Raw genomic sequence first — 71,031 nt, forward strand, 5'->3', positions numbered from 1 at the left:
TATTTCAATATTCATTTGAATGATCTAGAACTGAGCCCTCAATATCTTTGAGACAAGCCTATACCCAAGAGTAATGAATATATATGGTCACGCAGAATCTACATGCATGTTTATAGCAGCAGTATTCACAAGCAGGAAAAGGTGTGGTATATGAACTATATATATTTCAATAAAACTATTAAGAAAAAAACATTTTCAGGAAATTGAAACTAAATATAGACCATGGATTAGAAAATTGGTCAATATTAAAGATTTCAGACTTTGACAACTGAAAAAAAAATTGATGGACAACTCTGTAAAGTAGGCACTATCATTATTCCCATTTCACAGATTCAGAAGGTGAGGCCTGAAGACATCAAGTTACTTGCCAAGGATCTCACAGCAGTTTAACAGCCACAGCCTTTACCTGCTTGTTTCTCCTGGAACCCTGGTCTTTCCCTTTACAGCACTTGTCACAATTTCTAATGTTATATTTTTTGTTTTACAAGACAGTAAACTCCTTGAGGGCAGAGATAGGTTTCTTTCAATCATCACTTCTCCATCTGTTTAAACAAACACTTATGGAGCCTATTTACCTAAGCCATAAGAGTCAGTGAAAATATTTACTATGGGCCTTGGCTCGTTGTGGGTGTTCAATAGGTATTTGTAGTTTGAAGGGAAGAATGGATGGGTGAATGAGTAGATCGATGGATAGATGGGCGGGTGGATGGTTGGATGGGTAGATGGGTGTGTGTGTGGGTAAATGGATGGATGGATGAATAGATGAATAGATGGATGAATGGATAGATGGATGGATGGATGGATGGATGGTTGGATGGGTAGTTGGGTGTGTGGATGGGCAAATGGATGGGTGGATGGATGGATGGCGTGATGGATGAATGTCTAGATGGGTGGGCAGGTTGGTTCTGGACAAAGGAGCTGACTGGTCCTGCTCAGGACCACTGGTACCTGGCCTCATCCTCCTCACCTAGCAACGCTTCTCCTCCTACCCCAACCCTCTATCTTCAGACCCATCACATCCAGAGACCTACACCCACCATACAGCCTCGTCTCTCTTCCTCCATCAAGGTTATGCAAAATTTCCCCATTTCTCATGGCCTTGTCAGGCTCTCCTTCCTCCAGGAAGTCTTCTTAGCCTGACCCTTTCCGACACTTGAATGTACAATATTTGATGGGCTATTCATCCCTGATCATTCCCTGTAGATGTCCCTGTCCTGAGGTGCAAACCTGGGACTCAAGAAGGGTAAACGTCTTGGCTTATTCCTCCTCTGCTGTCCCAGGGCCTGGTCAATGGCAGGCCCTGGGTGAAGCCTCCACGTTGGCCATGCAGGTAGGAGTCAGCGTCTCCCTTGGCAGAGAAGGAGGATCCAGACACTGGAGGGAGAAGGGCCCTCAGCAGCACCAGCTCCAGAGGGACAGCCAGCCCCAACCCTAGGGGCGAGGGGGGTGCCCAAAGCCTGACCCCTGGGCCAGGCTGAGGCTGGGCTTGCTGGGGGACACAAGCGGGCTGGCCACAGCAGGGGCCAGGCGTGGGCGCCTCCCTCCCCGCCCAAGCCAGAGCCAACCAGCCCCCAGGCAGGCTGGAGGCCTTGTTTGCCTTGGCCCTGGGCCAGGGCCGCCCCGCCAGTGAGTAATGCGTGAGGACCGCCTGGCTCCAGTTCAAGGGAAACGGGGCTGGAGACGGGGCCTCCTCAGCCTTCGCAAGGCTAGGTTCTGGGGGCGGCTTCCCAGAAAGCGCCTGCGGAGGCTGCCTCGGGGCCCGCTGCCGAGGCTGCCACTCACCCCTTCCTCCTCCCTCTCCGCCTCCGTAAAGACCCAGGAGAGGCCGGGCTTGAGTTCCCAGGAAAAGATCCTTGAGCGTCACCACAGACCTCCCTGCCACACACCCACACCCCTAACAGAGCCAGCCTGTCCCTGGTGCTGTCAGCTCACACTTCTTGAGTGCCTACTGTGTGTATGGCTGGGGTTTGCTAACAGGGAGCTCACAGGAGTTCAGGGGGTGAGGCAAGGGGTGGGGTTGGGGTGAGGAGGCCCCAGAGGCTCCCGATGCTCATTCTGGAAGCACTAGTCCTCGAGGGGACCTCTCAGTTATCTGTCCCCCTCCCAGGCTTCCCGGTGAGGACACGGACACTGAGGCTCAGAGAACAGGAGTGCCTGACCCAAGCCTCACAGGGCGTTACCTGCAGCCAGATAAGAACCCAGACCTCCGGACAGGGGGAGGCCAGCCCCCGGCTGTTCTGAAGGGTGGCCTGGGCTCTAACGCTGCGCGGCTCTCATGATGAAGGGATACTGCCTAGGACATTTCCATTCTGAGCCTGGGTCCTCCTGGGGTGTCCCTCACGGCTTCTGTAACCTTACCACCCTGCCCGTGCTGAGTGGCCTCTGCTCGCTTGGGGATCTGAGTGACCGCCCAGGCCGGGAGCATGCCATGGCCATCAACACTGTCAGGAGGGGCAGAGATTCCCAGGTCTCCTGTCTCAGTGGGATGGCTTGGGAGCCAGCCATGCCCTATGCCCTTCCTGGCCTCTATCTGCAGTCAGTCTTTGCAGCTGCAACCTACAGAAGATTGGTCTAGCTGTGTGGGCTCATGCTTAGTTGTGTCCGACTCTTTGAGACCCCATGGACTGTCGCCCACCCACCAGGCTCCTCTGTACATGGGATTTTCCAGGCAAGAATACTAGAGTGGGTTGCCATTTCCTACTCCAGGGGATCTTCCTATCCCAGGGGTTGAACCCGCTGTCTCTTGTGGCTCCTGAATTGGCAGGCGAATTCTTTACCACTGTGCCACCTGGGAAGCCAGTCTAGCTGAGTTAAGCACAAAAGAGAAGTTCTAACAGGACCCTGGGTAGGTCGTAGAATCAACAGTGGGCTGGAGAACTCCATTGTGGGGAAGGCTGCCAAACCCACACCCCAGAGCTGCTTCTTGAGAACCCATGGGCCCCCTGGAACCCTAGATGACTCTCTTCTCCCCACTGATGTCTGCACTAGACACCAAACACTGGACCGTGCTATTGGCCCCACGGAGGCTGCTGTGCCCCAGAAACAGGATGTGGCCACTGTCCATCCCTAGAATTGTTCTCCTTCCCCATCCCGACTCCAAGACCAGAGCGGGGATGTCTGATTGGTCGATCCCAGGTCACGTGCCTATACTTGGCCGCTAGGGAAGCTGAGGAAGCAAGTGTCTTACTCTTTAATCGCTCAACAGCCTCAGGGGAAGAGAATTTCCCAAGCCAGGTAAAGAGCCCAGGGGATCTACAGGCAAATCAATAACAGATGCCCTCTCGCTCACCTTCCCCCATCTCCTCCAAGTCTCTGCTCACCCCACTCCCTGCCCAGACTGTCAAAAGTGCATGCAGTAGAGAGGGGTGTTGCTGAAGGGCTGAGAGCCCAGTGTATAATTGTATTGTGTTCGGGAAATTCTCAGCAGAGGGCACGGCGCACAGTTGGTGTGGAGCACAGCTTCTCCCCAGGGACTGTGCAGATGCAGGAGCTGAGGGAAGGTGACCTGGGACTCAGCTAGTTGGTGTCAGGATCTGGCCCAAGGCAGACAAGAATGGGGGTTATAAGAAAGCATCATATAAACTGCTGCAGAATCTACTTCATGCCAACAGGACAGACCGGGAGGCTTCTTGGAGGAGTAGATACTTGAGCCAGACATTGAAATAAGAGAGTTCATCAGCTAGAGGAAGGGGGAAAGGCATTCATGCCAAGAGTCTGTGCAACAGCATAGAGACGTGACAGTGCATGGCTTTTACACACAAAACCACTCAGATCTGGGTTTACAGAGTGCCCTCTGCCATGCCCAGGAGGACTGGTCAGCAGGGGGACAAGTGTGGGTACAGGGACAATGGCTTGGAGTCCAGGAGTGCCTAAGCTGAGGGAGTGGCAGAGAAAGGAGAACTATTTGAGATCCAGAAACTCCCAGGGAATTCCCTGGAGGTCCAGTAGTTAGGATTCTGCACTTTCACTGATGAGGGGTGGGTTTGATCCTTGGTCAGGGAACAAAGATCTCAAAAGCCATATGGTAGGGCCAAAAACAAACAAACAAAACCCAGAAACTAGCAGTCCAGGGCAAGAGAGAAACAGATGGGGATGAACAGAGGGGACGGCGAAGGTGACCCTGCTTTCTGGCAGGTGAATCTGAGGACTGAACTCCACATTCAGGGCCCCTTTGTAGGATGCGCTTGAGACAAAGGAGAGAAGGCTGACGTTGTCAGGGAGCCCTTCGCTGGCCTTCTGCCATATAGTCCTCAGGCAGGAGGAGAAGGAGAAGAAGAGGAAAGGGAGGAGGGAGGAGGGAGGGAGAAAGGGAAGGAAGGAAAGAATGAAAACATGATACAGTTTTCAAAGATAACTGGCATCAAAATGAGGGACTCAATCAAGGGAGGTGCCCTCATGGGATCCGGGCAACAGGAGACTCAAGCCAACACGGAGGTGGAAGGGTGATTCGGGGTGACTGCTACGCGTCCATCAGGTCCATAAGGCAACCTGTCCAGACAGAGCAGAAGGATGGAGACTTTAGGGGAAAAAACATAGTGCTGGCAAATTGTCTGATACGTTTGGCCTTGAGGAAAATTCTAGAAGGGCTCAAAGTACACTGAGAAGTGCCTGAAGAGCGTGGAAAGCAACGGCAAAAACCACAGTGACCCCCAAGCCAATGGAAAGAATCTAGGCAAAGCTTAACTCCAAGAATGCCAGAGGTGTGTAAGGAAAGAAATGCAACCAGAGTACCCTCCGTCCATCAGCAGTGAACAAGACTGGCATAGCTCCAATAGTCTAAGTATTGACTATTGATGAGAAGACATGTAGTATGAAGATTCAAGACAGTGATGTCTACCTAGAAAGTTAGTAGAAAGTTAACAAATAATATTAAAAATTAATGCATCAAGACATATCAGAATATTATTTAGAAATGTGGTGATATAATCATAGCGGTAATGTAATTTACCCCTGAAAAGTAACACTGAAGATGTTGAAAAGGGCTTTAACATTTTTCTTAACATACTTTTGTAGCTTTTGAACATTTGATAATGAATATAAATTATTTTTACATTTTAAACAAATAAAATACTTTTATATACTAAAACAAAAAAGAGAGATGGTGATAAATACCAAAAGAAACAGCTGGAAGAGTTGAAAGGGCTATTTCTGGGAAACTCAGGGGAAGAAGAAAAGGATGAGGGACTGCTACATTTCATTATAAAACTTTCAATTATCTTTGACTTAAAAAATTTTGTGCATAAACTTGAAAAAAAGTTTTTAATTCCTTAAAAAATAAATGACCACAAAGAATAATAAACCAAAGAAAAACAGCCAAAGATACAAATAAGAAGTTCACAGAAGAAATGCAAAATATATGGAAAAAAATTGACACACACACCACCTCACCCTCTAATGACGAAAAAAAATCAGAAGTAGATGTGCATTCATGGACCTGGAACACGATCTCATTAGATTGTGAAATGTGTGAAGGATGGTACAGTTTACAAAACAATATAGTGTCATTTTATAACAATTTAACTTTTCTTTGAGTACCTACTTCTATGGTGGGCACATGTGAATGTATTCTTTAAAAAGTCTGAAAGGGGTGTGCTCAGTTGTCAACAGGTTCAATGTAATTGTGGAACCAAAGATAATTTTTAAAGTTCTTTTTCCTTTTTGTTAATTTAGTCTAAATTTTAGTGAACTTAACTTGCTAAGTTTTGCTGAACAGCAAAACAAATGAAATTTTATTTACACATTTACCTGTTTGGAGCACCTTAAAATAGGACATAGAACAATGAACATTGGTTTGAAGAAGCACGCTATCACTAACCTGCTGAGACAGTGAAGAGAACATACCACACCAATTTGTATACTTCAGGGTCCAACAGAGTCTGGCACCCAGCAGGCCCTCAAATGAACAACTAGAGAAGCAAAATTAAGCAGAGGTTGGTGGAATATTGTAGGCAGGGGCCTAACCACATATGTGAGCCTCTCACATGTAAATGGGGTACATATAACTCTACACTGAAAGGATGAAAAGGGGGACTTTCCTGGTGGTCCAGGGGTTAAGACGCCATGCTTCCACTGCAGAGAGCATGAGTTTGACCCCTGGTCGGGGGAACTAAGACTTCACATGCCACATGGCCCGGGGAAAAAAAAAAAGGATTGAAAGGAGAGATGTATATAAAGCACTCACACCGCACCTGGCACTTTGTAAGTGCTCAAGAAACATCAGCTACTGTTTGTAATGATAATCGTAGTAGAAGCAGTTACCTTGTTGTGACCATACCTTGGACCCCAGAAATTCCAGGCTCAGGACGCTGCCAAGCCACAAGGCTCTTTGTCAGACCTCAAAACAGTCACAAGGACAGTCACTCCTATTCCTCCTCTCACAGCTCTCCCTCCTCCGCTTCCTCCTCCCCCTGCTACCCACTGACCATCCCGGCAAGCCTGGGGGGCAGTGCAGCCCGAGTGCTCCCCCACGCCCTGGGTCCCAGCAGGGCTTCCAGGACCTGAAGGTCGACTTTCCCCCTCTCTGCCCCACAGGACCAATGGCGACACGCCACGCCTGCTGTGTACGCTCCGAAGGTTCTGGAAGCGAGAGAGAAAGGGGCAAACCTAGGGGAAGCAGGACTGATTTCGGGGGAAGGGATTGAATGCCACTGAGCCTCTCTTTAGAAAATAGACTCTAACTGAAGTATGACACACATCAAATACACAAATCTTCAGTGCAAGTGGGCAGCTCAGAATTCTGACAGATGGAACGTCCCATGTAAATAGCCAGTAGAGCAAGATTAACCCCAGAAGTTTAGCCCCCAGAAGTTCCTCTCATGCCCCTTCCTGACATCTAAACCATAGACTCACTTGGCCTGACGTGGAACTTTATACAAATGGAATCATACCATATGATTTTGTGTGGGTTTTGTGTGTCTGGCTTCTTTAGCTGAGCACCACACCTGTGACGTTTGCTCTTGTGTGCAGTTATAGTTCTCTCCTTTCCACCGCTATATGACATCCACTGTATAAATACACTGCATTTTAAAAAATTCACTCTATTTTTGATGGACTTTTGAATTGCAGCTATTTAAATAGTGCTGCTGGGAATATTCTTGCCCAGGCCTTTTGGTGAATGTATGCATGCATTTCTGATGCGGGTATGATTAGCTTTAGTAGACAGTGGCAAGCAGTTTTCCAAAAATGGTTAAACCAATTGTCTGTTATCACCACCATCCTCAGAAGAGAGTTCCAGTTGCTCCATACCTTTACTCTGGTGTCAAGTGGTATTCACCTTTTAAATGAATACTAGCATCCTCTAAGTTCAGCTCCAATACTAGTCAAGCAAGAAATATCTGATGCATCATTAAGTGACAAAAGCAGTTTGCAGGCCAATATGCAAAACTTGACTCTGTTCATAAAAATTGTCTATGTGCATATGTAGAAGCAGAGGCCAACTTCAGAATGAGATGAATCAAAGCCTCCTGTAATAGTCATCATTTCTGGGGAGTGGCATTTAAAGGCATAATTTTAAATGATAAGACTGAATATCATTTTTACTTTTGATTTTGCATTTTTCAGTGTTTTTAAAATTTAGAAAAAAAAATCTGTTTTAGAAAATAAAATAAAATTCTCCATCCCCATGCTCCATGGCCACAACACACCATTCCATTACCTCAGGCTGGCAGTCTGACTGTTTTTCTTGTTATTCCCAGCATTCTCTCCTGCTCTGGAATTACCCTGAGCAGGGCCTCTGGGACAAGTCTCCTGGGCACTGTAATTTCCCAGGCTGCAGTGTGTCATTAGAAGATCTGGTGCTGATGACACGGGGCCTTGACGTAGCAAAGATTCCAGACCCTGATGGGATGGAACAGCCTGACTACATAGCAGGTCTCCTGGGAGAGATACCCCTGGACTCCAGTTGCAGAACCTTGGCCTCAGGATGTATCTTAACCTCAAGGAAAGAAACCAGAAAAATGGCTCTTTCAAAGCTGCAGCCTCCCATGGGGGCTCAGGACTCAGAACAAGAACTGTGGAGTTAAGCAGACAGGGATTCCTGCCTTATTCCTCCCTGGGTCTCCATTTTCTCACCTGTAAAATGGGCTAATGACAACCCTTACCTTAGAGACAACACCAAGTGATCTGCTCAGCGTGCCTGGCACAAAAAAACTCTATATACAGGCTGCTGTTATTATTATGATTATGGTGGCAGCTATTACCATTACCCCAAGAGGCAGGGTTTTTATTTATTTATTTATGACTGCACTGGGTCTTCATTGCGGCTCATGGGCTTTCTCTAGTTGTGGTCCCTGGGCTTCTCATTACAGTGGCTTTTCTTGTTGCAGAGCACGGGTTCTAGGGCATAAGGGCTTCAGTAGTTGGGGTGCCTGGGTTTAGTTGCCCCATGGCATGTGGAATCTTCCCAGACTGGAGACAGAATGGGTGTATCCTGCATTGGCAGGCAGATTCTTAACCACTGGATCACCAGGGAAGTCCCCAAGAGGCAAAAGTTTTGCATATACCTTTTGGGGAAAAAATATAAGAATGTACTCTTTCTTTCCACAAATATTATGAAGCAAGTACAGTACAAACCTACTTTTCTTGGGGAAAAACTGAATTCATCTGAAACTTGAATGTATTTCATTTGGAAAGTTGACTAATCATTCCACACTGATTCATCCAAGGAACATTTGTGAAGTGCCTACTATGTCCAGGGCACTGTATTGGACATTGGGGATGTGGCAGGACAGAGCTTACAGTCTGCTAAGGGAGTCAGACAATAACCAAACTAACAGATAGATAACAAAATGTTAAATATGTAAATGAAAAGTGAAATTGAAAGCGTTAGTCACTCAGTCATGTCCGACTCTTTGGGATCCCATGGACTGTAGCTCACCAGGCTCCTCTGTCCATGGGATTCTCCAGGCAAGAATCCTGGAGTGGGTAGTCATTTCCTTCCCCAGGGGATCTTCCTGACCCTGGGATCAAACCTGTGTCTCCTGCATTGCAGGCAGATCTTTTACCATCTGGGCTACCAAGAAAGTCCCAGATGTGTAATTCATACAGCACAAATAATGCAGACCAGAGCTGAAGAACTGTGTGCTGGGAATGCTCTCTGACGCATTCAGCTGAGCTCTGGAAATTTCTCTCTCCTTGGCTGAGTGAGGGAGCCCAGCAGGCTCTGGCCTTGGCAGGACCTACACTGACACTGGCCTGAGCTAGAACCGTTTCTTGCTCCTGCAGAGATGAGCGGTTTGAGGAGGAGAGTGGGGAGGGGCTTCCAGTGGGTTTTAGGAGGTTAAGCGTGAGCAAGGGGGAATTTCCATGCAGCTTTGGACAGCCTGTGGAGACTGTGCCCTTGGAGGGCAACCAGGAATCCCTCCAGGGACACGAGTGGGGAAAGCCCCTCAGTTCACATCAATCATAGCAGGTAATGACTAAGCACCTACTATGAGCCCAGAGCTGGGCTTGGGGCGATAAAAAATGTGATTCAAGTAAGAACGTAAGCTGCTGCCTGACCTCAAGGAACTCCAGTGCTGTTAGAGATACAGGATGAATCCCCATGAAAAGAGGAAAGCAAGACAGATTGGGTGCAGTGTCTGTGTGGGTGGAATGGGCCATGGGTTCATTTGGATGGCAAGCCGCTCAATCTTAGTGACACAAAAAAGTACCTTCACACGGCCTGCTGCAGGCCCAGCGGCTTCCAGGGCAGTGATTCAGGGATCCAGTGATTTCATCTCATGCCTCCCTCTTCCAGGTGACAGAGAGAGAGAGAGAGAGAGACGCTGGATCACCACTCACTAGTTCTTCAGGGCTTTAGCTCAGAGGGGGCAGAGGTACCTCCCCTTGAGGCCCATTGGCCAGAACTAGTCGCATGACCGCAGACAAACTGCAAGGGAGGCTGGGAAATGGGGGCCACAGGAGTATGGAGAAAATGTCTGAGAATGAAATGTCTCTGCCACAGCCATTTATTGATACCAGGACCCTGAAGGCTGATGGAGGGAAAGGAGTTTTAAAGGAGTGTTGCAAAGAGCAGGCAAGTGCCATGCTCTGGGGGGGAAAAAAGCCCCGGGAGAGACTTCAGGAGAACTGCCAGGTGTGCTACCTCTTGGCTGGGCGTCTCAAGTCACTGATCTCTTCCAACCTCTGCTCCTTCTTCTAAAAGGTCCCATCTGGAATCTCTTAAGAGAATGTGTGTGAAAGGGATCTCTGCGTTGTTGAGAACAAATGTAATATCCCTATCTACAGATCAGCCATATTTTCTCTTAGGTTCAGTGCAGCCCTAAGAGACACATTCTACCTCCAGGGCCTCTGTGTCCCACCTGCAAATCCAGGGAATAAATTCCCATCTCATCCTTCTCCACTGAAGTGCCCACATGGGCCTGGGACCATGCTAAAAGCAACACTGGGAACAAAGACACATCCTCCGAATGTCTTGTCATTTCATTGTTCTAGTAACACACCCGGGCTTGTCTTAGGATAAGACAGTCACATTCTTTCTCACCCAAAGCTCCTTAAAAAGGCAGCTCCTACTGGAAAATAATATTTTTTAAAGGATGTGTATATGTGTATAACTTAATCACTTTGCTGGACAGCAGAAATGAACACAATATTATAAATCAACTGTGTGTGTGTGTGAAAGTCGCTCTCTCAGTCATGTCTGACTCTTTGCAATACTTCAACTTAAATGTTTTGTTTTTTTTTTTAAGGCAGTTCCAGACAAGTGCCCCAGGTTTATTTATCAACTTCGTCTGGCTGGCCCGGGGCATGTGTGTCTATGGGATGACCTCGGAGCCTGGGACTGAGATCCTTCCACTCTGAAATCCCGAGGAGGTCTCCTCACACAGTCTGCCTAGAAAGAGGCCCGCAGCTCTTATCTCTGTGGCTCCAAAGGACACAAAACATACCCCGAGGTGAGCCCAGTCTCACCCAGAACATGTGCCCTCACCCACCCCTCATCCCTAGCCGTGCATCGGTCCTGAATCAAAGCGCTTGCGCTGGTCTGAACTCACCGAGGGCCTCCTCCAGCGGCTACTTCACATTCACTGGATTAATTGCAGCTGGGGGGAGGGGAGGGAATCCATTTTTAGAAAATCATTACTTTCAGAAAGAGAGAGGGGGGCGCTTCTGGTTGGGAAAACTGCTGAGTTGGCAACTCAAGCCTGCTGCTCCAGCGCCAGCAAACCCGGGGCCATGCAGGCTGCTCAGCTCGATGGGCACTGCCCGGAGCCCACGCCCCCTTCTCCGGAGCCTGGGGCACCCGAGGCCCCCTCCCCGGTTTCCCTTGGGCCCTCACTGCCTGCTCTGACCTGGACTCGGCTGTTCACTGGCACTCTGAGCAGCAGGGAATGGCATCAGTATTGATCACCCCTGCTGCCTTTTCTCAGCACTCTGGTTGCCCAGCCCCTGCCTGTAGCTCCTAGGGAAAAAGAAGGTTGGGGTCCCCTAACTACCACTGCTTTGAATTGAGCATCCAGTAGATTAAATGATATGAAATTGCCATTTTGGGGAGGTCTAAACCGTCAGATAGTAGCAACCCCACCTGGTTCAGCCTAACCACCCTATGGCTGGCCCTTCAATGCATTTCCTTACTAATTCCCCCGCAGCCCCATGAGGCAGGTATAATGCCCATTTGATGTTTCAGAAACTGGGGTTCAGAGAGGTTAAGTGACTTACCCAAGTGAGCACCCCCGCCACGGTCTCTCTGACTCCAACACCCAGGACCCTGAGTCACATCCCATGAGTCAGACCCCACACCCACCTGCCCCGGCGCTTGTGCGGTCACTGTCTAGAGCCGTGCTTCCAGGGCAGCTGCGCTGACAACACACAGGCGGACAGAAAGATCCTCTGGAGGCTGAGGGTGGGGGCCTCACCATTAGGAAGTCTGCTTGTTGTGGGCCTGGGTGCAGTTCCATCCTTCCCCGCCCCCAGACTATATGTGTGGGTGTCCTGGGCAAGTCACTCACCTGTGGGAGGGCCGCCTCTTCCAGAGCTGGCCAAGGTCTGCCTCTGTGTTGCCACAGTGGGGCCCCGGCAGGGCGTGCACTGGGAAGACCCTTGGTGAACACAGATCTGTACACACCTCAGGTGCTCAGCAATCAGATCAGCCTGGTCCTTTCGACTGGACCTTGTTTTAGAAAAAAAATATCAGCCCTATTCTATCACTCTTGACCCAAGTCTGCCCATGGAGATGAGGTAGCATAGAAGTGATGAAAGCTGACACCATCACTTACCACCTAGGGGACCTGGGCAGCTCTCTAACCTCCATTTCTTCATGTCGAACAGGGCCTCATGATAATGTAGTTACTTTTAGGATGGTTGTAAGGATTATACGGAACGATACCAATGTAAAATGCCTGGGACACCACTTACCGCATAATCAGAACACAGTCAGTACTGGGTATTATTATTATTATTATTATTATATTTCCATTCCAAGCTAAGCCCACAATTCTGCTTCTCCCTCCCTCGTTGGGACAAGCCCTGTCTGAACACCATACCAGAAATTTTTAGGGCACTGGATCCTAAGAGGGGCCCCAACTGAGATCCCAGAGTGACAAAAACTTGCTGTTCAGTAGGGGAGAGAGGCTCCTATACCACTGATGTCTCTTTAGAGCAGAAATTCTTAAGGGAGAGGTTTCCTGAAGGAGGTTTAGTCTGAGTTGCATCTTGAAGGATAAGAAGTCAATTGAAGAAGGAGCTGGAAAGCTCCTGCTTAGAAACACATAAGTAAGGTGTGTTTGAGGAACTGCAAGTCACCCTGAATGCGGGTACCAAGACCGAGGGTGTGTGTGTGTGTGTGTGTGTGTGTTGAGGGGCTAAAGCATGAGATTGGTGGGGGCAGACGCTGAAGGGGAACCTGGAGCAGAGGAAGGAAGGCCAAGGAGGCTCTAGACAGCCCCAAACTAAATCATACTAGTGGGGACAGGGCAAGGGAACATACGTGAGAAAGGTTTGCATCTTCTGACCATGGACGGACTGAGGCAGGGAGGACAGGATCTGGTTTGTGTCTTCATGATGGGGGTGGGCAGCTGCAGCCTCACAGGAGGGGGGAGATGAAGGTACCTGAGTGGTGTCGTCACCTGGGGACGGGATGTGGCCTGTGAAGAGAGCAGAGGGCAGAACCTGTAATGCACCCCAAATCTGACTGGTGAGGTGAGAGAGGAAGGAGAATCAGGTGGCAGGAAAACTTCCTTTCTAGGGAGCGTCTGGTCTGGTTCCTTCCCTCCATGAATCTGAACTCCATCTGGGCTGGAGGTCCTAGTTCCTAACTCAACACATTCCGCCCGTGCTGCTGGCCACCCTCGGGTGGGTGTAGGCATCTTGTCCTCCAGCACCATCAAGGCCACGTGCCCTCTGCACATCTTGGCACACGGCAGGTGCCCAGGGGCTGGCTCTGGTGACGGCCGCTGAGTGCTGTGTACTGGAAACACGGGGTCTCCCCTAAGTACGCCTCTTTCCCTGACTCAGAGTCAGCAATCCCACCGGGGCCCGCTTGCAGCAGCCCAGTTCCAGCCTGATGGGCTGAGAGTCAAGTCCAGGTGACAGAGGAGGGCGTGAAGGTGATGCCACAGCTCCTTCCTCTGGACTCAGAGGCCTTGCCCATGCAGCTCACCCGGCCCACAGCAAGGGGCCCACCTCCGCCTGCTTTGAGACACCCCAAATAACATCTCTACAGAATATAGACTAAAAAGTAGGGCCAGAATTGGGCCCTGCCCCCCACCCCAAGCTCTTCCTCACCAGGTGAACTTGGACAAGTCCTTTAACCTCAGAGCCTTCAGTTTTGCAGGGGGTCCTAGTGAGGATTAAATAATTCTCTTAAATGCTTAACATCATGCCTGGCATCCAGCTAAGCATTCAATAAATGGTAGCTATTATTATTATTAAAGAGCTTCCCGGCATGCTGATGCAAGTTAAGAGCAAACAAAAATGCCTTTGACAGCTCCCTAATGTAACACCTTCCACCCCACCCCTCCTCCACCACTACCACCCGGGAGTTAATTAGAGCCCTCCTTGGGTGTTTTCCAGACATGGGATTTTACACTTATTCCAGGTTGCAGAACAAGAATAAACGGAGGCAGGTTTCAGTTCAACTGATAAAGAGCTGCCATGAGTGGTGGTGAGTTCCCCATCACCTCATGGAACAAGCTGGCCCGGATGACCATCTGGCTTCCCTGGTGACTCAGACGGTAAAAAATCTGCCTGCAATGCTGGAGACCCGGGTTCGATCCTTGGGTCGGAAAGATCCCCTGGAGAAGGGACTGGCTACCCACTCCAGTATTCTTGCCTGGAGAAACCCACTGGATAGAGAAGCCTGGTGGGTTACAGTCCATGAGGTCGCAAAGAATCTGACATGTCTGAGTTATTAAGCACGCACACACACATCTCTCGCTGCACAATTGTAGAATTCCCTTGAATTAAAGTAGCAGTGCCAGTAGGCTGTAACGCTTTGCATCATTTGGCAAAATGAAAAATTGGCCATCCTACTTTGGGCCCCCAAAAACTTTTTTCTGAAATTGTATCAGTTTGTGATATCCAAAATCTTAAGGTTCAAGACTCTCAGAGACATGAAAACAGCCTTGCTTGGTGCCTGATTTGGACCTATTTCTCGTGCGAGAGGCCTTGACTCCAAAATGTAGCTCAGCTCTAGCAGTGGAAATCCCAGGGGCAGTCCTGAAGGGGCAGTTTACCAGCAGATGCCACTACGGCTAAGCTGGGCCAGGCCGAGGGATTAGAGATCTGGAAGAGTGTTCACAGAGGCACTCCTTCCAGCCAACTCCAGCTCCCCAAGTGCCCAGTACAGAACTTGGCAGACCTTGGAGAGACCTCCGCCCACCACCAACACTCAGCCCCCGCCTCATCTCTACCCCAGGGCCTCAGCCCTCAGGGAATCTGTCCTGGAACCCAGGGTGGCAGTGACCTTCCTCTGGGAAAGTTGCAGTATTCTCAGGATTTAATGTAAATCGAGGAGTTAACAAGCCCAAGTGCTTGGGGCTTTACCTCGTTTCTCAGGGCAAGCTGATCCCCATCATTTGAGATGACATCCCCTTTTCTCAACTCTTCAGGCTTTGAAAAATCAGCTGCCTTTGCAACTCAGGGCTCCCCAAGGTTGACCCATTACAAATTGAGGACACCCACCAGCTATACCCTAGGGTGACTGCCTAAGGATCTGAGGAAGACCAAGCAGTTTTGGATGTCTCTCCCTTCTCTGGTTCCCCCGACCAAGCTTCCTCCCCCACCAAACTCTGGGAGACCCCCAAGTGTCCTGCATTCTGATGGCTGCATCCTACCCTCCTCCCGTCAGAAGAAAAAGGAGCTGGAGGACAACATGGAATCAAGTATACATTTTAAAAATTGTTTAATGGAACATAAACTCCTTTAGAAAAACATTCAGCCAGGTGATAACACCCATAGAAAAAAACACCAATCTTGTGTTTATCTTTTTTAATTTGGCATTTGTTATTTGCATTTATATTAAAGCAAAGTGCATCTTTTCTTTATTTTGTTTATACACATTGCACAATACATAAATAATGATGCTTATAAAACGTCTTTATATTTACAAGTAATAATATATTTATATATAACATAAAATACATTTTTCTTTAATAAATCTCAGGTTTTGTTTTTTTTCAGGAGTCCTTTCTCTCTCAAAGCACTACAATGCTAAATTTCCAATGAGAATGCTTCTCTTGTTCATTTAAACCTTTGTAGTTAGAAAAATAGCTTATGTTAAAGTCTAAACATGCTCATTGAGCTAAGAGCAGTGTCAACGTATCATACGAGTGTATGAGTTGTAGAAGAAATGAAAAGGGTTAGGTGTCAGCTCAGGATGGTACCTTGGGTTAAGATGGACCGAATCCTTCTTGGTGGGAAGGGGTGGGGGGTGGGGGGCTGCTCCCCTCGCTGGTCTAACAGCAGAGCTCAACACACAGGCTGCGGAGGGGAGGAAAGTGCTGAGCTGGCTTTGTGAGTCCAGGAAAAACCTGATGTAACCAGGGCAGGGGAGAGGCGGAGGGGCCTGAGAGGGCGCTTGGGTGAGCAATACTGTGAGGGGGCTGCCCTGGCAGCCCTTGGGAAGCCCATCTCAGAGACGTCCAGGAGCAAATGGCCAAGACAGACAGCTATGAAGATGGCAGTGGGGTGGCCAGAGGGGAGCGGGGCAGCATGGGGAAACGGGTTCTGGTCCGGCCTCTGGCGGGGCGACTTAACCGAGAAGCCTGCGGACAGGCCAACGTCCAAGAAGGGGAGAGACGGGGTGGGGGCTTCCCCAGACTCTGGGGACAGAGCCTTCTGCTGGGGCACCCGCTGCCCCACTGAGCGTGTCCAAAGGGCAAAAGAGACACAAACCTCTCAGCGGGAAACACAGCACACCACTTCCCCTTGTCTACATGCACGCATGCACTCACGTGCGCGTGTGCGCGTACACACACACACACACACACACACACACACACACACACGACAAGGGCAGTGATGACCCCAAAGGTGGGGCCTGCTCCCCATTTACATGGTGTTCGGTGGTACTGATTTTTTGCTTCCCCTTTTTTGTATCGAAGTGTTCTGCCAACCATACCACTCTCCCCCACCTCCAAACCCCAACAATTCTTTTCATAAGCTATTTCTCAAAGAACAAAACAGAACATAAACAAGGACGACGAGAAGAAGGAGGGTGGGCGGTGGGGGGGGTGGGTGGGTGGGAAATAATGACCAAAGAGTTTGCATGAAAAGCAAGCACTCAGGAGGGAAATATTAGCAGCAAAGTAGTTTGGACTGGGCCCGCTCGGCTCCCGCTCTGTCCTCTCCCCACGTGGCTACCGGCTGTTGAAGATGACCTCCAGCCAGCACGGGCAGCTGCTAATGAACTGGCGAGTGTAGCACTGGCCCCAGCCCTTCACGAAGCTGATCTGCACGGTGAAGCCAGTCCACGGCTGCTGCATGAACTCGTGGTCGTTGGGCCGCTGCAGGCTGTACGCCTTCTCGTAGTCAAAAGCCTTGATGGAGAAACCGGGGAACACTTTGTGTACCAACAGCGTCCTGGAGTCCGGATTGTCCAGTGTGGCCGACTTGATGAAGATGGGGTAACTGCTGCGGTTGTACACCCACACGCCGTCCACTTCCCGCGTGAGCTGGATGCCACAGCCGATTTTGCTCCGTACTTTCTGCACCAGCTGACTCTTGTTGTCCGAATTGAGCTGTCCGAGGCAAAAGCCATTCCCCTGAGGTAGATCATAGAAGATGTCCAGGGAGGGCTCCTGGACACAGTAGAGCCTCCCCACTCTCGTCTTCTCCTCCCAGTATGCCACCACGCACCAGTGTGACCGATCCCCAGGCTCCAGAAGAAGTTGGGAATCTGGAAGACAAAAGGCGCACATGGTCAGTGGTGATGGAGACTGGCCTTTTCCTCTTCCTCCCGAAACCAAGACACATACACACATACCCCCACAATTGGTCTGTCTCTTGGTGCAAGACAGAAGGAGGTATGAGGTGGCTGGCTGTGATGCAGGCTGGACACTCCTCCTATGGGGAGTCTGGAAAGCTTGACCCAGTGATGGAAAAGCCTTGCCTCTAAGCATGGGGCTCGGCTGGGGAGTCTCTTCCCTCCATTCCCCCCGACTCTACCAAGAACACAGGACGTGTGCCCACCTGGCCAAAGGCAAAGCCCCATCCTTGCAGAGCTCAGAAGCCAAGACTACTCAGTAACTTGGCTGGCCCTGGTTTTAGGGCTAGAGAAGGTGTTACACACGGATGGTCCAGAATTTCAGTTCTTTTAAACGGGATGGAAACTTGAAGGCCAGTGGCTCCAGCCTCAAGTCATCCTCATGAGAAAACCTAGACTCAGAAAGCTTTTTTTCCCCTCAGGCTCCAGAGACGAAAGAGCCAGACCTGGACCCCAGAACCTGCTAGACAGTCTCTGAGCTTGTCACCCAGTTCCAGATCAGTGCTTTGGTCATAAGGGATCACTGTCCAGAAAAACCTTAATGGAGGTGGTTTGGGGTAAAAAAACAAAACAAAATAAAAAACAAAACAAAACACCTGTTTTCTTAATAGAAAAGCAACTCTCGGCGTGCCCATCAGCAGCAGATCTGTATACAAAGGGTGGGTTCATGTCTCAACGCCAAATCACCGCATGCACCCTGGTGTCAGAGCCCAGACAGAAGACAGAACGTCTACAGTGGGTTCGGCCACGCTTGCAGGCCCTTCTCTTTCCCCCTCCCTCCCAGAAGCAACTCAACCCTGTGCCCTGCCCCCTCCCGTAGCCCTCCTCCCCTGGAGGCCCCACCCCTGCCTTCCTAGACTGTGCTTCTACCCACAGGCAGCAGGGGAGACTGGGGTGATTCTGGTAAGGTGATTTTTCCTGAACAGGAGCTGGGGGTGGGGGTGGGGGTCTTTAAAAGGGGGATCCAGGGAAGGGAAGGGGGGCCTCCAGCGGCTGGCATTCCAACTCCTCCTTCCTCCTTAAGCTGGAGCCGGCGGGGCAGGCCTCAGACTGGGAACCATAAATCTCCCCCAGCCCGGCCAGGCTGCAGGAACGCTGTGGTTTGTGGTGGCAGGGCGGAGACCGGAAGTCTTGTATTTGTTAACAAAAATGGGGAAAGGCCGGGCAGGCGGCCTCCTCCTCCTGTCCTCCCTGCAGTCCTTGCCTCTCACTTACTGGGGTGGGGGGCTTGGGACACCACGGTTGGGGGTGGTGTGAGACATCTCTGGTTGGTTTGGGCCTCTTTGACTGTGGAAGCCCTGGGTTTTAGGGCCTGGGTGATGCTGGGGTCGCAGCACAGAGGCCAGGGCTGGAGCAGGGATGGGGCCCGGTGTCCTGCTGCCCCGGCAGGCTGGGTAACCAGCGCAGCGCAGTACACCAACTCCTTCCAACGTTCACAGGCATGTCAGGACCTGGGAACCAGTCAGCTCCATTAACTTCTTTTTTTTTTTTTTAAAGCAGCAGCCTGCTTGCATGCTGTCCCGTGAATAAGCCTGTACAAATGTGTTTGGTGACCCCCTGGGACAGCCTGAGCAGTGGTCCCCAAGACGCCCCACCTGGCCTTCTCAAAGGCCCGCCCCACCAGCTACACAAAATGGGGAGACTAAGGGTCCAGCCTCCCCGCAACCCCCACCCCTAAAATCAACACCAGAAACCTGGCCTGTCCACCCCCACCCTCACAGGCCTTTCTGAACTACAAGCATGAGAGAGGCTGTGTGCCTGAATGTGAACGCGCTTCAACTGTGTGTTGTGAGTGTGTGTTTGCGTGCACACACGGGAACATATGGAAAAACAAGAGAGGGACAAGGGCTCCGAGCAGAAGGTGAGTCATCAGGCATTAACTTGTTTCTGCAAAGTATCCATCAACTGCTAATAAACTCGTGAGCGCTGGCAATCTTTGAACCCTCTTGCCGAGGGAGTTGGGCTCTGACGGCTGCTACACCAAAGACCCAGAACAGCCACGTAAATAAAAACTCTCTGGCGTCCAAGTTTGCCGGGGAGGAGAAGGCACTCCTCTGCAAGGCAAGGGGCGCCTGGCCTCCCTTCCTGCTTGTCGGAGCGGGGAGAGTGTTTCAAACTGTAAGAAGTGCTATTATCCCAACTCGGGACAACAAACAAACGGGCCTGGAAAGGAAGGAGTTGCTGGGAGGGAGGCTGAGGAGACCCCTGGCATGGTTCTCCTGAAACCTGGCATCCTCTCTAGCAGAGGGCTTGTTGGGGGGCGGGAGGGAGGAGGAAGAGGACAGGGGGCTAAAGATCAAGTGGCCCCTGTACCAGGCCCCCCGGGGCCAGGGGTAGGGGCCTCGTCTGCCTGCTGGGCCTCAGCGGGGCAGGGGAAGCTGGGTGGGTGGGGGCTGGGGCCTGATGTCCGGACAGTAGAGGGGATCGGGAGGGAGGGAGGGCATTCTGGTGGGTTTCTCTTTCATCTGTGCAGCCTGCCAGTCCACCCAGCAATTTGCTTCCAGACATCCCCTGCAAAGAGTCTCTTTCTGTGGAGGTGAATGGTCCAGCCCAGATAAACGGCAGTGTGCGGGTGTCCCTGGATGTGAACAAGGCCCCCTGAAAGCCCACTGAAAGTGCCCTAAGTGGGGGGTAGGAGGACCCCCACACAGCCCTCCCTTGTCACTCTGCACTCCCCTAACACCCTGATACCTCTTCTCCTTGCTGCTCCTGAACTATAGCTCTGAGCACAAAAACAAGCTCTCACGCAAACCCTTTGCCAGAGGGTACACAGCACACCTCTTAGGGGCGCAGTGCAATGCCCCAAATTGCCACTTCGGATTCCCCTCCTTAGCCCTGGACTCCCGGCATCTGGGCTCATTTCTGGGAAGTCCTCAGCAGCATCTTCAGAGAAACACAGTTCCCTGAACCAGGCCCACAGCCCACAAGCATCTCCCCACAAAGGTCTCTGCAGACTCTCAGCTCCTGGGGCTTCCCAGGTCTCGAGGTGAAGAGTCAGAAGGGCCGTGCACAGAAAAACAAGTCCCCCCACCTCGTCAGAAGGACCGAGGAAAGGTCTTCGTATCCTGGGGGCTGATACTTAACCTCCATAGGCACAACTCAGCGTCCCTTGTTAATTTCCCTCAGCTTTTATAACCTTTTCCGGTATTTTCAACAACTTCTCCCTCCTCAGAAAACTGTACAGGGGCTTGTCTTAAAACCGTATTTGTGCATTTTAAAGCATCCAAAAGAAAAGCTGTGTTGTAAAAAGCGAACTAATCAGATGCCTGCTCACAATTTTTTCTTTTTATTACAGTGCAGGGAATTTCTGGAGCAACCCCAGAAAAGTGCTGAATCGGCCTAAAATTCCTTTAAGGTTGTCCCCACCCCCCTTCCCAATTTCCCTTTAAGCATAAAAATCTACCCTTTAAGAGGAAAAGGGGGGAGGCGGTGAGGAGAAGGGGAAGGACTTTGCCTCGTGTTTGCACTTGCATTAGGGAAGACCACTTAACAAGGAGCTCCCTGCCTCGCACAAAGAGTTATTTAATTACCTTGGTCATGAATGAACAGACCAGACCCTTCTAGAAGACCAGAGGCTCATGAATGAACCTCACGCCTGGAATGGCAATGGCACAGGGTGACCAGACCTCAAGGCCACACGGTAGGTAAGAGAGGAATTTTTTATTTGAAGATGTGAGGAGATGAAGAAAAGAAAAAACTGGAGGGGCAGAGAAAAGGCCAAGTTCAATGGTACCATGTCCAGTCTCCAGCTTAGGAAGGTGACCATAACGCCAGAGAGGCAGAGCTGTTCCAAAGCACCCAGGGGGATTCTGCGAGCATCTGAAGTGAGGCCACCGCACCCGAGCTGGGTCCACACACAGAAGGGGTGCTGATGCGGGCGGGGGGGGGGGGTCTGAATTTTCACAACAAGGATGCTCTTGGGAAACTGAGACAGCAGAGTCACGGCAGCAGGCACCCACTGAGCCTGACGTGCCCACTGCCAGGGGCCGCAGGGGGCTGGAACGCTCCTCTCTGAGAGGCACTTGAGTTATAAAGAAATTAACCTCTCTTATCCAACATTCTCGTTACCCAACAGTGGGATGGGTCTGTGAGCCACCACTGCCCCCCCGCCCCATCCCGCCCCTGCAGTGGTCCAGCGGAGCAGGCAGCTGGGGATGGAACCCAGGCCGCGGAGGGCAACCCTGGGACGCAAACATGGCCACGCCTCGCCCTCAGGTCCAGGGTCCTCCCTCCTCGGGACTCCCGGCGCCACCGAGGGTTGCCTCATCCTGTCCTCCCCCTAAGCAGTCATCCCAAAGGTTAACAGCTCCCGTCAGCCTGGGTCCCCACCCTGGGCAGGAAACTGGCTGTTCTGAGAGCGGCCAGCCCACTCCAGGGACAAGGACTGAGATAATAGTGCCAACCCATCCAATCTCACCCCCAACACAATTAACGAAAAGTTTCTCACTGGTTTTCCGTTTTCGGGAAGCAAATGGCCCAAAAACTAAAGCAAACACATAAACGCTTGCCGCGCCGTCTGAGCTCAGTCTGGGTTCTGGGGTCAGCTCTAATCAGCCACGTTTACAACCTCATCCGGAACTCGAAAGATGACGTCAGAGCCGCTCCCCTAGACTCTGGGGGCAGCAAAGACAGCTCTGGGGGTTAGCACAAGCTCCCCATGAAGGTTGAAACTAATTCAGGTTAACTCTCAGGTACCTGGCAAACCCTGAGTCCAGACCCATCACCACCACCCCAAGCTCTTACATCAAAGGGATCAAGAATGAATTCTGGCTGGAAGAAGGCAGAAGGAAAAAGTTGGATTTTTTTTTTTCTTCCCAGAGCTCGGCAATGAGGTTCTCCACTGAGGTGGCTGGACTTGGGGATGGGCAGGGGGTCCCAACGGCTCTCCTTCAAGGGCCAGGGAGCTTCTTCAGATCCCTGGGCCCAACCTCCCAGCTATGGAGTCAGACATCTCCCTTCAAATCTGCCTCCCAAGCTTCCCTAAAAGCGGAGCTCCCAGTAGTGGCCTCACTGGTGTTATGACAATTTGCTAGAAGTCAGGAGAGGTCAGGGCCTGGCCAGCAGCCACACTGGAGGTGCTCAACTCTTAGGGGGCGTATCATCTCGGAGGTTTTCCAAGTGCTCAGAAAATGCGGACCACACCTCACCCCACCCCCACCTCACCCCAAATGGGAGAAGGGTTCTGGGGTGACAATTTACACCTAGTGAGCAGCTACTATGTAGAGCCCTGCTGGAAAGGGGCTCACAGAGAGGGGACCCCGCGAGGCTGCATGGTGTTAGCATCCCGATGTTAAGGGAGGGGGAAGGAGGCAGGTGGAGGCACCCATCACCTGGGTTCAAGGCCAGAACACGGCCTTGTGTGAGCTGTGGGTGGGCAGCCACCTCAGGCCTCTAAAGCCACACCAGTCCTCTCCAAACGCCAGAGGGAAAAACAAGTGTCCTTCAGAGCCCACTTTGTTAACGCTATGCCTACTCTGTTCCCAAGTGCGGGGTCCGGCTCCCTCGCACCAAGAAGCCAGGAGTGAAAAGACTTCTTTGCCTACAAGTCGTTGCTCTGTGACCTTGGTCAAGCGGCTTTGCCCCGTCAAGAGTCACAGTCTGACCTGCCCACAGCTAACAAGAAGGTGGGTGAGGGCCCCCCTGTTGGCTCTGCTGGGCTCCGTCTCCACTCGGGGAGATTCAGTATTAAACAACACCGGTTCCATTTATTTTTACTACCTTCCTGAGAGTTAAGAAAATCACTTTGAGGAGTGGGGCACATTTTTGCATTTCATTTGCAACAATAAAACAAAAACAAAACAAAATCGAAAGGAAAAAGAGATGGGAGTCAGATTTGGCCTTGTCCATCTCTAACCCAATTTTTTTTTTTCTAAGAGTTACAAACTTGAGTTCTTCCTGCCTCTCATCACTCATGGCCCCCAGGAAGAAGTGAGTCCTCAGGGGAGGGTGGCCTGTATCACTGTTTTATTTTCAATGCCCACCAGGCTTGGTGCCCTGAAGTTTTTCACTCATCGTCACCCTCCGTCCTCCTGCAAACTCCCCGAGCTTACACACTTGGCAGATCCTGCTAGTCTCGAAGATTCGTGACTGTGCCTTAAAAATTGTGATGAGTAATCAGTTACTAGAGCTAAAATGTACTTCCTTGCTCCCCCACGATGGGCCCCAACCCCACCCCCCAGAGCCCCTCGGATGGCCCAAGTCAGAGGCCCCGCAGCCCAGGGGTCCCTCCTAAGAGCAGTGTTTTGCCATCAGAGGATATAATTGAGGGTAGCGCCGGGCAGGGGCGGGAAGCCACACATATCAAAAGCTCCCATCTGTCTCGCCAGCCGGCTGACTCGGCTTCCTGTGCCCCAGCCTTCAGCCATGCAAATTATAGCGTGTACCCGGCTGCCTGCCTTCTGAGGAGGCCAGCTCTGCTGGGCTCCCAGAGGCCTCAGAGGAAGGGTGTGGACTCCCAGCCCGGCCAACTCCATTCATAATATTTACAGTAAATGGGCCTCCCTGGCTGTTGGTTAGTGTGCATCCAGCCTCATCCTGCAAGTCTGAATTTCAAGTCTCTTCCACCCCACGGTGCAACGCCCAAGTCCCCACCATCACCCCCCTCCCCACATAACTCAGCAGCTCCCTTCAGAAAGGGTGGTCACACACTTGCACACACAGAGCCCCCCAGACCTGCACAATTGTCACCTGCTCACTGACCTGCTCCCCTAGGGGGAGGATCCTGGCCACTTCCAGGAAGACACAAAAAGGAGGGGAATATCCCACAACTCTTACCCACCCCCATCCCCACCTGCAGCGGGTCCTGAAATCGCCCCCAAATTCAGCAGGAATATTCTCAACTGGGGGTGCGCAGCCACTTGCAAATGTGAATCCAACAAAAAAAGAACCTCCTCTTAAACCACCAGAAAGCCCTGCATTTTCTTCTTGTTACACACCACTTCTAAGTTTGCTGGCTAACACGTTCAAGAATCTTAACAAACACAGATGCAGAATAAGCCAATTTTCTGAAAGGACGCGACCCCCAGAGGTGTAGGGCAGTTTTTTGGTCTGATTCTGCATGTCTGGAGGCTCTGCTGGAGCTGCTTTTGCTGTGGTCCTTGATTTAATAAAGCCTGGGGAGCCCGCAGTGACCCTCCAGGCTCCCTGCAAGGTATTCCAACCCCAGATGCTGGCCCTGCCCCCACCCTGTCCCCCACCCTGCTCCAGCTCAACTCTCAATTTTTTTTTTTCCTACAGGGTAGAGAAACCGTCCGAAGATGTGGAAAAATCCAGCGAGAAACAAAAGTCCTTTTCATCCCTCCCCTCCCCCAGCTCCCCTTGTTCCATAACAATTATGAAAACTGTTGGACGGGATGGCATTTTGAACATTTACTGCATTCCGGCCAATAAATTCCAACGCTGGATCTGATGGAAAAGCCTTCCTCTCCGGCCAGCTCCCTGGCTCCCCGCCCCCTGCTCACTCCCAGCACTCATTCCTTCTTTCTTTACAACCCAACAGCAGGGCCAGGCCAGGGCCGCACTGTACTTGCAGGGAAAAACAACAGTTCGACAGAGAGGAGACAGTGTGCAGACAGGAAAAGTTAATCATTACTTCTGTCTGCCTCCGTAATCTAATCTCCCTGGCTTTGACACACTCACTGCTCAGCGATCTCAGCCCTTTCACCCCCAAAGCACCCAGGACACCTCCCAGGCCTGAGCCCCCCACCCCAACCCCTCGCAAGCCCTCCCACCCTTAGTCTCCAGTCCCCCCACCCTGGACCACCCTTCTCAAGGCCCCCCGCGGCTCTGTGCTGTGCACCCCACATTTCAGAGGACTCCGGGCCTCGCATAAATATAGGTCCCAGTCTGGCTTGGATGACTGCAGAGCCAGGCCACCCCTCCTCCTCGACTGCACCCCTCACTCCACCCCCCACCACCCCTGCCCCAGAACTCAGCCTCAAGCCCACCTGGTTGCTCCAAGTGATCTGTGATCCATCTATGCAGACACACAAGTCAGGACGACCCTGCCTCCAAAAACCCTACACAGAAAGACCACATGCCCAGCAATTCCACTTCTCGGGGAAAAGGCCCAGCTTCTCCTAATCCTCTCCCGGTTCACCCTGCCTTCTTGAGTACACGGGATTCCACAGTGGGGGGTGCTGGGGGGAAGGACCCCAGGAAATACCTGCAAATATTGGTATGCATATGCATTTGTTTGGGGAAGATGATCCTTCTGCTTCCACTCATTCTTGAAAGAGTCTGCAAACCAAAAAAACCTGAAGAACTGCAATCTTTTTCTTCAAAGGAAGAGGCCATTAGCTGCCCACCACCTCAGCAACAGGGGTCTCATTCTCACACACCTTCCAATCCAAGAACCAAAAATCACAGATCACAGGATGCAACTCGGTGCTGCAAGGGGCGTGGAGACCAGGTCCACTGGCTTATTTTGTAGAGGAAAAAACTACGGTCCAGGACAAAAATGGCTCCGCAAAGGCCATGCAGCCAGCTGGTGGCTGTGCCTCCAACCTCAGCCCAGAGGATGGAAACCTGGAGGGTGGGCACTTTACCTCCCACTGTAATCTCTCCAAACCCCATCCCGGGCATCTGACTGGGATGAGGGATGGGGGGCTTCTGAATCTCTGAAAGACCCCCAATGCCAGGTCTCTTCCCCAGGAAACACCCCCAGCGGGGCTTTGACTCTGATCCCACTGAGCTGGAGTTGGGGCCCATCTATTTTTAAGAACTGTACTGTGCACCCAGATCACAGGAAGAACGCATCTCTTGCTTTTCCCTCTGGGTTACTGATTAATGAGGGGGAGGGGCCGCGCTGGCTGGGAGGCTGCCCTGGGGCTGGCAAGGTCCCCAGGCACTTTCTGAGCAGAGCAGTTCTTCCTGGCCCTCTCGAGCCCCAGAAGCTCGCTGAGCCTACCGGAGGAGGAGACCTGCCAACTTCAGAGACCGACCGCAAGGTGGGAAAGGGTGATGAAGATTTAAACTCCAGCTGGCAAAGGCAGAAAGGCGAGTTTACTGACAGCACAGTCCTTTCTGGGCTTAGTACTTTTTTGTTCCTGTTAACCCCAAGTTAAAAAGTTAAAAAACAGCAACACAGAAATGAGTAAACAGGAGAGCCAGCAGTCCAGGCTTGGTGATCGAGTCTAAAAGATAGAAACTCTCCATTTTGTAAGAGGGAAACTGGAGTTGAAATCCACCCTTCCCTTGCTGTCCGGGATCAAACCCCAGGCCAAAACAGCTCTTCCGACTTGACACAGGAGCAAGAACGAATGAATGAAACCAGTGAACTCCCAAGAAGCCATCAGTCGGCCTCGGGAACAGCCAGGGCAGGATGCGTGCGAACATGAAACCCCTTGGTAACTAGGTGTTAGATTACCCCGTGGAAACCCACCCGCAGGTGGGCCAGAGCCTCTCAAACCATCTGGGAACTCAAAAATGGACTTGACCATCAGATTTTAAATTAAAAACCAAGTGTTGCATCCCCAGATGGTCTTCATGAGAATCAAGCCCACCAGAGTTAGAAAACTCAAACTCCCGGGCTTTGGAAATGTCCCACCTCCCCTGTGGCTGTGAAGGCATAAATGCTACCATTCCAGATGTCCCCTGCCCCTATTGCATGCTCAGCTGTGCTCCCAGGTACAGCCAGGGTCTGGACTACAATCCTACCTCCTGCTATTACAGGCTGTTATCTCACCGTCAACAAGATGAGCGGGCAGCAGGGACAGACCCAGGAACAGGGGAGACAGACCTCTGTTTATCAACAAGCTTTGCTTTATCTCGGCTCTCAACAGACTACACAACCAAAGCACAGCCCCAGGCCCGCCCCTGCACCTCAGCTGTGTCTTACAACACCACCTCACCCCACAGCTCGGAAGCTGCCAAATTCTGTTCCAAGGACCCTCCACCTCACTGACCCCCTAACACCTTCAGACGAACCGTTACCCTCTGCAGAGAGTCCAAGAACGGCAGAGCCTGGCACACAGTAGGTGCTCAATAAATCACCGCTCAGTGATTGGACCAAAGCAGTTGGTCCCCCACTGACCACCCCCACCACCACCCCAGCTTACAACTAGCAGGAAGCGGCCCGTGTGAACCCACCTATTTGGGAGGGTGCCTTCCAGGCAGGGGTCAGCCAGAAAGGCTGAGGCAGGAAGAGAGCCCCTGTCCTCAGCTCCTTCCCAGCCAGCTGCGGCTGATCCCGCGAGGTGTTTCCAAGCCAGGCGCTGGCCAGGCAACCTCCGTGGGCTCACCACCTGCCCACAGCCTTCTGCCTTGGCATCCTGCTCCATCTGGACACGTGACCCTCACCAAGTGTCCCACAGTGCTCTTACACACCCCCAGGGCCGTTGTTGTGTTATGAAAACAAAACAAGCCCACTAAGAAAAAAAAAAAAGCTGAGGGGGGAAAGGAGCAAGCCAGCCACACACAAACCTCTTTCTTCCTGGTCTCCATCCTAAAGATGGCTCCTTGGCAGCCCGGGTCAGGGTGCTGTCCCATGTCCCGCCCCCGTCAGAGAACAATGACTCTGTCAAAGCAGGGGCTTAGAAACCCAGAGATGAGTAAAATGACAACTGTTTTCACACTCGGCACAACCCCACCTTCTCCACCGCGGGGCTGCACAAGCCCTCTTTCTGGGGGAAGCTACTGGGTGACTCAGGGCCACAATACCCCATGACCCAGGGCAAAGCGCAGCTCCCGGGCACAGCTACACCAGGGGAACTGTCGTCTGCCACCTCTTCTCACCAGAACCCCAGCACTAGACACTCAGGAAGCTAAGGCAGGGACTCCCTGAGCAAAATGAGGCTCCGAGCTTGTAAATAAAGACAGCCCCAGCCTTCCAGGTGTCAGGCACCATGGTCAAGCGAAGCCCACGCTGGGGTGAAAAGGCTATGGGCATCAGTAGATTCCTACCTATCCCCTGCCCCCAAAATATATTTGTGTGTGTGTGTGTGTGTGTTTCTTTTTTTTTTCTTTTTTGCAAGTTAAAACTGAGCTAATGACACCGGGTGGGGCTCAGCATCGAAGAAGACTGTGCAGCCAAACCAAAATTCGCTTCCAGCCAAGAGCTGCTCAGCCTCACCACTTGGGGAAGGAAGCTGAAAAAGTCATGAAAGATTCTTTAGTAAACCGGGAAATAAGGCTGCAGTTAACATTTCAACTGAAGGTGACCCTTCTAGTAAAAAAAAATTTTTTTTTTAAATAATAAAAATCACATAAAGTTCTCAAACAGTCTCTTTCTTAAATGAAAATGGCCTAAAGGTTCTCTGGAGAGTGGAAGGAAAAGAAGGGGCTAGGAAAGAAACAAAACAAAACAGAACCCGGCTGGCCTCCTTGCAGCCACTACCTTCCATGAACCACTTTTCTCTGGAGTTCTTCTCATAAAAGGAATGATGCAATTTCCTGTCTTGTCCCAATATTTCCTGTTCACTTCCAAGGTGAAAGTTATCACCCTGGTTTAAACAACTGCCCTAAACTCCATAGAAAGTTCCTATTTCCGTACAGTGCCCCATCCCAGTCACAAAGATCTCCCCATCTTAGAATATAAACCATGATCACTGTCTACACCTCTGAGCCGGCTTTAAGAGAAAGCCTCGTTTCTCTCTATGGCAGCTGCTCAATCTACAGCCCCAGCTCTCCCAGAAAGTGGGCTAGGGTGCAGATCCCCACGGGGAGAAGCGGAAGGGGGCTGGGGGCAGCACCCCGCCATGAGCCAACATGTTTAGGTAGAGCAGCCGCCACCAAGGGAATGTTGCTTTCTTGGTGTGTTAGCCACTAAATTGAGAACTGTGCCTCAGCAGTTAATAATATCTTCCCGCTGAAAATAGCCCGGAGAGGAAGCCTGTCTGTGACAGTAGGCACACAGCCAGACTGGGCTAGCCATTCAGTACTGCGCGAGGAGCGATGGCTGGGCCAGTGGTGACCTCCCAGTGGTCACACTGTACAGTATCCTTTCACAGGGCTCCTGCAAAGCAGGGCTCCCGCGAGCCACTAGCCTCCCCTGCAGCCCTACGGCCTCGGCGGAGGCGTCACATGGACCAGAGGCTCGGGCAGCAGGCCCAGAGGAGGGGTCCAGATTGCCCAGCGGGGGTCAGGAAGACCTCAGGCTTTGGGAGATAGCCCCTGCAGGGCTGCTTACCAGACCCTGGGCTGCCCAGAGGGAAAGAGCGTCTGGGGCAGAGAAAAAAGAAGGGGACTTCCTTCCCCTGCTGAAAGGTCAGCCGTGGAAAATGAGCCACAGGGAACATTCCTGTCTCTCCTTTCTGCCACCAGCATGGAAAAGGAAAGGTTGAAAAATCACAGAGACAGGCCCTTGATCAATCTCCCCTACTCCCTGCACCCCACACCCCGACCCTGCGAGACCTCAGAGATGCATTGGAAATAAGTGTCTACCTCCAATAGCTCCCAGTGTTTTATCCTCCAGAGCCAGTGTTTCTTAGGCACTAAATACCTGCATGTATATAAAGCCACCGCAGATCACTATTTTTTACGATTGTGGCAAGATTCACATCACATAACATTTACCATTAATGACAATGACAGCACCCGCAGAGCTGAGCATCATCACTACCGAGTTCCAGAACACCTTCAGCATCCTGAAAGGAAACCCTGACTCAGGGTCACTTTTACGATGTCCTTCACTACAAGTAAAGCCACCAGGAGGCAGGGGCAGAGTTAATACATCTTGTCAAATTTCTTGCGGTTGTTTAGTTGCTAAATCAGGACCGACTCTTTGTGACCCCATGGACTGTAGCCCGCCAGACTCCTCTGTCCATGGGATTTTCCAGGCAAGAATACTAGAGTGGTTGCCATTTCCTTCTCCAGGGGTTCTTCCGGACCCAGCGATTGAGCCTACGTCTCCTGCATTGGCAGGCAGATCCTGTACCGCTGAGCCACCAGGGAAACCCCCTACCACCGAGCAAATGTCTTAGCTGAGAAGAGGCTCAACAAGCAAGATACTCGAATTCTTCACCATAGGAGCACAGACAATCTGTGCACAGCCACCAAGAGAGGCCACCAGGGTTAGTCCCCATGGGAACAGAGATCCTTTTACCCCCTACATCAGAGGCTCCCCAACTTGTCTGCACCTTGAAATCACCCGGGAAGCCTCAAAAAACACTTGTTGCTGGGATTGTACCAGCAGACTGTGAGGTGAAAGATCCCAGGGGTCCTAACATGCAGGCAGTACTGGAGACCCCTGCCTGTGTCTTTTTTTCTCCCACTGGGTTAAGACACCGGCTGTGAAGGGAGCGTCAATGCGAGCACTGGATGCAGGAGCAGCGTCTCGGGACAGTAACAGCAGCAAGGAAGAAGCCCAGGGAGCCAAACTGGGTCATGAATCCTTTGACATTTCTTGAGGTCCAGAGGCCGACAGCTGGGCTCTGCTAAGGCAAAGCCTACCTGGGGAGGGGGAGTTAGTGTCCCAGACTGTGGCCAAGAGATACACCGGAACCTGACCCTCACCTGACCCCCTCTCCCTCCACGGGCTGGCCAGGTTCTGTCTGGGTGACAGGATGCATGAGGCAGCGGCCCATCTCGTCTGGCCGGCAGGGCAGCCCGTTTGCTCCAGAGACTTTAAACGCTGTCACCCTGCATTTAACTCCTGCCTGACTGTCTCATTCTTTCCAGGACAAAGGGAGTTTAACAGTGAGCCCTCCCCCAGGGTTGAGTGCATGACCTCAAGCCTTGCAGAAGAGGCCAAGAGTCTGAGCTGCTGTCTGTGACTGGTCTTCACTGGGTGTGCACCAGGTGAGCTGGCCTGGGCCTGAGTCATCAGGTTGGCACTAGGGGACATGTGGGTCCCCAGAGATCCAGACTGTCACTCCTCACAGTGGCGTGAAGGAAAGGGAGTGGGTAGATAAGGGGCTTGCTCATGGTCACATGGGCTGCTCCATTTGACAACCCCAAAGCCCATGCTCTTGGCCACTTGGATGAACGCCACCCATCCCCACCCCACTCCCCAAGGCATTAGAGACACCAGAGAAACCACAAGTTGCCTGTTCCCAGGCACAGGAAGGAGACACTGAAACACACACACACACAGGCACCCAGGCCAAATTCCCAGTTTGCCATCACTGTTCCCAACCAGACAACAAATGCAGCTGAATAACGTTCCTTAAAAACAGGATGGAACAGTTTTGCCTGAGCTTCTTGGTTTGGGCCCAAGTTGACGGTGGATGGAGCCAGGACCACGTTTCCATATTATACAGGTGTTCTTGAAGACTCTCCTCTGTGGCTCTCAGAGACGCCAGCAGCCATCAAAGAAGAGGAAAGAACCGTTCCTGGAATGGATGCTGGCCTAAGGGCACTCCCATCACCCAGAACTAGAAGCGATACATGGATCTGAAGATCTTGGCAAAGGAGTGGGCCTCCCCTGGGCTGGTAGAACCCTGTCTCCAATGAGCGTGGCTTTGCCCAGGCAAGAGAGGGCTCGCTCAGCCACCTCCCCCAGACACATCTGTACAAGGTCTCCACTGCCTCCCACCTCCCTCCTCCAAGTCAAAGTTGCTCAGTTGTGTCAGACTTTTTGCGACCCCATGGACTATACAGTCCATGGAATTCTCCAGGCCAGAATACTGGAGTGGGTAGCCTTTCCCTTCTCCAGGGGAATCTTTCCAACCCAGGGATTGAACACAGGTCTCCCACATTGCAGGCAGATTCTTTACCAGCTGAGCCACAAGGGAAGCCCAAGATTACTGGAGTGGGTAGCCTATCCCTTCTCCAGTGGATCTTCCTGATCCAGGAATCGAACCAGGAGTATTCTGCATTGCAGGCAGATTCTTTACCAACTGAGCTATCAGGGAAGCCCTCCTCGAAAGTGGCACCATTTTTGAAATTTTGCTTGCTTGCTAAGATGTTTCAGTCATGTCCAACTCTCTGTGACCCCATGGGCTGTAGCCTGCCAGGTTCCTCAGTCCATGGGATTCTCCAAGCAAGAATACTGGAGTGGGTTGCCATTTCCTCCTCCAGGAATCAAACCAGCATCTCTTACACCTCTTGCATTGGCAGGTGGGTTCTTTTACCACGAGTGCCACCTGGGAAGCCCCATTTTGAAGTTTAAATGATGATGAATGACACTGGCCTCCAATCCCTGCCCTTCACCAGGGAGGCCCAACCTGCTTTAGACATCAATATATGAAGGGTCTTCAGCTGAACAACCTAGAACTCAGAAGTGAGGCGGTATTCCTTCAACACCCCCACCTCCCCTCCCCAAATCAGGACAGCAGACAAGCTGAATGAAAGCTCCCCCGCCCCTCCCAAACTGCAGATGGAGGCTGCAAAGATGACAGTTTCAAACGCATGCTTTCAATTACCAGTGATACAGAGAAAGCTCTGCAAGTAAATCCTCTCCATTTCCACCACCAAGCTGAACCCAGAAGCTTCCCATCGATGTCAGACCTCTCCAAGGTGGGGACACCTAGTCCAGGATGCATGCCAACAACAGGGTTTGTTCTACACGTCTTTCAAGAAGTACCACACCTACGATTGCGATTCAGAACCAGTCCATAAACACTCCCCAGGCCCCAAGCACACATCCTCAAGGAGAAGCTGTCTGTCGTTCACCGACGCCCGTGTGAGAGGGACCCAGGCCTACCCCGAGCCTGCCCACGGGCATCTGCCCGCTCATGTGTGTGTGCACGGGATGGTCTATCTGTACGTCTGCAGCCCGCACACACGCCTGCATGCGCGCACACGCACGCACACACACACACACAACCAGGCACCGAGCAATCCATCTGTCTCGAAGAGCCGGCTGTCAGAAATGAAAGTACAATCTCCTGGAACCGAGTCACAGCCTTCTAAAAATGTGTGCCGTTTTCCCAGACTGAGGAAACTTGCAGGGGTGGGGTCTGTTTCGCTGAGTCCCAGAGGCCCGGGCCTGTGTCTCACCGGCCAGCCCTGCGCTGCGCGGCTGGAATTCCAACCTGCAGCCAGCGGGCTGGCTCCCAGCACTCCTGCCCGCCCACTCCCCTTCCTCGCAGGAAAGGGAAGGGCCAGCCTTGGAGTCACCCCGGCATCTCAGGAGGGGCGTGCCTTCGAGCATACCCCCCACCCCCACCTCCGAGGCACCACGTTTTCACACCACTGTTTTTCCTTTCCCTTCTTCCCCTGCCAAGAGAATCAAGCCCTGGCTCCCGCTGCCGACCTTCCTCCCGCCCTAAACTGAGCCCCATTCATTAAGCCTGCTCTCAGCCAGGGCAGGACAGGAAGGAAAACAGCACATGGGGGCCTGTGAAGGAGACACTCAGAGAGGTGATTTCCAGGGGGAGGTGGGGGCAGGGGCGTGTGGGCGCTTTTCCTGCACCCCACCTTGATGCCCACTTGGCCTGGCCCTCAGCACGGCAGGCATGCCCCCTCCAGCCTTCTTCCCCTGCCTCATTCAGCCAACGCACCCCCTCACCCCGCAACTGGCCTCATCCTGGCCACCCCACCCCTACCACCCCCCATGGAAAGATCAACTTCTTGGAAAGGAGGTTTGGGCATTCTCCATTTGCAAAACCCTCCACCTTGGACCTGGGCCACTACAATCATCTTTTGCAGGGGAGAGTGGGGGGCGGGAGAGGGCATTCTCACTGCAGAGATGGGAGCCCTGGGTTTTCTCAGCACCCATTGCCTCCCCTCCAGATACCCCCAAACCACTGGCAACAACCCAAGAAACAGTTTCTTCAATTTCCCCCCACAGCACATTATTAATAAACTGCTCCAACTCTGAACGGAAAGAAGAAAGGGCTCAAACTTTGAAGCCTTGGGAATTAGTAAATCAAGAGCTAAAATTCAAAACAAATGCTCTTTCATGTGGAGCCCCCCCCCCCATCACTTTTTTTTCTTTTTGCAGTTCCCTTGAACCATGCTAGCCCTTCAGAGACAAGCACTCCTTCCTAGCAGCTCCTCATTCATCGAAATGGCTGCAGTTACTATGGGGGCTGGGGGCTGGGGGGTTCATCATTGCTTTACCCCCAGTTTCTTCCCAGGACTAGAAAAACTCTCAGAAGCCCACCCATCTCAGAAGGGGCTGCACTGTGACACTGTTTGGCTCTGGGGCCGGGAAAGGAGGCTGGTGGCCCAGGCTGGTGCCGTCACTTCCTCCAGCAGAGGAGACAGACAAGATGTTATCAAGAAGACAAACCTTCTGAAAAGACCCCTTTCAAAAGCTACCACTTCCCTTGCTTATTTCATGTGGTTCGGAGGGGCTGGGACTCCTCCTGCACATTCAGGATTTAAAAAATAAAACCGTCTAACAACATCCTCAGCGCGCGACTTTGCCCAGACCCTTTCCTCCTCCTTGGCCTTCTTTCTTTCCGGAACCCTCTTAGCCTTAGAAAGCAGAAGAGATGCAACTCATACATCCCTGTATGTTCTCCCCTCCTCCACCCCCACGGTCCACGCTCATCCTCACGCTCCCTAGCCCCCTGCCCTCTCTGGGTTCCTCTTTTTTCCTGCTCCGCTCTCATTAGGAGCTTTGAATAAACAATACCCTCTGTCTCAGATAACAACCAGAGTACATACTGCACTGAAATCAAAACAAACAAGGGTCTCCCTGAAGACATTCTCGGCAAGATCAATTCCTGCAGCGGGAACTGGCTGGGAGGAACCGAGACTGACACCTGACCAGTGAGAAGTCCCCTCTCAGAAGCGTTTTACAGCTTCCATCTGGGCTGCCACGATCCCACCTACGCAGATGTCCCAAAGGCAAATGCCCAGAACCCTACTGGATTCTCTTTTCTCCCCCAGGTTACTTTCCCTCTTGTTTTAGCTAGTTGTTAGAAAATCCTGTGATGGCACGCATACTGGGGTGGGAAAAGCAGGTGGAAACAGGACATCTTTAGAACAAAATGGAAATGTCTCCCACTTACATTGCTAATGAGCATCTCCAAGTTTATCACTCTCTTCTCCTGTCTCTCAGGGATAAGGATGCTCGGGCTACCCAGTGCCCCTCACCCAATTCCATAACCCTCCAACCAGGGCAAATTCCAGGCCCCTTGCTCACACCCGTGGGCCCTGAGGGACACCTTCCCTGCTGGCTCACAGTGTCAGCTCCTACTGTCTGCAGTGACCCATCCATCCACCCCCAACATGCACTGTAGACGCCGGCCGGAAGCTCGACCTGGAGGCAGGATGGGCAGGGAAGCCCCGAGGTCGTCTTCTCTAAACGCCCATCCTACACCCGGGATCTGTCCTCTACAAGTTTCCAAACGATGGATCCCCTCCTTTCAAGGCACCTGATGCACTGAGAGAGCAAGAGAAGAGCTTAAACCCAAGAACTAAGAACACCAGAGTCACCAAGCGGAAGCCCCTCCAGCCGGGAGCTGCTTAACAACAACCAAGAAACAGAGCCCACACCCTTGAGGCCCCCATTTCCACATCTATGGAGTGGCCCAGGACCTCGAGCTGAAGGGCGACGGGAGTCAGCGAAGATACATCCAGTTTAATGCACATAAAAGCGCGGATTAACTCCAGACCAGCTGTGGTGGCAGAAGGCCACCTCCGGTCCTCCAAAATCTCCAATCATTTCAAGAGGCCTTGGAATCCCCGGGAAAATAAGAGAAAAGCGTCTCACCTGAAAGCCCCCCAGGGGCCAGATAATTCGTTCCCCCTGTTTCAGCGGAGGAAGGCACAGCATCTGGACAGTCTGCTGTGGATTTGAGAAGAAGAGAGAAATAAATACACAAATAAATAAATAAGTACACCAAGATTAATTTTTAAGCACATTCTAAGCAGCATTAAAGAGAAACCACACATTCCAAACGGCTGACTCCCAGCCACGATGCTGATTATTAATGCGCTGCTCAGGCTTTGCTACCCATCATGAGACAGACCACAGCACCTTGTCACCCGTCTGGGCTCCGGGCAGCCAGTTAATCATTCGTCAAGTCAGACTCGATCACAGACTGGCTGGAATTTTTTCTTTTATTGCAAGTCCCCACATTGAGGAAACCAGGTAGTCCCCAAGGTCAAACAAAGGAGGCCCAGGTTCCCTCCCAGCCACCTTTCTCGGAGAAAGATCAAGGGCATGGCCTCTTTGCTTGGATCCAGTGGCCCTCGCCACCACTCTCACCTGTTTACTGACAGACTTCCCAGTTCCTTAAGAAAGGGGTGTTGGGCTGAAGGGACTGCTTTTCCCTTTCTAATAGCGGTAAAGTGCAAGAAAATCTCAAGTACAACTCAAAGAATCTTATTCATGTACACACCTGGGTGAAGCCCCCTCAAGTCAAGAGAACAGAGAACATTCTCAGCAAGACTCCCAGCTCCTTCCAGACCTAATCCAAAAACTTCCCGTGTGTGGAAACCTTCCCAGGCAACCCCAGACCTGCAAGGTTCCCTGCCCTCCGTCCCTATAAAAATCTTTCTGGCACCCTGCACTTGCGGAGTTGCCTTCCGCTGTCTTTCCTGATCTTTCACCTTCAGATCCTGTCTGCCTGAACTAGTCTATAACCTTCTCTTCAATGTCTGTCACCCTCCAGTGCTCAGCATAGTGACCTAAATGTTAATGAGGATAATGATGATTCCAGCTGAGAAATAGACAGACTCCACAACCTCCCTCCAAGCAATTAAAACAAAAAAATAATGGCTACGAACCACAACTAATTAGTCCCATGAAACAAAAATACACAAGACCCCGTAAGTGTATCGGGCATCACTGCCAATGCCAAACTTAGGAAATCCACAGAGAAAAGGCCAGTCAGGAAAGGAGTGTCCTGGCTCCAAAGCAGTCACATGGCGTCAGATGGTGCAAATCCCAGACCCTCCTTCTCCAGGTCACTAGCAGGACGTCCATGGAGTGTGCATTACTAGCTTCCCACTGGAACCGCTTAGCCAAGATGGCAAATAGGAAGCCAAGGGAAAGAGGAGCCCAGAGGTAAGTAGCCATGGAGCTCTCCAGGGACCTAGCAGCTGTCTCCATTCTCTGGGTAAAATGGGGATGGGGCTGGGCCTGCCCCCCTCCCACCCCATCCCAAGTCTCAGGTTCTCTCTCTAATCCCGCTCTTGCATTCTCTCTCAGGTTGGAAGAACAACTTTCCAAGAATTCTTCTCCACAGGGGAAGGGTGGGCCGAGGAGTGGCAGCATCAGGCAGGGGAGACAGAAAAGATCATGTGGGTAATCTCATTGTATCAGGGTAAAGTTTAATTCCTAACAGGAATATACAGTGTTACAGGATACACTTAATCAAATGGAAAACAATAGGGGCAGGCAGGAAATGGAGTTGCTGGTTAAAGAGTGTATACCCTGCACTTTCCAAACTACTCCGATGGCCTTCACCCTGATGGAGAGACAGGCTCCCCCCAAAACGAAAGACACCCCCACACATTTAAACACGATGACTTCTCTGCGGCCAGCCCCCGCTGCCCCCAGCTCTGGCTGGCTAAATCCCAGGGGCAAGGTGTGTTTCAAAGGAAGAGCCCGGCATCTCGGGGTAGAGCTGCGACCGCGATGAGGGCTGTCAGCCGGCCTCAGATCAAAGGTAAGCCAGCTCCACACCGGCAACCACAAGCGTTTCTATGAAATGGTGCTCTGCCCTTTGTGCGCCTTTGATCTCAGGAGGGATTTACAAACATTAATTAGGTCTCCCTACCACCTCAGTGAAGGAGCAAGGTATACCTGTTTGACATGCACCCAGGTAAACTGAGGCGTCACTGAGTAGCCCAAGGGGCCACCCAGTGAGCTGGGCCCTACCCAAGGGTTCAGCCCTCTCCTCCCCAGCAGGCCTCACTCTCTTCCCTGCAGGTAGTTGGGCTGAGACAATCTTCAGCATCATCTAGGTCCTGCCAGGCTAGTAAAGGGCCAAGAGGCCACACCTCCGTCTCTCACCCACAAAAAAAAGAGCTTCGCTGCGATAGCTCTCCCAAGTCAGGGTGTCAGCTTCTGCTGCTCCCCAGAAGTGCTGGGTTCTGTGGGAGACTCAATTCCCTCTCTCAGAAGCAAGAGAGCCCTTGAAGACGTGTGCCTGGAATGAGCTGCACAAGGGATACAAGGTGACAAAGCTGGGGACCCCCTCTTCTCTCAAAGAATGGTTTCCCGACAGCCAGCATTGTCTTGTCAACTTAGTTCTGAGCTTCCTAAGTATCATCTGGCACAGAGGAGTCCCCCCACCACCACTATACCCTAAGCTCTGCCCCAACCCACAGCCCTGGTTACAGGACAAACCAGTGCATCGGAATCATCAATGCATTTTAGGCAGGCACATCATCGGGCCTGTAGAGTGACTGAATGAATGAACAAACCAATAAATGAGTGAATGAATGCATCATCTAATTGCTTCGATCATTTCTAGATTTAAAAACAAGCCTGGAAAACAGTGGCCTGAGTTAAAAACTAGGTGCAGGGTAAGGTCTCAGACTAGGCTTTGGAGGCCTGACCTGCAAAGAGGCACTGGTCACCTGGGTCCCTTGCCTAAGCAAGGAGCGTATAGCCAGCAACATCACCCCCGCTCCCACCCCAAGACATTCTTCAAATAGTTCAGACCTTCAGATACAGAGGAAACAGGAAACAGAGCCCACACAGCACCCCTACTCCATAAACTGGGATCTCATCCTAAAAGCCTGCTCTCACCCCTGGTGTGATAACGGTGGAGAGGTGCCATGATTTCTGAAAGCCTCATGTCACAGACACCCTGCTCCTTCATTCAGCCATGGCGACCGCCCCTTCCCAGAAGATCCTGCTGACTTCGAACCACCTAGCACTCAGGTCTACCAAAGCCAGGCCATCCCAGAGGCTGCAGTGGAACAGCTTGAACCATAGCAAACTGGAACTCCCAACTTTTAGCCCTGGCATTCCTCCAAAGGCTTCCCTGGTGGCTCACTCCGTAGAGTTCGCCTGCAATGTAGGAGACCGGGGTTCGATCCCTGGGTCAGGAAGATCCCCTGGAGAAGGAACTGGCAACCCACGCCAGTATGCTTGCCTGGGAAATCCCATGGACAGAAGAGCCTGGCGGGCTACAGTTCATTGGATCGCCAAGAGTTGGACACGACTTAATGACTAAACCACCACCACCAGTTCCTCCAAAGGCCACAGAGGGACCAGGCCCTGACCCCTCCCCACCGCCTCTGCCCATGCTGGAGACTTTGCAGAAGAGATTCCCTTAGTTGTGCAACTGGTTAAGATTTTAATAACGTTCCATTGTAAACCTTATGGCTGGTTCTCACCTAGTAACCCAAGGCCAAAAATTCAACCTGGACTCGGAAACTTTACAATGTGAGCAGCTGATCTAAATTCCGCAGCCAAATACTCTCCACAATGTACAAGGCAAAGAGAAAGCTGGGGCAGCATCTCATCTGTGTGGCTGACCTCGGTGCCCCTGGCCACTGCAGCCAGCAAAGCCAGCCCTGGCTGTCCTCCAATGTGCCAGGAGATTCCCATGGGGGCTTTCATTAGCTCCCTCGTGTCCTTATAGCAGGATGGTACTTTTCATTACTCTTTTTTTTTTTTTTTAAATTTCAGGGTTTGCTGGGTTTGGGGGGGGAGCTTCTTTTCTGTTTTTTGTTGTTGTTTTGTTTTACACAAACGTTTTGGGTGAGTAACCAGCTGTCTGAGTTTCCGATTGGCAGGTTAATCACTTCCTATTGGCTGATCCGGACAACTTTTCTCCCCCTTGGAAATGGCGCATTCCTGTCTGTGGCTTCTCTGTTTACACACATTTTGCTACCTAATGTCAACACTTGCTAATGAATAAATATATCACTCCACTCACTGAAAATGAGGTCCTGGCCTAAGACGGTGAGTGCTTGAATCCGGTGGACAGAGCTATCCACAATCTCTGCAGGAAACCCAACAGAACGCGGGCCTTCTTTCCTATGGTTTTAGGAAGTTTCTCTCAGAACAGTTCCCCCAGTCGTCTTTAAGCCTGGGGCCAAGATGACTGGCCTCTCTCTCTCTTTTAAGGAAAACCTCCACATTTGAAGACTACAGAAGGAAAAACAAAAAGCAGGAGAGAGAGGGCCCCTTGGAGAACTAAGCTCATAAAAGAATTCTTGAGTCTTGATGCCAAAAACCCAGTCAAGTTACATTCTTGGAGAAAACAGACCTTGGTAATCTCAGTTAACGTTTGTTACAAATACAGAGCTGGTTTATCTCCTCATTAATGACCATTTATCTGGTGTTTTGTAAATCGAAAGCAAAATATCATATGCTTCGCAGGCCACTTATTAGACAGGCACCAGGCAAGCAGCAACGCCTTCCGACTGGAGGGAGTGTGGAGTCAGGGAGGGCTGGCTGGAGACCATGGGCTTCGCTTACACCATTCATTAAAGTATTTAATTTAGGACAACGCCCCAGCAAAACTTTTAATTAGTGGGGGGAAAGGCCCAACAGCCAAAACTCATGAGGCGGAAGGACCTGTAGAATTCCAAGAGGAAAATGGGGCCCAACCCTTGATTTCTCCTACTCCCAGAACCATGGCAAAATAAGACTGTCACAAGCACTGCATTTCTCAGGCACCGGCAGAGACCACAGTTACAACTCAGACTTGCAGGCACAGGAACCTCCCCACTGTAAGAAGGGGCTCCAGGAAACAAGGACCCATCGGATCTGCCCCCAGCTTTGCGGTCCCTCCTCCCTCCTCCCCTGCACTGCCAGCCAGAAACTGAATGCAGACAAACGCAACAGGGCTGGTGCCAGCCTCAAGTGGGGCTTCTGCCCTGGCTGAATGCCATCCAGTGACAAAGCGACAGGCAGGCAGAGCTATGCTAAACACTTTTATGGCCCCCACTAGGAATTCTGAGAAAACTAGGGGGGGGAGGGAGTTGTTGCCTTTACTCCTTAAATTTTCTATTCTCTTGCCCCAAACCGAGGTCATCTCTGCACTTTTCTAAACACAGTCTTCCTTTCCATCGGGCTCTCCAATCTCCCCACTGATACTTCTGGCACTCAGAGTCTCCCACGTTTCCCATCACCCTGTCCCATTTGGCTCCCTAGACACTTCTGCACGGACCAGAGTCCACGCGTTGAGTTGAGCCAGCTTGGGTTATGGGATGCAAATGCAAGAAAAAAAGGAACAAAATGGAAAGCATACCTAAGAAACATCTTTGCAAAAAGAAAAATATATATGTACACACACACACACACACACACACATTACCTCCAGCTCCAGTCACAACAAAAAAAGAAAAAGAAAAAAAAAAAAAATCCACCAAACTGCCAACAGAGGAAACCTATAACCACCTCAGGGCAAGTCCAGCGTCTCCCCAAGCCGCTGCCTAGACACACAAATCCGCGTTCTACAGCCTCCATTTCTAACTTAAGACAGGAAGGATATTTTTAAAATCAGCTACTCACCAGTTGGTTTGAGAAAATCCATCGGGTATCTGGAGTAAGGAGGAGGGGGAGACTCTGGAATTAAAAAAGAAAGAGAAAATAAAGGCCGAGCCCTGAGAGAGAGAGATAGAAACTTATGATAACAGAGGCATTCTTTTAGCCCAACTGTTTGTCTTAGCTGTGGGGGTTGGAGGCAGGGCCGCGAGGCGGTGATTGCCTTGATATTTAGCTGTCAGATAAACAAAAGAGGCCGCCTGGCGCCAGCCTCGGCGCGGCGCTCCTCCACGTCTGCGGCCGCCGCCGCCGCGCTCGGCCGGCCCGGCTGCAAACCGCCGGCTCGGCCGCCGCTCGGCCGGGGCCGCCGCACGTCGCAGTTCACGGGGCGGGGGGCGACGAAGCCCCCCTCCCTCTTCGCGTCCCAGAACTTCAGACGCTGCTCCCTCCGCCCCTGCGGCCCCCGCCCCGACCCGTCCCCCCGGGGCGCAGTTCCTCTCCGCCACCGCCGCTGCGCCCCGCACCCGCGCGGAGAACACGGGCTTCCCCCTTGCCCAGCTCCCCCGGAAGGTGCACCCCAAAGGCTCTGGGGAACTTGGATCGGTGGGCGCCCGAGGGGCACTCCGCCCCCGCACAAAGAGGCAGAGAAAAGGGATGCAATGGAGAAGCCTGGAAGCATACAGGAGGACCCCAACTGAGGAGCCCAGGGCCCAGCTCAGTAGTCTGGGGGCAAACCATCCGACGGTCGGTTACAGTGCTCTCTCTCCTGAGCTGATAGAAAGTAGGGGGCACCCAACTTCCCCTGATTGCCGGTTCTCTCTCACACCGGGCTGGCGGAGCTGGGAGCAGGTACCCAGCTCGGCCTCCTATCCTGCTCTCTCTGCCTCAAAACCCAAAGCTGCGCCGGCCAGGGCAGGCTCCTGGCCCCTTGCGCCCGACGTGACGCTCCCCCTCCCTTCCTAAAGGGGAGTCTTCCTCTCCAGCCTTCACTACCGCTTCTCCGAGCCTTCCTTGGCGGGCTTGGACCGAATCCAAATCGGCCACACACCTCAACGCAGTTCTCCTTGAGGGGGAGGCGTGACCCCCACCCCACTTCTCTCGGCACCCCCTTGGCTGATCCGGAAATAACCCCATGTCTGCAGAATGTGGGCATGAACAAGTAGGGCCCCGAGCACCACCCCCCACCCCCCGCCCTTGGGGCCACCGAGGAGAGAAAACTGGAAGGGAACCCCGAGGGAATGCCTTTCCAGTTTCTCCGGGTCCCCTCTCCACCTTTGTCCCCCAAATCTCCTCCCAGGAGGAAATGCACACACAGCCCTCCGGCGAGGTGGCTGCACTAACCCACAGCCCAATCGGGCTTTTCTTCCCCCGACCTGAGTGCCGGGGGGAGGGTGGGGCACGCGCGGGTGGGCGCGGATCAACTTCTTACCTAGTTCGCAGAGTCGGCTAAGGTGATGGGGGTTGCAGCACACCAGCTCGGGGTTGATCTTCCCGTAAGATTCACAGCAACACAGCCTCTTGACTTCCGAGGAATGCCTGAGATCCGGCCACCTGAACACTTTGCACAGTAGGAGGGGGAGCGAGTAGGTGGAGGGCGGCTGCGCCGGCGGCGAGCCGCCGGGAGCCCCCAGGCCCAGCCTGCAGTCCAGGCGGCCGGGCAACAAGAGGCACGCGGTGCGCGTACCGCCGCGGGACTCCACGGCCTGGAGCAGTAGCTCCAGCTGCCGTTCCTTCAGTTTCTTGAGCACCGAGTGCGTGAGCGCTTTCAGATCCGCCTCGCCTCCCCCGGCCGCGCCGGCGCCCGCGGCTGGGGGGTGGGGATGGTGGTGACCTTTGGCACCTCGCACCGCCTTGCCCAGGCAGCAGACAGCCCTGCCTGCGCCGCCGCCGCCGCCGGCCCCATGCGCCCGGCCGTCCGTCGCCCCTTCTCCCCGCAGCTCGCCTCCTCCTCCGCCTCCCCCCGCGCCCTCCTCCTCGTCCTCGCCGCCGGGCGCACGGCTCCTCCAGAGACGCCGGACGAGCGCAGATCGTTTGGTCCTGAACATGCGGGGCGAGGAGGCGAGGAGAAAAGTCGTTGGCCGGCTAAGGAGCGAACATGACCTCCGCACACCATGAAGAAGTCGGGCGCCGAGTTGGGGCAGCAGGCGCAGGCGACAGCAGCAGCAGCAGGGGCCCTGGCAAGAGCGGCGGCGGCCCGAGGGGCGCTCCGTGGCATGCGCCAGTCTCCCGGAGGCCGGAGCGCGCGCGGGGGCCCGGGGGCGCCCGCCGGGGCTCGGGGGCCTGCGCTCCGGCTGCCCCACCCCGCGCGGCCGGCGCCGTGCGCCGCTCTCGGGCCCCGGCGCACCCCGGAGGAACGCGGCCGCCGCTTCCCTGGGGGCGGCGAAGCCTACCCGGGTCGGCGCCTCCCCAAAAAGAGGCCCCCCCGCAGCGGCTCCCGAGTGTCGGGCTCGCCAGCCTCGGCTGCCTACATGGAAGATCCGCGGCGGCAAAAAACGAAAGGCGTTCGGCAGGGCTGCTGGAGGGAGGAAAAAGCCTCTTTCCCCCTTGCTAAGCAACTTAATTCGGGGGTGGGGAGAAGCAGGCAATTAAAAAAAAAAAAGCAGGCACGCGATTTATTTTTTTCTTCTATATCCTTAGTAACCGGATCTCCTTGAATTCCGTGCACACGAAGACTCGGGGGAGGGGGCTGAGTGGACTTCACCCCACATGAGATGTCTGGCGAAATAAGGAGGCTCTCTCAAAATCTAAGAACCAAACATGCAAAGCCCCAAATGAGAAACACCACCTCCTCGCACCCCGGAGGTCTGGGGGCGTCCGGCTGGAGCTGGGGTTTAAAAAAAGAAAATGTTTACAAAGTAGAACGAGACGTTTGAGGGGTGGAAGGAAAAAAAAAAAAAAAAACGTATCCACGAGTTACATCCCCCTTTTTTCCTTGCAGAGCCCCGCTGGTCTTCCTCTCCTTTTCTTCTGCCAAGAAAAAAAAAAAAAATCCTATATATATATTTTTAATCCACAGAAAGCTTTGGCTAGGCTGCTTCAATCCTTCGCATCTGGGTGGTTTAGGGGAGTCTCTGGCCTTTCCTCTTGCGCTCCCGGGGGCCCCGGTCGTCGGCGGGGACTTCCTTGGGGCTGGCGGGGGCGCAGGGGCAGAAGATGCTGCGGCGGCGGCGGCTGCGCCCCGCGGGGCTGACAGCGCGGGGGAGGGCGGCGCGGCGGCCGCGGCGGGCCCCTGGCGGGCGGCGCGCTCTCGCCCTCTGCTCTCTAGCGCGGGGGCCGCCGGCGCCCCCTCCCCGGGTTGCGGCTGGCCGCCGGGGCTCCCTGTAAAAGGCTGCTCGCCCCGACTCGGCTGCGGCGGCTGGAGGCCCCGGTTGTCCCTCACGCCGCCTTCTCCGAGACTCTCCTCGTCGCGGCCGGGAGCCTCCTCGTCCCCCCGTCCGCCCTCTCCTGGCACTCGGGTCCTTCTGCCGCCGCCGGGGGCTCGCCGCGCCGCACTCAGGGGCTCCTGGGCCGGGCGCTCGGCAGCTCGGCGCCGGCGGGCTGGCTCTCGTCTCGGGCAGCTCTCTCCGGCGCGGCGAGCGGACCGAGCACGGCGCCCGGCTGGCTCGGCTGGCGCGGCTCGGGGACAGGCTCCTCCGTGCGCCGAGCAGGCGAGCGAGTGTGCCCGGGGCTCGCCGCCTCCCGCCAGGCCCCCCCCCCCCCCCCCCCCCCCCCCCCCCCCCCCCCCCCCCCCCCCCCCCCCCCCCCCCCCCCCCCCCCCCCCCCCCCCCCCCCCCCCCCCCCCCGGGCCCTCTGCTCTGCTGGTTCCACTGCGCAGTGGCGCGCCCGGCTCCGGCCTCGTCACGTGGCCGTCTAGACACCCTGTCGCTTTAAAAAAAAAAAAAAGCGATTGTGTTTCGCAAACAACAGATCGGGTTTCTAAAAGCTATTTCTCCCCCAACCCCCGCTCACCACCCCCCCGGCACCGCCACCCCCCCCCCACCCGCCCGGCTCTGCAGAGGGGGGACCGATATGGGGCGGGGGCGGGGGTGGGGGTAAATAAAGGTAGGGAGCAGAGAAGCTCCCGGGATCGACGGAGACCTGGCGGAATCAGAGGAGAAATGGGAAGACCCAAGAGCACCGATCGGGCACCGCCGGCGAGTTTTGGAGCTAAGCGAGCTGGCCAGTGGCCGGATTTAGACCCAGCCCGCGGAGCCTCGCGGGGGCTGTCCCGCGCGCGCTCGCCCTAACGCTTCATTCATTCGTTTTGTTTTAAAGGCCCTGGCGACGGATCCTCTGGCCGCCGCGCGGGAGGGAAGGGGGAGGAGAGCGCTGTCTCTGCGTAAAAGACATTTACACCGGACTGGACCGAGGCCCTGGGAAGTGCGCGCTGAAGGGAACAGCCGGCCCGCGAGGGCCGGGAGGCGGCGCGAATGTGACCTCAGCGGCGGCCGCGCGCTCCCTCCCGCCCTCTCCCGCTCGGGGCTCGGGTTTCTAGGACTGCCTAGAGAAGTGTGTCTTGTGCAAAGCTCTGGAATGCATTTGGCTGCCTGACGAGTTGCGAGGGGCAGCATCTTGCCGGGAGGTGGCGGGGGTGTGTGTGGGGGGGACGGTGCTCCCCCGCCCGCCGCGGGCAGGTTTCCTCCGGAGCCCGGAAGACCTCCGCCACTCCGCCTCCCGGCGCGGGAAGGTTACCTTCCGAGCAGACCTGCATGCATATGCATGCGGGGCCTGTGTCTTCGCCTTCCTCGGCCCCGTAGCTTTCTGCGGTGCTTAGAGTCAGCGAGTTTATCCCCTTACCCCGGGCTTTAGAGAAAGCGTAGACCCACCTGGCCGACTGGTGCATAGACACTGTAAGGCGTTGATGGGGCAAAGCACCAGATAGAGTTTACTTCGTGAAAGCTGTTGGTGCTGAGAAGCGTCATGATTTAAATGTATAAGCGTCAGTATCGAGGAGGCCACTAGTTGGCATGGTGGTCTAACCTCACATCTTATTCAGTGAAATAGTTTTTTTTAAGTCATTTAGAATTGTGAGGTCAGGATGACACTCAAACTCACTGGGGATTTTAATGAATTTTTTTAAATGAATCTTTTAAAAAAGGTGAAATGAACTATTTTCATTTTCTCAGCTAAATTATGCCCATTTAAAAGGAAAAGGCACGAAAAAAAGGAAAAAAGTAATAAAAGGAAAAGGCACTGATGAACCTCAACTCAGCCCCTTCCCTTCCAGCAACTTAAAAGCTGACTGCATGCTATAGATGCTTAATAGCTATTTAGGAATGAACAGAGTTGGATAGATAGGTATTTGGACCTTCTCCCCCTACCCCAACCCACCAAGAGCACCTTTGGAGATATGTGACAATATAATATTATATATTATATAATATATAAGGGAGAAAATCATTATCATCTCTAAGCAAGGGGCCCTGAAGCTCATTGACCTAGAAGAACCAGAAATGCCAAGCAGGGCAGAAAGGTGTGGAACAGGGCAGCAGCTGGGATTCTAAACATTTACTCTGTAAGCCACATAGGCTGCAATTGTATAAGATCATAGTTTTGTTACAATTAAAAATAGTGCTGGGCTTCCCTGGTGGTCCAGTGGCTAAGACTCCATGCCCCAATGCAGGGGGCCTACAATTGATCCCTAGCCCGGGAACTGGATCCAACATGCCTCAACTAAGAGTTTGCCTGCCAGGACAGAACGATCCCACATGCTGCATCTAAGACCCAGTGCATAAATATATTTTTTTTAAATACATAAATTTAAAAAATATATATATTGCTTATTGAAAAGGGCATTGAGACCTGTGTGTGTGTGTGTGTGTGTGTGTGTGTGTGTGTGTGTGTGAAACTTTCTGAACAAGCAACCTACAAAGATAGCAGCAGAGAAAGCCCAGGAGAAAATGGGTTATCCCACTATCATAGGCAAAAGAGGTAGAAATGGGATTTTGGAGGTATCTGAGAAATGATACACTCACCTCAGAAAGGCTTAGAAAGAATACCAAACTAGAAGTCAGAAAACCTGATTCCTGCTTGGGACTCTGCCATGCGTGCATGCTCAGTCGTGCCCGACTCTTTGTGACCCCATGGATTGTAGCCCGCCAGGTTCCTCTGTCCATGGGATTTCCCAAGCAAGAATACTGCAGTGGCTTGCCGTTTCCTTCTCCAGGGTATCTTCCTGACCCAGGAATCGAACCCACATCTCCTGCATCTCCTGCATTGGCAGGTGGATTCTTTACCACTGAGCTCCCTGGGAAGCCCCTGGGTCTCTGCCATTCACTGGTTAAATAACTTGCACTAGAGGTGATCCTCACATTAGAAGAGCACTTGGCAAGATTTAAAAAGGTTTCTGGGTAAATTTCCTACTCTTTCAGGGCCCCATTCCCACTCTCTGCTCTGGGCATCGCTAGAAGATGTTCACTTTCCTAGCGAGGCTACGCCAGGCTGCAGAGTGACAAGGAGGACTTAAATAAGCAGTGAAAGCAAAAGGCATAATTCTGCTTAAGCTTCTTGGCGACATAGAGAACCTGACGATTCTGGGAGATCTGGCCAGTGGTGCTCACAGTCTGGGATGCGAGGCTGGAGCACACACAGGGCAGATAGATTTAGTGGGTGTTTCAGGAGTCAAATCTGACGTCACAACTTGTCTGGGAGGAACATGCATATACTTGCAAAGATATGTTCCCATATAGTGTAATTGTGGGTGCTTTAATTCAGGCGTCACTCCTGTCTTACCCTCTCTGCATGGCTTTCCTCCTCCATTTTACTGCCCTAGGTAGACAGTGGGTGGGTTGCTGGGCAAGTACCTACAGTGGCTGGTGCTGCTTTATAGCTCCTTGGCATCCCCTGAATCAGTTAACGTCCCAAGCTTTCCTGAGAGCCAGCCCCACCCCGTTCACATTCTTATTCTTTTCCTTTCCAAGAAAGAAGCTGGACTGTAGAGGAACTCCTGGCTGGCTAGTGTGCCTAGAAAGGGAGTTCCTTTCCTTTCCTTTCCATGGGCACAAATGAAACCAACAAGCACCCAGTTTCAAACTGTTCTAATCCTTAAAAAAAAAAAAAGCTTAGGAGTTCACCAAACTATTGTGAATGAGTTTGATTCTAATCACTTGCTGGCAGGGAATATGGAATAAAATATCTCATTTGCAGTTGTTTATTTCCTGTTGTGGCTTCTATTTTCATCTTTTAGTCACTTTGGTGATAGTAATCAAACCCTAATCATGGTGCGGCCACAAGTCACAGAGACCAAAATAACTTGCAGCGGAGTTAGGACAAACAAGGATGGAGTCAGCTAAAGACCTGGCTACTTAATCACTGGCCCCTGGCACCCGAAGGACTGCGGGGGCCGCATTTGACCGACCGCTGGCTAAGCATCTAGAGGAGAGAGGAAGCTGGAGAGAAATTGCTCCAAGGTCCGTGGTCTTCAACAGTCAGGGCCCGGGTGCGAGAGGAAGGAGAGCAGCAGAGTATATACAGGAAGTGGAGGAGAAACAGGTGAACTGTCCACAACTGCTGGGGGGAAACTGAGAAAGAGAAAGAGGAGAACAGAAAAAGAGAACTGGCAAACCCTCTACAGCCGCAAGCAACTAAGCAAACACTGAAATAAACAAATAAACACCTCGGGGAAGGCAGGATTCCTCCTTTCTGAACTTTTCTCATGTTCAGTGGTTCCTGGAAAAGAAAGGTCAAGAGAGGCCCCAGCGGGCAGGTGGGTGTGTTGGTGTTGGGGCCAAGGACCAAGGCAGGGATGAGGATTTTTCCTTGCAGAAACCAAAGAAGAAACAATTGAAGAGGCAAAAAAAAAAAGTGTTGAAAATTATCGACATTTCTTGTGCAACCGTCCCCTGAAAAATGTGTGCGCCCTCAACCATCCTGAACTGGCAGCAAGACAACTGGACGTGATGCTCATGAAAGAAAGATGGCTTGAGTGAGGCTGATGTGACAATCAGCACTTCTTGGCTTATCTTAGGAGAACGAGAAGGTAAGTGAATGAAATGCATCTAATTCACAATCAAATAAAGATGCTATAAGTCCTGACTCATCAAATATGCTTGTGTTAAAGGCATGCTGTCAACTGATCCATAACATTGGCCAGGTGAATCTCCAGGGCTCTTGGCTAGGTCCTGGAGGCCAGAGGGGGAGGGGCAGGGTGAAATGAATGTTCTTATGAAGGAGTCAAGAGAAACGTCCAGGAGAAGCAAAGACCTAGGACAACAGAGACATTCAAATATGCAGTCACAGATTCCTCCAGGGATGGCCATTGGATGGCTGAAGAAAACGGCTGGGAGGGAAACTTAACTGCCTGTAACTTTCTGTACCTTTCAACTTTGTACCTTGTGAATGTGCCACTTATTCAAAAATATACTAATTTGAAGGTTTGCTTTTTTTTTTTTTTAATCTGGGTCTGCTTTTTTCATTTCCTGAAATTCACTGTTCTGATGTCCTTGTAGAGAAGGACAAGTTGGCGGGGTCCCTTGTGGAAGTGAGGCTGCAGACAGCGTCTCTCTCTGTGGGGCAGTTCCTACAGGAAGGCTGATGACAACAGAGGCCAATGTGTCATCCCAGACGGCAAGGGCGGAGGCTGCCTTGTCATGACCCTGGCAAGAGTCTGTGAGGAAATACACCAGTCCTAATCAAAAGTCATTCTAGATATCAGTGAGGTGCAAGTCCTAACCCGGGAGAACAGTCTCACAAACACTGGCGTCCCGACCACAGAGCTCTGCACAGGAAGGAGCCTGCCCCACCTGAGGAGAGGAGAGCGGCACCTTTTGGAAACAGAAAGGGATTCTCGTGATTCTCGATCCATTTCACCAGCACTCGTTCAAGAGGTGGTGCCAGGTACCAGGTGTGACCTCTGAGACATCGAAAGGTGTATTAAACAGCCTCTGCCCTCAAGAAGTGTGTAATTTAAGAGAGGGCTAGAAATAGGAAAATAGTCAGCCTTCAAGAATGGAGCAAGAGAAAAAAAAAAGAATGCAGCAAGAACAGTGCGAGCAAGAACTGAAGCCCTGGGCTTCGCTGCTGGCTCAGTGGTAAAGAATCCACCAGCCAATGCAGGAGACACGGGTCTGATCCCTGATTTGGGAAGATCCCACATGTTGTGGAGCAACTAATCCTGTGCGCAGCAACCATGGAGCCTGTGCTCTGGAGCCGGGGACCCCAACTACTGAAGCCCTTGCGCCTAGACCCTGCAACAAGAGAAGCCGCCGCAATGAGAAGCCCACAACTAGAGAAAGCAGCCCCTGCTCGCTGCAACTGGAGAAAGCCTGTGTGCAGTAATGGAAGACCCAGAACAGTCAAAAAGAAAAAGAATGAAAAAAAAAGAAAGAAAAAGAATGGAGGCCCCTGCTCCGGAGAACAGAAAATCAAGGGATTTATTCTTTCTGGGGGTGTGGGGTGTGGGGGGTGTTGTCTCAGAAATTTTCCTAAAGGTACAAATATTTGGAACTAGATTGGGTGAGTTGACAGTCAGGCAGAGGTGCATGTGAGATGAACGACTCTATTCAAGAGGAAAGCATGATACAGAAACAACTGGTTTTTTCTGTCCACTTTGAGTTAAGTCTTCAAAACTCAAGCCGTGCTTGTCACTTTGAGTCTATCACTTCATTTATAAACACCCCTAAGCCTCGAGGGGCTTTCCTGGTGGCTCAGATGGTAAAGCGTCTGCCTGAAACGTGGGAAACCCAGGTTCTATCCCTGGGTCGGGAAGATCCCCTGGAGAAGGAAATGGCGATCCACTCCAGAACTCTTGCCTGGAAAATCCCATGGACAGAGGAGCCTGATAGGCTATAGTCCATGGGGTTGCAAAGAGTCACGACTGCGACTTCACTCACTGAAGCCTCAAGGGGGTCAGGGATGGAGGTATGGCCCCTGCAAGGGATGTTCAGGAAGTTCACCTTCCTCAGAGTGAAGTTTTTCCTTGTAGAAAGAATTTGCAGGCACAACACGACATCATCTATAACTACAGAAGTTTCTTCTCAAATAACTGGGGAAATCTCCATCATCTCCACTCCTCAAATCAACAGTCAGGCCTCACTTGAAGCAAACTGCTTCATGTCAGGAGGCAATGCCAGTTTTTAACACAAGGAGAAGGGAAGTGCCTCCAGCATGAAACTGGCCTGTGATGGCTCAGTAATGGACCTGCTTAGATAATGGCCTCAAATGCCGACAATGAAAAATTAGGATTCGCCATTGCAGTATAGACAGAGACATAAAATTTGGCTGATTTCCACAGGCAGTAAAAAAATTGATTTTAAAGACAGCAAAACAAGAAAATAAATGTTGAGCTTTGCTCAGAGGCACCCCAGGAGCCCTGCTGATATTCCTCATTATCCAGGCTGCATTTGAACTTCAAGACACCAACAAATGGACTTCAAGCTCCTGGTCATATTGGGCTACCAAATTAGCTTTCACTCTTTTCTGATTTTCCCCCATATTTTTTCTTTCCCATTCCCCTAAGTCATTAAAGGATGACTTTGGAACTAAATTTTGCGTAGTAAGTGCCAGATAGCTTCATAGCGACGAGACATCCTGTTAATGGTGAATCAGAACTGGGCAGCATGCAGAAGGAGTGATGTTTTGTCTGTAGTAGAGCGGAGAGTCATAGGTGACCACACACGCTGCTCCTGGCACATCTTGGGACCCACCAAAGAAGCCCAGCCCCGTGAGTGATGGCCAAGGTATTTCCACTCTGAGGACCCAGGGGAACAGACAGGACCCTCAGCCCAGTTTTCGGATCAAATAGATTCTTCTGCCATTACTAGCCTCAAGGCTTTAGGAAAGCTGTTTCCGTTGTCTGTCTGCCTTCCTTATACAACAAACACTGAATTAACAATGTCTTGTGTGTGCCAGACCCGGCGAGAGGCTCCAGGAACAAAGCCTTCACCCCGGGGGTTGCTGGGACGTGGAGCGGGCACCCGGACACGCCGCCAACACAAGTGCTATGTAAACTAGCTGGCATACAGATGCTAATCGTCACGATTATCATGGATTTGGCGGCAGGAGCCACCCAATAAGCTAATTTTGCCTAACCTTCCAAGCCTAGGAAATGAATTTTTGCTGGGATAAATGTCCGAGTGATAGGGTAATGAAGAAGGAAGCCACTCTAGTGTCTGGGACTTTCTGTGGGTTTTACCAGGACCAATTGAGATACTGTCAAAGGAACATGGCCAGCATCAGAGTTTAAAAGCAAACTAATAAGGCTGGGACATCTTTTTCTTAGAATGAAAAAGAGGGGTACATGAGAACATGATCTAGTGTTCCTAGTTCTTTGCTAGTTTTACTGAGTCATATTTTCTTAAGTCCTAGAAATAATTTTGCTGCTGCTGATGACAAGCGAGGAGGAAGGTGACAGGGGGAAGGAGCTGCCCAGTGAAGTCCCCATCCCACCTTTCTCCATAAACATTGATTTTGAAGGCTTTCAAAGTCTGTGGAATACGATGTTATTCAGCCTTGCTCACATCTAGTAGACCCATAAAGAAAAACTGCAGTAACACGCAGTGAGAGCTAGAAGGGATTTTAAAGTCATCCTCAGCAGTTCAGGCCTCAGAACCTGTGATCCGTGGTCAAGTTTCCATAACGCAATATATTTTCTCAAATGCTAAATTATTAGATAATTTTGCTTTTTAAATTTTATTGATTTTTGAATATGTAGTACATGCACAGTGCTACACAGCTTAAAGAGGACAAAAGGGCATGCAGAGAAAAGTAAGGCTTTCACTCAGGGCACCGACTTCTCTCTCCAGAGACGGCCCCATCATAGCCAAACAGAGAGAAGGTGAGTCAAGTGAAAAGACTGGCCTCTGCTTTGAACTCCAGCCCACAGCCACCTGCCTTTTTGACACCTCCCCTTGGATGGCTCAAAGGCACCTTGAACTCATTATGTTCCAAACAGGGCATTTCTCAGTATCTTCCTCCCAGAACCTACTTCTCCACATCTCTACCCTCAGAAAGCTTGCCCAGGGACATCCCTGGTGGTCCAGTGGTTAAGACTCTGCACTAGGGTTCAATTCCTAGTTGGGGAACTGAACATATGCTGCACAATGTGGCCAAAAAATAAATAAAAAGAAAGCTTGCCTATCTCCATCCAGTGGTGGGAATCAGAAGACCAGCCCAGACAGCAACCTCCTTCTTCTTCATCCCGCATCCAAACCAGGCTCAACGTCCTGTCAGTTTTACTTTTGAGATGCCTCTCAGTCTGTCCGTTCTTCTGCAGGTCCCTTCGCCACAGCCAGCAGGACACACACCATCAGCATCTCCCCGGGGACCACTACCAACAGTACTTTCTTCACTGGTGCATCTGGCTCACTGAGACCCACCAGTCCCCTTCTGCTGAGGCTGACTGCACCACCACCCAGCAGTCTTCCTACAGCCCTTGGAACAAGGTCAGCCCTTCCTTGACCTGTAAGCCCTGAGTGGTCACCTTGGGACCTTCCTTCCACCCCCAGGGATGCTCCTTTCTTTGAGTTAGGTCACCCCGCCCCCATTATTATGCACTCTCACAGCCTCAGGCATCTCCTTGCCTTAGCATTTACTACACTGGAAATTTTGCCTTTAATTCCAAGTCCTTGCTTCATGTTTATCCCCCCACCTACCCAGGGCTTTCCAGGCGACACTAGGGGTAAAGAACCTGCCTGCCAATGCAGGTTAGACAGAAGAGACACAGATTCCATCCCTGAGTCAGGAAGATCCCCGGAGGAGGGCCCGGCAACCCGCTCTAGTATTCTTGGCTGGAGAATCCCGTGGACAGAGGAGCTTGGCAGGCTACAGTCCATAGGGTCACACAGAGTTGGACATGACTGAAGCAACATAGCAGGCACGCCCACCTACCCAGATGACTGCTCGAGGGCAGAAGCCCCGTATTACAGCACATCAAACACTGGCATAGAGCAAGCACTCAACTAATACTGGCTGAACAAAAGACTGACCGATAAGGAAAGAATAAATCATTTCATTTTTAAAATTTTGGTTGCATTGAGTCTTCCTTGCTTTGCATGGGCTAGTTGCGGGGAACAGGGTCTACTCTCCAGTTGCGGTGTGCTGGCTTCTCTTGTTGTGGAGCACAGGCTCTAGATGAGCAGGCTCTGCAGTTGGGGCTCATGGCTTAGTTGCTCTGTAGTCGGGGCTCACGGGCTTAGTTGCCCCACAGAAGGTGAAATCTTCTCGGACCAGGGATGGAATTTGTATCCCCTGCATAAACAGGCAGATTTTTAACCACCTTCCCACCAGGGAAGTCCATAAACCATTTCTTTTGAGATACTGTCCTTCCTAGTTCGAGGAATCAACGTGCCCTATCTTTTTATAAAAGGTGATGATAATAGTGTTTACTTAAAGACTTATTTTAAAAAATTAAATGTTGACAATTGAAGGGAGGGTCTCTCGATGCAAAACCCTAAAGCTGACAAACTACTGCTTAAAGCCCAAGGATAGAATCTCAGATCCAGAAATCCTGGAGGAGTGTAAATACCTTCCTGAGGAATAAATTGCCCTAAAGTCAAGGGGAGCGTAGTTAAAACTCTCAGTTACTTCCAATTCTGTGTCCCTCCTTCCCTCCCTTTCCTGTCTGAGGCTCATTACATGCATTCTAAGCCGGAGTTCCATGAAGATGGAGAGAAGATCCCCTAAGATTGTGCATCTGGTTAGTAACACCTTCAGGTCCAGAACTCACCTATCCCTCCATCAACGTGCCTCTACACCCAGCAGTGTGTAGCAGTCCCAGCTGTCTAAAAGACAACATAGCAAATGCACAGGTAAGAAAACAAACAGAAAGAAGCAGTCGGCTCTTCTTGGCTGGCTGACCCTGGCTGTTTGCACAGTCAGTGCTCTATGAGTGAATGAATGAATGCATGAATGACTGGAGTGCTGACTTTCTTCTGGGACTCATCGTCTGAATCTACAGTCACAGGATCATGTTTCCCAGTCCCCCAGAGCCCTGTCCCCAGCTATACCATGGGCTGGGTGAACAGGGACCACTCTTGGCTCTCCTTCATACCAACTATGGGCCAAGCATCGCTCAGGTACATGGTCTCTCCCATGGGGAGTTTGCACTCTGGGAGGAGACAGAGAAGAACTAAGTACACATATACACACAAAAATATGATTTTATATAGTTACCAGAGCTTTGGAAAACATAGAGTGAGCAACTAGGGCTGGTGTGGGCTGAGGATGGCTGTTTCAGCTCCGTGATCAGGGAAGGCCTATCTGGATAGGAGGAAAGATCAGGTAAGACCCTTCCAGGAAAGGGAGGGAGCCAGGACCTGGAACTGAGACAGGTGAGCTGGCAAGTTACAGGAACAGCTGGGAGGCCAGCCTGGCCGGCATGGTGACAACATGGGCAGAGTGACCAGAATTGTGGAAAAGAGAGCTACTGGATGGGGTCGGGAGGCGGGATTGATCATGCAGAGCCCCCGAGGTATTCATGCTTATTAAGTGAATATGCCAGCAAACACAGGATAATGGAGACAATTATAGTTTCAGGGGAAGCACACAGCACCCAGCACAGGAGCCAGAAATGCCATGTTCAAATATCAACTCTATTACCATTAGCAGTGTTACCTAAGACCTTGATTTCCCTATGGATAAATGGGGATAATAATGATACTCACCAGTGCAGAGCTGTCTTGAGATTAAATGAGATGATAAAATATTCAGTGGAATATTGTGCTGCGCTGTGCTTAGTCACTCAGTCATGTCCGACTCTTTGTGACCCCATGGACTGAAGCCTGCCAGGCTCCTCTATCCATGGGAATTCTCTAGGCAAGAATACTGGAGGGGGTTGTCATGCCCTCCGCCAGGGGATCTTGCCAACCCAGGGATCAAAGTCATGTCTCCTGCATCGCAGGCAGATTCTTCACCATCTGAGTCACCACGGAAGCCCACAGTGGAATATTACTCAGTCATAAAAAAAAAGAATGAAATAATGCCATTTGTAGCAACATGAATGGACTCAGAGGACATTTTACCAAATGAAGTGATTCAGACAAAGACAAACATGATATTATTTATATATGTACTCTAAACATGATACAAATGAACTTATTTACAAAACAGAAGCACTCACAGACTTAGAGAATAGACTTGTGGCTACAAAAGGGGTAAGGGGAATAAATTATGAGGTTGGGATTAACATATACACACAACTATATATAAAATAGATCATCAACGAGGACCTACTATATAGCACAGGAAACTCTACCCAGTAGTCTGTGATACCCTGTAAGGGAAAAGAATCTGAAAAAAAATTTATATGTATATACTTATAACTGAATCATTTTTCTGTACCCCTGAAACCAACACAACATTGTAAATCAACTATAATCCAATATAAAATAAAAACTAAAAAATAAGACGATGTACATCAAAGAATGTGGTAGAGATGAATCTACAGAATTGTGATATAAGAAGAAATCCCAACCAGGCATTTCTAAACCCAGCATAGAGCAATTCTGTGGTACCCAAGCTCTAAGAGTGTCCACTTACACAGGCTAGTTGACCAGTAGACCTTCCATTTGTGGAACTGCTGCTGAAAGCATTTGTGTATTAAGTTTGTTATTATGTCATGCTGCTGCTGCTGCTACTAAGTCACTTCAGTCGTGTCCGACTCTGTGTGACCCCATAGACGGCAGCCCGCCAGGCTCCCCCGTCCCTGGGATTCTCCAGGCAAGAACACTGGAGTGGGTTGCCATTTCCTCCTCCAGCGGGTTTTCCTGACCCTGGGATCAAACCTGCTTCTTTTGAGTCTCCTGCATTGGCAGGCAGATTCACACACACACACACACACACACACACACACACAGGGCTCATGTCCATTCCTCTTGTTCTCCTTAATTAACAGGAGTATATTAAGTACAATTTGTTGATGAAGATGCCGAGGAAGCTCTCTGATACCAAAATCATCTGAAATTGATCATTTGTCTAAAATTGCACAAACTCACAAATCTTGCTTCTGAAAAAACTAAAGAAAAACCAGCCAAAGAGGCCAAGGAAAGCAGAAACACTGGTAAACACCCCTGGGTCCTAAACCATGAGTTGGGTGCTTGCATTTCCAGATGAGCCCCAAGTTCCATGCAGGTGCTTTTGCATCTAACAGATTCGAAGCCAAGAGAGGGTGGTCACAGGCACTGTGTGTGGTTAGAGGTCCGCATCTCCCTTACTGTCCCCCCAGGATGAGGAAGGAGGCCTTCCCTTGGCACATCAGCCATCTGGGCCACAGCCCTCCCTGAGTGGCTCCTCATGACCCAGGCCTCTGCCTCACTCCTTCCCAGCCCAGCTGTCTTCTCTCCCAGACCCTGGGCTTCAGGGAACACCAGCTCGGCCTTCTGGGAGCCACAGTGGGCTCAGACCCGGGGAGAGGCTCCAACAATGGCCTGTGTGTGCCCAGAACTGCTGATCCAAATAGACTCCTGCCGCTTCTCTGCCAGGCCAGAGACGCTCAACAGGCACTGCATCCCCTCAGAATGCCAAAGGAGGGGGGCGCACACCATTCCATTTCTCCCCTATACCCCCACCCCCCTCAAGTCATACTTGTCCTTTACCCAGCCAGCTGTCTCCCAGGATCTCCCACTGGCTTGAGACAGACATAGAAGTAGACGACTCTTTGCGACCCTATGGACCATACCCAACCAGGCTCCTCTGTCCATGGGATTCTCCAGGCAAGAATACTGGAGTGGGTTACCATGCCCTCCTCCAGGGAATCTTCCCGACCCAAGGATCAAACCCGAGTCTCATGCCTCCTGCTTTGGCAGGCAGGTTCTTTACCACTAGCGCCACCTGGAAGGGGCAGGGTATATCCCACCCAGCTAGACAAAGACAGGTCCCAGGAGGCTCTGAACAAATGTTGGGTTTCCTTCCTCCTTCTCTCTAGGTGATAGACAGAGGCCCCCAGGGAGTGTTTTCATCTTCCAAGAGAACATGCTCCATTAGTCCAGAACATCACTGTCCTCTCCGCCTCCAGTTTTCTAGGCCAACACTCAATCCCTCATGGAGTATTCTTGACACTTTAAAGGATCTGGCCGGCATGAACGCCACTGTGACTGCATTCTTTAATTAATATTTATTGAGTGTCCCTATTAGGTGCCTGGCAAGCACACTGTGTTGTGTGTGGCAAAAATATCTATTCCCTTTCCTTTCCAAGAAAGTACATTCCTGGACAACCCAAGAATGTTGACATGCCAAGGAAAGGAAAAACATACTCTAGCAACAGCAAGAGTGAGCTGGAAATGCGTGAAAGGACAGAGGCAGTTTACAGTAGTCAGGAAATGGGGGCTTGAGTCCTGGGGTCCCAAACTGGCTGTGCAAGTTGCAGCAGGTAGCAACACTTCTCTGAATCTGCGTCTGCACAAATGTGAACAAAAGTATCATTCTGCCTGCCTCCTGGGGCTGAGGATGCTGTGGAAACCAGATGATCACGTAAGTGACACTCTGAAAAGTTTCATATGCCATACAAATGCCAGGTATTTCCTCCCAAATAAAATCTTTAGTGCCTTTCTTGGTAGGCACAAAAAATTGAATGAGATTTGAAAAAATAGAGCTCTGGGAGGTCAAAATCTGCCAAATGCCATAGGGCATGAGTTTAGATTTTGAGGCTCTGACCCAAACTGTGGACAAGCTCCTCTACCCTTTGATAAATACTAAATACATTCATCTTCAGCTATATGTATGTATATGTGTATTACACACAGATACACTAGGAAGGTGTGTAGGAAGGACCACACTTTGAGGGTCCTTTTGCAACAACTTGGGGTTGTATATCTGCAAATACAGAAAACCTTATGCAAACATGATATGAATAATTAGACTATGGTGGCCTGAAGAATTCCATGGACCGTATAGTCCATGGGGTCGCAAAGAGTTGGACACAACTGAACGACTTTCACAATTTCATTTCATGGCTATAATATGGCTTCTCAGGTGGCACAGTGGTAAAGAATCTGCCTGCCAATGCAGGAGATGTGAGAGACGCAGGTTTGATCCCTGGGTCGGGAAGATCCCCTGGAGTAGGAAATGGCAACCCACTCCTGTATTCTTGCCTGGAAAATCCCATGGACAGAGGAGCCCAGTGGGCTACAGTCTATGGGACTGCAAAGAGTTGAACATGTCTGAGCATGCGCCTTTACATTTACCTTTTCTTTTCTTTTTTTAACTATAATAACACTGTCACCTGTGCAAACTCCAGAATTTTAATTTTACGCATTTCTGGCATAAATTGGTGTGATCTTTCTGGACAGCAGTAGAGAGTTTGACCAAGAGCCTTAAAAATATTTCTGTGGATAAACAAACCGTGGTATGGAATACCATAATGGAATACAATGGAATATTATTCAGCCTTGAAAAGGAAGGAAATTCTGACATATACTACAACATGGATGAAACTTGAGGACATGCTAAGTGAGATAAACTGTCACAAAAGGACAAATACTGTATGATTTCACTTACACGAAGTACCTAGAGTAGTCAAATTCATAGAGACAGAAAGAACAGAGGTTACAACAGGCTCAGGGGGCAGCGGGAATGAGGAGTTAGTGTTTAATGGATATGTAGTTTCAATTCTGCAAGATGAAAAAAATTCTGGAGGTGGATGGTGGTGATGGTTGCACAACAATGTGAATGTACTTAATGCCACTAAACAGTACATGTAAAAATAGTTTAAATGGTGAGTTTTATGTAATGTATATTTTACCACAAGTTTTAAAAAGTGTTTCCATTTCTGAACCAGTAATCCATCTAGGAACGTATTCAAAGGACATAATAAGAGAAGAGGGCAAAGATGTTTGTATAAGGGTGTTGACTTAAGTCTTATTTTGGAACAACTGGAGACAGTCCAAGGGCGAAATAATAGCAGAATGAGCAAACAGATTATAAAATATCTGTGTTAGGAAACACCATGCCGCCAATAAAAAGCTTGCTTTTGAAGAATATATAATGACATGGCAAAATATTCATGAGAAACAGGACTCAAAACCATCTGCTCAAAGTGATCGCAATCTTGGAATATGATACCACTATATGAAAAAGGAAAAAGGTCATAAGGAAGCAAACCATTGGTTACCTCTGGGTGGTAGGGATTATAGACACATTTTTATGTTCTTCTTCATGTTTCCTAATGTTCTTTGATGAGCATGTATTAATTACTTTTATATTTCGGAAAAATGGTAATTCAATATTAAAAGGACTATGGCGCTTGAAGACGTGTCTCTAGACCCCTCATGGATCTGGGTACGCTCAGGCAGAGTGGCTCACACAGTGTTTCACAGAGGAGACTTCCAAAAGCTCTCCTGGAAGATGAATCAGGTCTGTAATGTACATTGTCTACAAAATACTTACGGCACAGTGGAGATACTTGTGATAAATATCTGTGATTATATAACCGAGGTCAAAAATACTTTATTGCTTCGGGGTATCGGTAGCAGTTTTGTTGAAATTTGGGGGATTATACAAAACAGTTGCCTAAAGATGATATGTCAGAAATACGAAACATAAGGTCAAATGTATATTTCATGTTTGAGAAGGATGTGGTTGACAAGTATGATTCACATGGGTTTAGCCAAAATGTCCAAAATATAATCTTCATTATATATGAAATAGAAGTATTAGAAGTTGATAACCTAAAGGACAACATATAATGGAAGAAAAGCTCCCATTTTTCAATGCAAACAAAATAAACAAACAAACAAACAAAAAATACTTAGGGAAAGCATTCCACAAATAATGCATGATCTAAAGGAAGGCATTTTTCAAACGCTAAAGAAGACTTGCATGAATGAAAACATACACCCTGTTCTTGGATAGGAAGGCAGTGTTACAAAGATGTCAATCCTTTTCAGATTAATGTATAATTTAACTTAATCCCAATAGAAATGTCAATGGGTTTAAGCTAAAGATGTGCAGGGGAACTGGCCAAGCTAATAAAACTAAGAGTGAAGTTCAAATGAAAAGCAAATGCTAGGTAAAATTTGAAAAAGAAGAGGGATCGGGACTAGCCCAACTAAATATTAAAAAGATACTATAAAGCTTTAGTAATTAAACAGGTTTTTACTGACACATGCATAAATAGATCCACACAACAGGATGGAGAGGTCAGAAAGCAGTTTAAATATATTTCTTTTCAAAGAATCTACTTATGGCTTTGATAAGTTTTTATATTATATATTTGTTTTCTATTTTGTTAATTTCTGGGTTCTGAGTTCTGTTGTCCTTTTCTCTTTGGACTTCAGATGTGTTTCTTTCCCCCTAACTGAATTAGATACTTAGATCATTGATTTTTTAGCCTTCCTTCTTTTATAACACACACATAAAAACTATACATTTCTTTCAGTATAATTTTAGCTATAGCTTATAAGCTTTGATGTATTTTCATTGTCATTTAGTTAAAAATACTTTCTACTTTCCATTTGACCCATAGTTTATTTTAGAAGTGTGTTGCCTAGTTTCCAAACATTTGGGGGACTTTCTAGCTCCCTTTTTGCAACTTAGTTTCATAGCAGTCAGAAAACATTCTCTGAATGATTTCAAATATATATATATGGGATTTAGTTAAATATAAAGATAGTACTTCAAATCACTTGAAAGAAAATGAATATCCAATAAATAACATTGGGACAACTCAATAGGGACATGGAAAACAAAAAACACCAGTTACTCACTTCACATAATAAAGGAAATTCCAGATGGATCAAAGATTTCAACATAAAAACTAAAGCCATAATATTAGAAAAATATAAGAGGAAACTTTTAAAACATTTCAGAGTAGGGAAAAGTCTTCTAAATCTAACCTTAAAAGATTGATAAATTTACTCAACATAAAAATACTCAAATCTTTGCTGGCCCAAACTACCATGAACTCGCTCTTACAGGTGAGAGGGCATGTTCTGGGAGGAATATGAGCAGAAGTTAAGTACTGGTAGAGTTTAGGACTCGGCAAGTTTCATGGTCAATAACTAGGTCTTGAACGGTCGGAATTCTATAGATAGGGAGGAAGTGGGGCAAGTACTTCAGATCCTGGGAAGTAAGGACAGGCAAGCACTTCACCATGTTAGCAAAACATTTGCTTCAGTCTTCAAGGCAGACTCATCTCATTTAGTGTAATACATTGTCCAGGACTCTAATCAGATGTGTGGGTCATAGGTGATAAAATCCTTCCACACTGAGCACTCTGGGGTTCCTTCCAGATCCACCACATAGCCCTGCGACCGTGAGCCCATCACTAAATCCCACTGGGTACCATCTCCTCAGCTGTCAAAACGGACAGCATACATATACATACCTATGGCTGATTCATGCTGATGTCTGGCAGAAAAGTGAAAGTCCCTCAGTTGTGTCCGACTCTTTGCGACCCCATGGACTACACAGTCCATGGAATTCTCCAGGCCAGAATACTGGAAGTGGGTAGCCTTTCCCTTCTCCAGGGGATCTTCCCAACCCAGGGATCAAACCCAGGTCTCTCGCATTGCAGGCAGATTCTTTACCAGCTGAGTCACAAGGGAAGCCCGATGTTTGGCAGAAACCAACACAATTCTGTAAAGCAATTATTCTTCAATTAAAAAACAAAAAACGTATGGCATGAGAAGTAGTGGTTAGAAGCACAAACTTGGGACTCCCCTGGTGGTCCAGTGGCTAGGCCTCTGTGCTCCCAATGCAGGGGGCGGGAGGGTCCATCCCTATCAGGGAACTAGGTCTCACGTGCAACAATGAAGACTGAAGATCCTAAGTGTGCAGTCAAATAAATAAATAAATTAGAAGCACAAAATCTGGAATTGAACCACCTGGGTTCAAATCTTGGCTTTGCCCCTTGCTAGCAATGTGCCTCAGTGTTCACATCTGTAAAATAGGGAGGATGATCATGGTACCTTCATCGAGGATCATTCTGAATTTAATAAATTAACACTTTCATTAGTATATGTAGCAAAACATTTAGAAAATCTCTGACATATAGCTCTATGTTAGCTGTAAAATAATCATCAGTGTTACTATTATTTAAGTTGACTCATAAATGAAAAAGACCTCCTATACTAAGAGGTAGATGACTTCGTTTGTAGTTAAAGACGGAATTTTACATCCTGAAATAAGAGATGCTGGGAAGGAAATCTCTTTCCTATTATTCCTCAGGAATTATAGACTCAGGATTAGGAAGAACATTAGAAATGATTAATAGGAGATCAGATCATCTGGCCTGTGTGAAGAAGTTCAAGCCTGTGAATTTCGTTTTCAAGGAAACCTGCTCTTCTCTTGGTGAACTTTTTAGTTAAAAGGCTGACGCCAAACTGAACTGGTTTGCCTTCTTATAACTTCCCCTCATCCATGCAACTCCTAGCTTTAGCAGTCACGTAACAAATGTAACCTCCCTCTACTCTCCAGCTCTTCTTGACAATTTTACCAAGTCTTCCTTCACCTCCTTTCCTAGTAACTAAACATGCCCTGTTCTTTTGGGCTATTGACCCAGAATAGGATTTCTGGTCCCTCACCGTCGCTGTAGCACTGCTCTGGAGGCTCTCAGTTGGTTAACATTCCAATTGAAAGTTGGTACCCAGATCACAGCATTTTGGGTCTGGAAAGTCCCACACATGAGTGCTGAGTGAATGAATGAATGGGACAAAGTTCTCCAATTAGCACCATAATATGCCAGAACTATCATCTCCCTTTTATTATCACAAAAGTGAAAGTGTTAGTCGCTCAGTCATGTCTGACTCTTAGTGAAGAGCCCGCCAGGCTCTTCTGTTCATGGGATTCTCCAGGCAAGAATACTGGAGTGGGTTGCCATTTCCTTCTACAGGGGATTTTTCCAACCCAGGGATTGAATCCAGGTCTCCCATATTGCAGGTGGATTCCTTACTGAGCCACCGGGGAAGCCCAGAAGTTTTTTATCACAACCTCAGATTATATTAACTTTTCCAAGCGGAGCATTCAGCTCTGGTCCAGCCTTTCTCCCCTTTGTCATCCTGAGATACAGCTACGGTCATCACCAGCATTTCTACCATGCCCCTATTTTCCCGGCACAAAATTTCCAGGCACCTAAGTACACAGTGGGATCTGAGGAAACTGATGGACCAAGACTAGTCTAACTTAGTGACAGGGCACAATTTTTTTTTTTTTTTTTTGCCATGCCCCAGGGCATGGGGGATCCTAGTTTTCCAACTGGGGACGAACCTGTGCCCCCTGCAGTGGAAGAGCAGAGTTCCAACCCCTAGACTGTCAGGGAAGTTCCAACAGGGCAACATTTTTGACTGATCTACAGACACAGTAGAGGGAGATCCTCTTGGACAGTAGGTTAGCTGAGGCACAGAAGAATAAAAGTTTGATCAAGGTCACCCAGGGTTGGTGCTGGGGCTGCCCTTCCTCACAGTGCCCTCCCCACAGATGTGCATGTGCCCAGTCCCATGCTCTGGTTAAAGGGTTCACGCTGCCCCGCAGAGCAGTCCAGCAGGAAAGCCCTGGTTAGCAGGCATCCACACACCAGGGCTCTGGGAGGGCATGCTGCGTCTGCCCTTCAGCAAACTACTTCACTTTCTAGATTGTGCTTCCTGGAGGGCGGCGAGAGGGGTGTTGGTCTCTCCCAGCATTAAAGTTTAAAGCTTGAGGCTTCCCTGGTGGCTCAGTGGTAAAGAATCCCCCTGCTAACGCAGGGGACACGGGCTCAATCCCTGGTCTGGGAAGATCCCACCTGCCGTGGAGCAACTAAGCCTGTGCGCCAGAACTGTTTGTGCTCTAGAGCCCAGGAACCGCAACGGCTGAACCCACCTGCCGCAACTAGAGAGGAGCCCCTGCTCTCCACAGCTAGAGACGAGTCCTCATAGCAATGATGACTCAGTACAGACAAAAGTAAATAAATAAAATAGTAATTAAAAAAAGTTTAATGCTTAAAATCAACTTACTTTATGATTTATTAACCTTTTCTTGACATATAACCTACATACAGAAAAGTGCATGCATCTTAAGCATACAGCTTGATCAACTATCACCAACTGAATACACCCAACTCCCAGGTCGAAAACAAGAGCATCACTGGTACTTAGAAACTCCCTTCCTCTTTCCCTCCCAATCACCCCCAACCATGGTAACTAACCATTTTCATGCTTCCTCACACCTGGGATTACTTTTGCCTGCTTTTGAACTTTCTGTAAAAGGGATCACCACATTTTTAAATGCACTTTTTTCGAAGCAACTAAAAATTTACACAACAAGGAATTTGGGGATGCCATTGTTTTTGATTTGGGCAACCCGCAAGCTGCTTTAAATTCATTCTATATGGACCACGAAGAGATCTGAAAAAAAGTATTTTACTTGGCCTGATCAACTCACCAAATGAATCTCAGCAGCCTCTCTGGAGGCCCCTGGGGCTCCTTTGCTAGTGTCCTTTCCCCTGTTCAGAAGCACCTAAATCCTGTGATTCTAAGACCCAAGTCAGACTAACTTAAAAAACCAAACAAAAACCCCTTCCTTTCAGGATAGTTTTACATTTTAGTCAAGTTACAATACAGTGCAGCCCGTTCCCACATACCCTGCACTCAATTTCCCCTACTGTTAACATCTCGCATTACTATGATACCCTTTTGTCACAACTCAGAAACTGGATTGGTTTATTACGATTAACTCAACCTCACACTTGATTCTAATTCCATAGTTTTTCCCTAATGCCCTTTTTATTTATTTTGAACAAATGACTGATTCTAAGGTGTGGGCAGGAACTGCTCAAAGTAAGTCTAGAGAACCGTGTAGTGCCAGAGAGCAGGAAAGTGCTCAAAGATCAAAAGGATGGGGCCTGCGTTACATTTAATCCTCATGTCTTCCTAGGCTCTCTGAACTGTGACAATTTCTCAAGATTTTGCTTGTTTTTGATGTCCTTGACAGTTTTGAGAAATATTGGTCAGGTATTTTGTAGACTGCAACTCAACTGGGTTTGTCCGATGTTTTCCTCGTGGTGATGGGTTTGGGGGAGGAAGATTATAGAGATGAAGTGTTGCTCTCACCACAGCAATCAGGAGGCCACGACATTGACATCCTGATCATCCGACTGAGGCTGTGTCTGCCGTTTCTGCCCTGCAGAGTACCTCTCCTACTGTCCTGCCCACTCTGTACCCTCGGAAGCGAGTCACGAAGCGCAGCTCACATTCAATGGGAAGGGTTTTAAGCTCCACTTCTTTGAGGGGAAAATGGCTACATAAATTAATTGGAGTTATCTGTGTGGGAGATTTGACTCCTCCCTTATTCATTCATTCCTTAGATCAATCATTTCTTTGTGTCAGTATGGATTCATTCACGGATATTTACTTTACACTTTGTATTAAAATCCTCTATGTCGGTGCTTACTCTTTTGCTCAAATTGTTTCAGCCTTGGCCATCAGGAGCGCTTTCAGGTGGCTCCTGTGTCCCTTTCGCAGGCCCCATCCTTTTGATCTTTGAGCACTTTCCTGCTTTCTGGCACTACAAGGTTCTCTAGACTTATTCTGAGCATTTCCTGCCCACGCCTTAGAATCAGCCATTTGTTCAAAGAGAAGATTGGCCAGTTTTGACTCCCTTTCCCCTCAAGATGCTGGGAAATAGCCCAGCTTTATTATGCGGCACAAACTAGCCATTTGCAAATAATTTTAAATCCAGCTTGATGTTTTGTGGAGTTTTCCTCTGATTTCGGTTTGTTGCCACAGTTCGGGTATATACTCAACCTCTTTGCCTACCAGCTCTTCTCCCAAATGGTTTCCAATTTGCTTAAAGCTACTTTCCTCACTCACTTGACAGACTGTGATGTTGACCCGCCCCAAGTGAGTCAGGATGCAGAGCTGAGAGAATAAATTAGAGAGGTCTTCCTCTTGCCAGGCCTACACACACACACGCACACACACACACACACACACACTGAGGACACACACACACTGAGGGGACACACATACTCACCCTGAGGACACACACCACACATACACACACACAGACACACACACACCTGCCCACCCACCCAAGAAGGGAGAAGGCACCAGAGGGAGGGCAATAGAGGCCTTCGCTCAGACAGCCGTGTTCAAAGGGAAGGAACAGGGAGGCGCTTGGGCAATCCAGCATGCAGGTCTGAGCTGGCCTGGGGTTTTAGCACAGGAGGAGTGAGTTCTTCTGAACAGGACCAATTAAAACCTTTTAAAGTAATTGTTCCCCTGCCTTCTTTCAAAGTGGAGCACTAATCGTCTTTCACTCTTCCCACCATTCCATCTTTTAAAATTAAACCCTTTGCTTCCCTCCCAGGGCTGCCTGTGGCCCATCAGAGAAGTGACACTACCCGGGTTTACAGCTGGGGGGCTGTGGAAGGCGGCCCTGAGGCTAACTTTGCTTAACACAGAATGAACAAGGACTCTATCTGGCTCTCATCACCGCCCCCACCCCTCCCGCAGAGCAGAGAGGAGAGGGGGAAAGAGTCAGACAGGTTCCCAGAGCACGTGACCAGGTAGAGAAGCCTCCTGGCAGGGCTGCCCAGGATGCTCACAAACATTACCCAGCCATGGTGGTGGGATGGGCAGGGCCTCCCCTGGACGTGGCCATGTACCTTTTGCGGCTCCTGGAAATGAGATCCATCAAGGGGACATCGCCTGTCCACCTTCACTCTTCTCTCCCCCTAGCCAAAGTCCCTCCTTTAGGGGAGGATTGTACAAATGTCCCAAGGCTCTGAAGCCATGTGGCAAGCAAAGTTCTCAGGGGAAGGTTTCCCTGTGGAAGTAGGGTAATATATAATTAATGGTACTGCACAGACCTGTGAAGGTTACCTTGACCTTGACTGAGTGATAAATATAACTGGACTTAGACAGAGAGCACCCCATTCAGAAAAGCAAAGTGCTGTCTCCTTTTTTACTTTAAATCTCATCTCTGTTTCGCCTCTCTACAGTATCAGAGCATTTTAAGGAAGGAAAACCCACGGGCTCTGTCTCTGAACGGTCAAGACCTCCAGTCACTCTAGTCGGGGTGAGGGGTGTTGGCCTTTCCCACCGAGTCCACTTTCCTAACCCTGGCCGGGTGGGGTGGCAAAGTGACCCAGTCACTCAGCCAGTTGGTGGCAAGGCTGTGACGGGAAACGAGGCCTGGAGACGCCTCTCGCGTCTAGGCGCTTCCCATAATGGAAGCCTTCGCTCCATTAAAAGTTATTTTCAGGATTCCACAAGCCCACCATCATCTCCCCACCGCCCCCCCCCCACGGAAAATTTATGTAAACCAGTCAAAATAAAGCAACAGTTTCTTAATAAGTATGTTTGGAGTTTCTCTCTGCACCCAGGCGAGAGGAGGAGGACTTAAAGGTTCCAGTGTTCTTCTCTATACAGCCAGGCTATTTTTAACCAGTTAAGGACGCATTCAGGCCCACACCCCTCAGGTTAAGCAGGGCACCGGTTCCGCCTGACCCGGTGCCACCGTCCTCACGGTCCACACACACACACACACACACACACACCCGGCTAGACACAGGCACACACACAGAGACACAGACACACCCCAGCTAGACACAGGCACGCGCGCGCACACACACACACACACACACACACACACCCGGCTAGACACAGGCACACACACAGAGACACAGACACACCCCAGCTAGACACAGGCACGCGCACACACAGACACACACACACACACCCGGCTAGACACAGGCACACACACAGAGACACAGACACACCCCAGCTAGACACAGGCACGCACGCACGCACGCACACACACACACACACACACACACACACACACACACCCCTAGACATAGGCCCGGGGCCGGGTCCCCTCACCAACTGCATCCGCCCCTCTCCCCGCCTGCCCCAAGTCCCACCGGAGGCCAGGCATGGGGGAGGAGTCAAGGGCCAGGTCGGTGGCGCCGGAGTCCCAGCTGGCGAGGAGACCGGGTTAAAAGACGGGATCCAGAGGAGGCGGGGAGAACGCAAAGGGGGGTACATCATTCCCAGCGGGGTTCAGAGGAGGCTGAGCCGTCCGGGCTGGGGGATTCTCCCGTGGGACGGGGGGAGATGCTCGGTGCGCCTCTGAAAGAGCTGCACGGGGACATCCCCGGGGACTTCCAGCCCCCTTCCGGGCTGCGGGGGTCCAAGGCTCGAGTCACCCGTGACTCAGCCGGTGCTGGCGGCGGGGAGGCCCGGGGAGCCCTGAGGACTCGCTCGGCGCGCGCCCGAAAACACCGGGTTGTGCGGCGGGGGTGTGGGGGTGTGGGGCGGGGGTGACGGGGTGTGGAGCGGAGAGTGGGGCGGCGAGAGCGCGCGCGCAGCGGAGGCGCCGGGCGGAGACCGGGGCCCGGCCGTGCGCCGTCAGCCCGGCGCCGCGCTCCGAGTGCCCGCGCCGCCTCCCGGGGCGCCGCGCGGGTGGCACAGGTAGAAGCCGGGGCGGGGGCGGGGGCCACCCCGGGGCTCAGGTTCCAGCCGCCTGGCTCGGCCCGCAGCCGCGCGCTGCCAGCGGGCGGGCCCGGGGGGAGTCGGAGGCGCAGCGGGGCGGGGCCGGCGCGGGGCGGGCCCCCCACCGGCAGCACCCCGCCCCGCTGCCCGCGGGCGGCCGAGCTCCCGCGGCTGCGCTCTGGGCGTCGCTGGGGGCCGTGGGGGCGCCCCCGCCGGGCGCCGAGGCGTGGCGGCCCGATCGGGGCGCGGGGAGGCGCGCCCGCGGCGGGGACCCGGGCGGGGCGCGGGCCGCACAGCCGCGGCGGCGGCGGCGGCGAACCCGTAAACCTTAATGACAGCAATCTCGCCTGTCTGCGCCGCTGACTCACGCGGTGACCCAGCCTCCAGTCACCCTGCGGCCTCGCTCTGGCCTCAGTTTCCCCGGCCGCCGAACAGTGAGGCCACTGTGTCGCTATTCATTCCTTAGAGCCCATTCACTCCCGGAGCATCGGCCGCCTCCCCGGGGAAGCGACCGAGGCGACGAACTTTTAATTATCTCCCTGGTGGGGTCGGGGTTGGGGAGTGGCGGGGAAGGCCGAGCCGGGCTGGGTAATTGAACTCAGGGCTTATTCCCAGGTCGGTTTCAGCTTTTTATTTTAGATCTTCCTTCCCGCACTTCATCCTGCTCTTGTTTTACCCCTTTTTCTCCACTCTGGTGGAGCTGCTTGAAAAGCCACGAAGTGACTCACCGCCTAGGCCCTGGCGGTTTAGACTTTTCACAAATATTGCATGTTTAATTAATCTCCTCGCTATGAACTTCAGCGCCTACCGAGGGCCAGGCCCTGCGTGGTGAGTGTTAAAGATGAGACTGGCAGTTCTTAAGCCCGGCCTGTCAGAGGAGCCACCTTGTTAGATCCTTGTGTAGGAATGAAATGGATCAAATTACTGATGCAAGCAACAGCGGATGAATCTAAGCCAAACACAAAAGAGTACATACTGTGTGGACCCCCGCCCCCCCCCCAACCCCCCGGAAAATGACAAATTTGATCCACAGACCACCATTGGTTGTTGGGGGGGCG

General features: G+C 50.9%; 2 protein-coding genes across 3 annotated transcripts; both read right to left on the minus strand.

The window, feature by feature from the left end:
- Positions 1-15,320: 15,320 nt before the first annotated feature.
- On the minus strand, positions 15,321-45,300 carry SMAD7 (SMAD family member 7). 2 transcript variants are annotated; one of them, XM_043444012.1, is made up of 4 exons: positions 43,081-45,300; positions 41,679-41,732; positions 35,967-36,038; positions 15,321-17,332 (listed from the first exon to the last, which is right to left on the minus strand). In XM_043444012.1, the coding sequence occupies exons 1-4, from the start codon at positions 43,694-43,696 to the stop codon at positions 16,794-16,796; spliced, it is 1,281 nt and encodes a 426-aa protein (XP_043299947.1). In that variant the 5' UTR covers positions 43,697-45,300; the 3' UTR covers positions 15,321-16,793. The 2 variants fall into 2 exon arrangements, with proteins under 2 accessions (XP_043299947.1, XP_043299946.1); XM_043444011.1 differs by having other exon boundaries at positions 35,967-36,041; positions 43,081-45,297.
- Positions 45,301-69,525: 24,225 nt separating this feature from the next.
- On the minus strand, positions 69,526-70,633 carry LOC122425368 (basic proline-rich protein-like). The gene is made up of 2 exons (XM_043443684.1): positions 70,629-70,633; positions 69,526-70,300 (listed from the first exon to the last, which is right to left on the minus strand). Exons 1-2 carry the CDS (start codon positions 70,631-70,633, stop codon positions 69,526-69,528), a joined length of 780 nt encoding a protein of 259 aa, XP_043299619.1.
- Positions 70,634-71,031: the final 398 nt, after the last annotated feature.

This window comes from Cervus canadensis, chromosome 23, assembly GCF_019320065.1.
Source record: "Cervus canadensis isolate Bull #8, Minnesota chromosome 23, ASM1932006v1, whole genome shotgun sequence".
Lineage (NCBI taxonomy): Eukaryota > Metazoa > Chordata > Mammalia > Artiodactyla > Cervidae > Cervus > Cervus canadensis.

Coding starts and splice junctions, on each gene's coding strand:
- SMAD7 (XM_043444011.1), bottom strand. CDS start 43,696: ATGTTCAGGACCAAACGATCTGCGCTCGTCCGGCGTCTCTGGAGGAGC. Junction 36,042..41,678: donor GGATTTTCTCAAACCAACTG/GTGAGTAGCTGA, acceptor TCAAATCCACAG/CAGACTGTCCAGATGCTGTG. Junction 17,333..35,966: donor GGCCCCTGGGGGGCTTTCAG/GTGAGACGCTTT, acceptor TTTGTCTTCCAG/ATTCCCAACTTCTTCTGGAG.